General features: G+C 39.7%; 3 protein-coding genes across 5 annotated transcripts; 1 reads left to right on the plus strand and 2 right to left on the minus strand.

Moving 5' to 3' along the window:
• Window positions 1-19,904: 19,904 nt before the first annotated feature.
• LOC133528411 (protein kinase C) lies at window positions 19,905-39,732 on the minus strand. 3 transcript variants are annotated; one of them, XM_061865795.1, is made up of 20 exons: window positions 39,501-39,732; window positions 39,196-39,328; window positions 39,000-39,114; window positions 38,435-38,495; window positions 36,810-36,863; window positions 33,363-33,558; window positions 33,047-33,078; window positions 32,895-32,965; window positions 32,402-32,552; window positions 32,063-32,199; window positions 31,464-31,545; window positions 30,359-30,550; window positions 29,267-29,385; window positions 27,092-27,324; window positions 26,088-26,236; window positions 25,397-25,449; window positions 24,843-25,029; window positions 23,491-23,627; window positions 22,252-22,350; window positions 19,905-20,125 (listed from the first exon to the last, which is right to left on the minus strand). In XM_061865795.1, exons 1-20 carry the CDS (start codon window positions 39,595-39,597, stop codon window positions 20,036-20,038), a joined length of 2,388 nt encoding a protein of 795 aa, XP_061721779.1. In that variant the 5' UTR covers window positions 39,598-39,732; the 3' UTR covers window positions 19,905-20,035. The 3 variants fall into 3 exon arrangements, with proteins under 3 accessions (XP_061721779.1, XP_061721780.1, XP_061721781.1); XM_061865796.1 differs by lacking the exon at window positions 36,810-36,863; XM_061865797.1 differs by lacking the exon at window positions 30,359-30,550.
• On the plus strand, window positions 39,728-43,995 carry LOC133528414 (ADP-ribosylation factor-like protein 2). Its single transcript, XM_061865799.1, has 4 exons — window positions 39,728-40,336; window positions 40,412-40,567; window positions 42,126-42,324; window positions 42,806-43,995. The coding sequence occupies exons 1-4, from the start codon at window positions 40,272-40,274 to the stop codon at window positions 42,938-42,940; spliced, it is 555 nt and encodes a 184-aa protein (XP_061721783.1). The 5' UTR covers window positions 39,728-40,271; the 3' UTR covers window positions 42,941-43,995.
• Window positions 43,988-49,268, minus strand: LOC133528412 (pinin). Its single transcript, XM_061865798.1, has 6 exons — window positions 49,096-49,268; window positions 48,890-49,021; window positions 48,084-48,300; window positions 47,525-47,819; window positions 46,672-46,995; window positions 43,988-45,348 (listed from the first exon to the last, which is right to left on the minus strand). Exons 1-6 carry the CDS (start codon window positions 49,224-49,226, stop codon window positions 45,200-45,202), a joined length of 1,248 nt encoding a protein of 415 aa, XP_061721782.1. The 5' UTR covers window positions 49,227-49,268; the 3' UTR covers window positions 43,988-45,199.
• Window positions 49,269-67,614: the final 18,346 nt, after the last annotated feature.

Here is a 67,614-nt window from a genome sequence, read left to right on the forward strand (position 1 = left end):
GAGATATTATACAAAAAATAAACAAACAATATATCGTAGTTACTCGTTTACCTACCTAGAAATAGCTTAGTAGACCGTCCTACTCCTTTTTAGGGGTCCGTATCAAAAAGGTACAAATAGAACCCTAATGGTGCGACTCTGTCCGCCTGTCTGTCTGTCTGTCACATCGCTAAATATCTCGAGAACCACTTAAGCTATCGATTTTAAATTCGGAATAGTTATGAACAACGCTTACCCATGCAAAATTTCAAAGTCTAGTGACAGGTCAAGTGGGATATCATTTTAAAGAGCTCATTTGTACATTCCAAAACATTTTTTGTTTTTTTTTTATAGTAAAAAAATTAATCATTCACATGAAGGAGAATGTGAAAAAAATAATTCAGCTATTAAAATGAATGCTTCTTGTTTCGTTTCAATAAAATAGTTCAAAAAGTTTCATTAAAATAAATATTAAATGCTAAACAAACTGTTACTTACTTAAAGTGAATAATAAATACATCGTACTTCAGTGTGAGATAATTAGTACGAGTCGAGTAGAACTTGTTACTGCTCATTCAGATAGGTACGTTTGAGAGCCAATAAAGATCTGTAGATGGTACATCACGGTACATGTCTAATACGGTGCTTGTCTAATACTGGCATGACATATATCTAAGGACGGGCCTTACGGGCACTAAGACCGGTGCTAGTTAAGTGTTGTCACTCACAACTATGTTAATGTTGTTAATTAATTATAAACTATTTGAATTATGCTTCCGTCGCAACAAAACAGCGAAATGAAGACTTTCGCTAGCGGGAGCATCTTCATATCGTTTTCTTATTAAAATAGCAATATAAGTTATGTTTAAATTGTACCTTTTATTTTGTACATATCATATACATTATATTTATTTTAAAATGATCATGAAATCCAAAATTACCTATTCCTTGAAAAAATGGACAGGTAACGTGCTGTATCATAAATTTTAGTAGAATCACATTTATGTATTCTTGTGAAAATGTACAATCTACTGGTTTCTAATTAAAGTAAATATTTTGTATACTTTACGTACAGTATTATTAACACATTCATACTTGTAAAATATGCTTTTATTAACAAACCGGCACGGTGGATGAGAACGTTCCTTGGCGGTAACATATTGACATGCATTTTTTTTTAATTAAGAACAGAATAATATTATATTTTTATGTGCTTAAGATTTTGTACTTTTCTTAAGCATCATTTTTGTATAAAATTCATGTGCATTTTGTATCGTAGTTCCGCGATATAAATATGAAAATAAAACGGTGAAAACTTTCAATGAAAACTATAGCGAACATAATCCGTTTTTGAGTTATTGCAAAAAGTCTTTCCTTCTTATGAAAATACAAACGTTTCAAAAGTATGTAACGACCTGGAATTACTTTCCAAATACAGATATATCTGTACAATTCGCGTTTTAAAGTACCTGTCAAGTGACGCTTAGTCTGATCCGTTACTTTTGATGCGTTATATTTTATTATGCATTACTATTTGGCTTGTTTGGTATGAACGTTAAGTTAGTGTTCAGGCTCCCGGTCCATCGCGTCGCTTCCAGCATTCCTCGCAGTGGTGTAGGTACTGAGAGGGGCGGGGAGGATACTCAAGTACTGAAGCTTTTTCAAATCCACATCTATCCAGGCTTCTAACCGTACATCATATCTGCCTAGAAGACTAAAAATAAATAATAAAACATTTAAAAAGAATCCGATGTACTAGGCCGTACTTAATAAAATTAACACCTCGTCTACGCGATTTATATTATGGTTTTAAAAGTAGTACCATCCATCTCATATCCTAAATGTTTTTTTTTTTTATATAACTGTAGCAAATATATATAATCTTTTTTGATTTCCACCTTCTATCAGCATGCATTTAAAACAGCTTGCTGCCATCACAAAATGTAGCTTTTACGAGTAGACAATAACTTCCTTATAATCTCTTTTTTATAGGGTCTTACATTTTTCGGACAATGATGACTACTTTTGATTGTTGCCACTATCGCCTAATTAAGGTGAAGCCATCACAATAAAACTGAACTCGTTAGTTCAAGTTACAAGGCTGATATGACCCATGATAATGTTTGGATTTTCATAAAAGAGAAGGGAATTATCTAAGTCCACTTACGCTAGGTATAATCGAATATTTAACAATTATTTATTTAACCTATGTAGCTTACTGCTAGATTATAGTCGACGTTAAATGAGAATAAACGAATACATAATATTTAACAGAATATGAGCGTCAATAAATCTCCCCACAACGCCCTGCATTAACGATACATTTTCTACTCGATAATGAAACCAACGGGAAAGAATCACCCATCTACCGGCCATAAACTCGCCGTGATTTTATGATCGACATCTCATCCCGATATCAGAAACATAATCATTCCACCCATTATCGTTTCCATTGAAAGGTCTCATTGATTGGGAATCATTTCTAAAGCAGTTATCACGCACACTTATGCGCGGGCGCCGATGGGGTGAAGAGGGGGGGAAACGCACCTCCTGTACCTGTTATTCTAATTGATTTCCACTAAACTCAACTCATCTCATCCGCCACCGCGCCACATACCAGTTTATTCAAATCGAATCGACTCTCATACCCGATCCATTGACCCATCGTGGATTTAATCAAACGTCTTTTGTTAACTAAAATTAAATTTCCTGTCAATCATACAAATAACGAATGATTAATTTATGTGAATCGACACAATCATAATTTTACTGCGTTAGGAGCTATCACACAGCGTTTTAATTTAAACAACAAAGCCACAGTTTCGAACGCTTAAAAAACCTGACAAAAAGCGTTCCCGGGAGTCATCATTCAAATTACGCGATTGGTCTCGGCGTAGTCTAACGGTAGCGATTAAAATCGATTACGATAATACGCAGCACTCGAAACTATTCGATACGATGGGGTATTAATCGATCCGATTTTACGCCGCGACACACAGTTAAACACAATAATCGCTTTAATGAATAAAAAGATACATTTAGGGGCGAGGGCTCGCACATGTTAAAAATAAACTGCGATAGAATAATGCTGTCTATTGCGACGTCATCTAAACAATATCGTGCGATTTAAGCATATTATTCAATGATCGCGGTTAATCCTATTATTGTAGCAGAGGACAATGCTCCACTTGTGCAGCTGACGCCATAAAAAAACCTGCCAAAAGGGGCGCTGGCGCAGCCCGGGCTGTGTACATTGAACGCGCAAGCCCTGGCAAGCCGAATGTTCGGACGAACCAGTATACCATTACTCTGGGATCCGTCAAAAAATATCCGTAATAAAAGTGCGCACTTATACTGGTTATCTTGATCGTTAAAACTCGTGTGTAGTTAAACAATAAAATGACACCCCTAGGGATTTAACCCCCGCGAACCGCGATCGGCAGCCCTATTCAAATTATATTTGCAAACACGATAACGCCAAATGGCACCCAATTAAAACACACATAAATAAGTGTTAGACGTCTGTCGGGCGATTTTTTTACAAGTCTGTTCGTGAAACCGATACTCGGCCGTCATAAAATGAAGGACCGTTAGATTTTCTATTAACCGAACCTGTCAGATGTGTAGCGTCGGGGGACAATAAATAATAATAGACGGATAATCAATACGCGTACAGTCGGGTTTTTATACACAAAATTCTTAATTAATGATCGAGATACCACGGTCACGGAGAGGCTGTTAGAAAATGGTCTTAAGATGCTGAATTACTATCATATTTTAGAGCAAGTGCAGAAAGATAGCCCTGGCTTTTATACCTACAATACCTACATGTAGAACGCAGCTGCTCATTATCATTAGATTTATTTGGAAGCAACACCTTGCCCAGATTTCAGATACAATACATTAACAAGATAATTTATAATATCTTAATTTAAGATACTTAAGCATATATGTTTAATGGTTATCATTGTATAGGTAGTTAAGTACGTAGGGTAGGTAAGTACCTACCTATTCAAAATGACTGTGCACCGTTGGTGACTACTCTGATAGAGATCCTGAGCCAAAAAATGCGTCTTGTGTTGTTCTTTTTTCGTCGAAGAGGAGAGTTTTGGAATAATTTTAGTTTTGAATTTGTAGTACTTATTCCAGAAGCTGATCAATTTTATAAGCGTGTTTTTTACTAATGGTGACGACTCACGACTGTAGCTTATTTTAATTCGTTAAACGGTAAAACAAACTATCGGGCCATAAAATTAGCACCGATGGCTGCGGTAGACGAATGCAAATATATTATAAATATTATAATTAGAATGTTACACAATAAATTCGTTTCGGCACCTTTCTTCGTAGCCCAGTCAATGACGCAGTTTTATCGTTATTTATGTTATGTCGGGCTTATTAGTTATCCGGTACCTACATATATACACAGATTGTTAGTCGTTGCCCGCTACTTCCTTTGAGTGATGATAATTGATAAAAACTATCCTTTGTCCTTGTCCTTCCTTAATTGGGCCTCAAAATATTTTCTCACTAAATTTCACGGACATGCAGACAGACTACTTATAACGGTTCGTGTCGTCCACAATGCCGCGCAGATTAGTCAAATCTAACCTTTAATAACATGACAATACGAGTCAAGGCGCGCGTCGTCATGAATGACACGATCTACATAATAGTAGGTAAAGATGCCGGCACTATTGGACTCGACTGGGTCATCCGGCCCAATCCGAACAATGTTTATAAGATGTCACAGCGATACGATACCGATCTGTCAGTGTCAAAAGTGACGTTTTTTGTTGAAGAAGTCTCAAGTTTAATATTTTAGTGTGATGTTCTGAATTTTGTAAGGATATTATTCCTTTTCTTCATATGGCAACCCCAGAGCCATCTATCAGTGTACAAAATCCTTCATTCTTCATGGAGCGGGCTAGTAGGTAAAACCCGTTTCGAGCGTGCATGTTCACGCGTTCGGCCATTCTCACGATAAACGCCAATTAGGCTAGAATTACTCTGAGAACGCAAAGGTAACGGGTAACACTAGTAACACTACAGCATTTCCTATTAATGTAATATCAAGTACCTAAATAAAACAGATACCTAATTTCACTTAACATGATGTATAATGAATAAACAACTAAATAAATATTATAAGACTTCTTACACAAATTGACTTAGCCTCACAGTTAAGCTCAAGAAGGCTTGTGTTGTGGGTACTCAGACAAGGATATATATAATACACAAATACTTATGAATAAGTAGAAAACACCCATGACTCAGGAACAAATATCTGTGCTCATCACACAAATTAATACCCTTACCGGGATTCGAACCCAGGACAATCGAGAGGACTAGGGCCAATATCGACTAGGCCAGACCTGTGGGCCAGACCACACTGGAATTGATATTGACTAGCAGAAAATGCCCAGAAATACCAACTTTTAACTAACTGTGCCTATTCACATTACAAGTCTAAGGGCCCACTTGCGCCATCCAGGGTTAGCCACTAACTCGAGGTTAACCCAGGAGTTACCAGTAATCCCCCCGCGGGTTGCCCACCTTGTCGTGGTGGAGGGGCTTAGTAGCCGTGGCTTGGTCACCCACGGTGAAGCGAAGAGGCAACCAGGGCCGGCCTGTTTGAGGTGCGGGCTGGCCCGAGGAGGACGCTCCAAGTGGGCTTGGTGAGCCCGCTTGTGACGCGCTGGAGGTGGACCGTCGAGGAAGAGGAGTGTCGGTATTGCGGTGAGCCGTTCTCCCTATCCTCGACGGCCGAGGTGGGATCGCAGGGGAAGAGGCGTGATGGTATCACGATGCGCCACTCTCCCTATCCCTTGCGACCTTGGCGGGGCCGTTCCGCTGTAGCGGCGTTGGTGGGGCTGCAGAGGAAGAGGAGTGTCGGTGTTACGGTGTGCCGTTCTCCCTGTCCTCTGCAGCCGAGTTGTGGTTTGCGGCAGAACCATGGACCTCATCTGCCGCCGGGCGCTGGGGAGTTTTCTGGCGCCCGTGGCCTCCTTGTGGCGGGCTCGGGGGGGTCGGTCCGCTTCACTGCAGGACAGGGGCCGAGGAGGAAGGCGCGTCGAACCATCTGGCGCGCCTCGCGTGAAGGGCCTTCGGGCATCCGCGAAGGAGCCGCTCGCAGGCGGCTGCCGCCGGTGGGGTCGCGGATGAGTACGCAAGTGTTCCCGTAACCCCACCAATAAGGCGGCGAGGTGGCATATGGGGGGTTTTTAGTGGGTATACCGTGGGCCTCATTAGCCTAGACGGGAGTCCCACATAACCACTCGGGTCATCCCCCGCACCCGGGTGGTATGCGGAATGCATTTTCCCCCCTGGAAAAAAAAAGGAGTTACCAGTAAAATTTAACCCTGTGTTAACGGTTAACCCCGAGTTAGTGGCTAACCCTACAGGGTGCAAGTGGCCCTTACATTAGGTACACATTCTTGAGCAGATTTACATGCATAATGCAAAGAACATTACAAACTTTATTTCTCGTAGTTAACTTGTAGTAAAACTAACGTTACTTATTCCATGTAGAAAACTGCCCGGTTACAGAACTTCTATAAAATTGCATAACAATCGTGCAGATTCTATAACTAGGCGATATCAATTCAACACAAGCGATCGTTTGCTGGCGCCTTTCCCGCAATAATGATATTGTTGACAAACAAAACAGAATGGTTGCAAACAAATTGTATTGCGAATGAGTTCGCGCCAAAAGCGGCGGCCATTTGCAAGTATTGCGCGGGCCTTTCCTGGAGATGTCTTCCCAGTGTCGAGAGGTGAGCCGATCGGACGCGATTGGTTGGACCAGTCTAACTGTGACTTAGAAACCCGTAAAAATTACAAACTTGAGGTCGATTCTAATTTAACAATTTGTAATGGTTTTAACTGGTTCTGTAATGATCTTCGGTGATTGGCCTGCATCTCACGCACTAATTTCACATCATTTCGCATGCACCAATCAGCGACAGCGATCTTCAAGGTAGATATCACCAAAAATAGTGTTGTACACTATAAAAAAAAATTGCTTACATCCTTAATATTGTTGACAATGAGAAACAAACCATATTTCCGGTAAATTGCTTACACGTGTAGTGCCTAATCAGTTGCCCCGTACCCCGTACGATTTTGATTTTTAGACCGGTGATTCTTTTTTTTGCATAACTACCGCCAGATATTTCGACCTAGCGATCTCTAGAATCATAAAAAATAATTAAATTCACCTGCGCTCCGGACTCGTCTGTTTAAGCTTACAAATGGGAATACACCATGTCCTTAGTTGGCGACTCTAGACTCAGGTAATTTAGTTTAGTGGCGGCGCGCGACCCCTGCCCCACTATCGCTTCATTAGGGCGCTACATTACAGCTGGAGAAAATGTATTAGAATGATATAGGCTGGGAAACATGTCCTAGTTTATTTATTAATCATGTTACCATGTACACTTTAGACAGTTTACTGTTACAAACGTGTACACGCGGGTCGCTTTTCTAAATATCTACTCAATAAACAAATTCATCCGTATTGGAATGGAAGCTCATCTGCGATGGCTTATAAATATAAATAAGTAAGTAAATATTCTTTATTGTGCACCATACAGTTAAAAATAGACAGACAATGGAAAAACACGTAAAAGTTAGATAACAACAGGCGGTCTTATTGCTAAGAAGCGATCTCTTCCAGACAACCTTTATAAATAGTAAAAACGCGAAGAAAAGCGACCATTATAGCGCAATATTAGAGTTGGGAAAACGTATTAGAAAGGGGTTGTAGTTCAATATTTTCTAATTTTCACAATGAGTGGGCTTGCTGACAACCTGACCTATGAGACATATTTTGTTATTAAGGCAGAGAAAATATTTCGACTTACTCTAATTACATGGAATGTATTCGATAACACAACTAGTTTCACGTCTGTCGCTCCGACTACATTAGATTCCAGCAAGTCTTGTCGCCGCGTTAAAGGTTAGCGCGCTCTCGACGTTTCTTTGTTGTGGACTTCATTAACCGCTGCAAGAAGCCCAGAAAGGCAGCACAATAAATTTAGGCACTTACGTACCTACAGTCAGCAGCTGAAGCGGCGAATGATAGTCACTGGGACTTCAAGTGTCTTTTGGTTGAGCTTAATTTAAAAATAATTGAAAAAGCGGCCAAGTGCGATTTGGACTCCTTTTTTAAATACCATTTATGACGTATTAAAAAAAAAACTACTTACTAGATCTCATTCAAACCAATTTTCGGTGGAAGTTTGCATGGTAATGTATATCATATATTTTTTTTAGTTTTATCATTCTGTTATTTTAGAAGTTACAGGGGGGGCACACATTTTACCACTTTGGAAGTGTCTCTCGCGCAAACTATTCAGTTTAGAAAAAAATGATATTAGAAACCACAATATCATTTTGAACACCTATCCATAGATACCCCATACGTATGGGTTTGATGAAAAAAGATTTTTTGAGTTTCTGTATAAGTATGGGGAACCCCCATAATTTTTTTTTCTATTTTTGTGTGAAAATCGTAATGCGGTTCATAGAATACATCTACTTACCAAGTTTGAACAGTATAGCTCTTATAGTTTCGGAAAAAAGTGGCTGTGATATAAACGGACATACAGACGGACATGACGAATCTATAAGGGTTCCGTTTTTTGCCATTTGGCTACGGAACTCTAAAAATATGTTTATACCATATGTTTAGAGCTCCGTAAAATTCTAGACTTAAATCGACCGGGGTATAAACCGTGATGACCTTTTTATATCCCGGTCGATTTAAGCCTAGTGAAAACTCACAGTGGATCATTCAAAACCCCCATTCATTAGGCCATGTGGTTGCGGCCGACCTCAAGGACGACATGGACATCGAACGGGAGCGGAGGGCCTTATCGGTGCGTGCGAATATGATAGCTCGAAGGTTTGCGGGTTACTCTTTTCGGAGCTTTCTGTACTTCCCTGTATACCTGTAACCTTTGGGTTCAGTATTCGCAGTGGGCCTATGGGGCTCTCAGTGTACAATATAATAACGCGTTCCGGGTGATTATGGGACTGCCTCGCTTCTGTAGCGCATCAGGAATGTTTGCGGAGGCGCGCGTTGATTGTTTTCAGACAACCTTGCGCAGGCGCGCCGCATCCCTGGTGCGCCGGGTGCGGGACTGTCCCAACATCATCTTAAGAATGATAGGGGTTAAGTCCGATTGTCCGCTTATGCTACATTGTGTGGGAGTACATTCCCCTATGGGCTCCATACAGTGGTAACTGGTAGGTTAAGTGTATAGGTTTAGGTATAATTTTTAGGTTTACTAACCCTTTGGAAACTTTTTTACTAACAAAATGTATGTATGTGTCACAGTTTCATTAAATAAATGATTTCAAATTGTTGTTGACGGAAATCTTATGCGATTATTTTCCACCAACCAACCACAGAACCGTTAACACAGTGTCAAATAGTACTGGTAACCATAGTAATACCAGGTTTAACCGGTTAACTCCGGGTTAGTAGAATGGTGTAAGTGGCACTAAATAAAAATAAAAAGTAATGTAAGTAACTTCAAATAATTTTTATAGGACATTGTCTAGATACTCCATACAAAAAACTGTCATAGTGCTCATATGGTCACCACCATTCGACACGAGATGTATTATCTGAACTCAAGTTTGATGTGAAGAAGACAAGATTTGAACCTGGGTACGTCCTTAAACTACGTCCGAAAGAGAGGTATGGGCATAGTAAATGTCATTTCGCTTTATGTGGTAGGGCACAGCACAGCGGATGTCATTCGAGATTTAGAGCAGAGCCAACTGGGGAAGTAACTCCACCTTACAGAAAACCGCAGCCAAATAACACTAGAACCTAGTCCTCTGGAGTTACAGAAAAAGGTTGAGTAAGGCTGATCTAACATGATATAATATCGTCAGGTGACAAAAAAAAAACTCACTACCACAAGTTACTAGCCATAGTGAACCATATTTATACCTAAATAAGGTTGATTTTCGTTTAATTACTTTTTGGTAATAAGTGAGTATTGGTTGTCACCTGACGATACTATCTAAACGCGACTTACATGATGAAAATATGGATAAAGGGACTTAATGGAAGAAGGGTCAAGTAAAACAGCCTTTTTATAATCTATTTTTTCATTGATTTAATAGACATGTAGGTAGGTTACATATACATATTTATCTCACCATAAAACTATATTATATGCATTAATTTACTCAGCTATGTGACCTAATAGTGATCAGTGAACCAACAACAAATATAGGTATGGCCTTACAATATTAACGCCTAGAAACCTAGAGTTCTTTCGTGAAGCCAAAACACATCTCGGCTATAAGGCAACATGCGATACAGCTCGGTTTTAGAACTTTTAGTGTGTTCACAATGAATGTACGGACTTACCCTCTAGGCCTTATTATTGCAAGGGTAAGGCGCGCCGCAGCCGCCGCCCACGACGGCTGAGGATCGCTTTTCTACGGATACCAACAAACAATTTTAACATTCAACTTATCTATGTGAGTCGATCTAACAATCAAAATGGGTTATTTAAGCAAGCTTAATCGATTGTTTCCATCGAGCCGCTCACATCATTTTCACTTACATAACATTTTACTAGCGGCGGCGGGCCGGTGACCTTTACCTTATGCTCAGAACTCGACTAGGATCAAAGCACCGACTGAAGGATTACTATCAGGTAGGTGGAAAACAGAAACTTGAATTTCGCACATTTGCCTCATTACTATATGGCGCCAATTCAGAAATTTCAAGCCTATAAATATCAGCACAAATATAGAATTAAGAGTTACCTATTAGCCGCCATTCACAAAACCAATGAGACATGACATGAGACATCGAAATTATCCGATGAAAACACAACTGTTTTCACGCGCAAGAATTCGTCAGTTTACATACTATTATGCAAATAATAATTTACGTGATGCAACCGAATGTACCTCCCTGATATAATCCCCGACTGATGTGCCACACGGCACAACCTGACTGGTAAACTATACACTAATAATCTCTGTATATTAATCTCTACGTCACCGGCACCCGCCGTCATACCCGTGCGTGGATACACTGGCAAGAAATTAACTAAAAACATAACAAAATAAGGGCTTACAGCCGCTTTGTACAATAAAAATACATTTTCTTTGGCTTTAACACCTCTGGGAAGCGTAAAATATACTTTTGTATAAGCGTTTAAATTGAGTAAGTGATCCGTCCGTCGGCAGGCGGCTAGCGATTTGTGCGCGTAACAAGTCTTAGGTCTCCCTTATGGCTCGGCTACGAAAAAACGTTCAGAAGTTTAAGATGTAAATTATGTCTGTGATGGGAAAAATTGTAAGACACAGTCAGTCGCTTACAAAATTTAATTCCTGTCCAGTCGGGCATATAAATATACGCAGCAACCTTTGTGATGGTTAAAATATATCCGCCTGCCGACGAAGTACATAAAACAATGCTCTATGTTTGACACAGGACAATAGAGGTACATAAAAATATGTAAAGGAAACAGCGTGATATGTTAGGTTACGGCGCACTATACATGGCATCGACGCGCTCGGCGGGGCGGGAACTAGTGCACGAGCACTGCGACTACGTGTGTACCGCGACACTTCTAACAAATACTATTGACAAATGGTGCGGTGACATTAGACATCATACGCCCAGATGTGTAAGTGCCGATGAGTGAATTTCCAAAATAATCAAAATTTTCACACAGACAGACCTCTTTTCAAACGAAAAGCGTAGGTAGCACTTGAAGACAACATACACAAAATATGTTTTTGTGTGAATTATCTTATTAGCAAAGAGAATTTGAAATAGATGTGTATGGTCAAAGAAAATTTTGTAGCCACGTTAATTTACTGCCATTATTCGACACATAATTAAAACTTTTAGAACGCCATTTGACTCTGATCCTTATTGTTTCACTGATAGGTGTTAAATTTGTTAAATATCAAAAAGTTGCGCTACTTACCGGGCACAACCTAAAGGTTATAGCGCCATCGCTCGAAACGATATCGCTATACGTTTGGACTTTGATCTACTAGATGGCGCCACATTTTGATATTTAACAAATTTAACACATATCAGTCAAATAATAACGATCAAAGTCAAATGGCCTTCTAAAATTTTTAATTGTTTCGAAAGATGGCAGTAAATTTACCGTGGCTACAAAGTGTTCTTTGTCAATCCTCCTCTAATTCAAATTCTCTTTGGTATTAGTATCATATTGTAAAAAAATTGTTATTATAAATGATAAAATGTCACCGAACCTTTCTCTTCGTAAAAATGATTTAATTGAACATGCGTGGTAATACGTTTGCGAGGTTACGTATGTAATGTGACTAGGTCTCGACTTACACTTATTGCACTTAAATCCTCAAAATCATACCCTGTCATGGAAACAGCACATTTAATTGTACATCATATGATATTTTAAATAATTTTACGATAACATATAATACAGAATTATCTAATAATCCAGTACTAAAGTATTGTACTAACGTAACAAATTCATAGTCTAACAATTATATGTCCTAACATTTCGATTAAGATCAAATGAACAAAACATTTTGCGTACAGTCAACAACAAATACAACTAACCCTAACGCATATTTTGCTAAAACATTTTATTATACATTGTATCAGTTGGATGTATTTCGATATTTATAAAATCAACTTTCTATAGAGAAACCGGAACAAAATGCCCCCACGCCCTCTATACATCGCGTCGAATGAAGTTGCTCACATAATTGTGATCGAACTTCACTTGGTAAGTTCGTTTGATCATCAAATAACCTTCGCTTACATAACTATATAGACGCAACGCACATGAACAGCAAAAGCCGGTACTTTGTGTGAGCGTTGGGCATTAGATTACTTTAGTTGGTGGCGTAGGTGCTCTGAAAAGGGGTGCGAATTAAAACAAATATATCTACCGCATTTCCCACGGCTAAGGCCTGATTTAGACGGCACGCGAAGTCGCATGCGATTCTAGTTACATTGCCGACTATTGAGGTTACAACCAATTAAGCCGAACGATTAAATACCGCGATGTAATGAAACTCGCATGCGAATTCTCGCACCGTGTAAATGGTCGGTAGGAAAGTTCCCTCTATAACTTTAGCGAAGCTTAATTAAAAAATCCTCTGACAGGGTATGCATTGAAACCACTAACTCCCTAAGTGACCTGTGAACTTATGTATATACTTATAAAATAAAGTGCGCCCCGCCGACCTGCTACGACGTGATACGAGACGGTCGAGTCAACCGAGCTTTGTACATGATCGAGGACATTTGGCACAAACGGTGACGGCTTCATATACTATTTATTAACAAGCGTAAATTGCATCCGTGACGGACAGATAAATAATAAAGATCGTCTTGTACATGCGTTCTTCGTTGTTGTAGATGGCGTCATTAAGTGGCTCAGTTTCATATACCGCGTGTATTTTTGAGACCCTAAACTATACTCGAAACCGTAATTCAAGACCAAATAAACTACGACAATGTTGCCACTGCAATAAAATATTTGTACAATAGTTTTTTTACAAAAAAACACACTAAGATAATTTATTTATGGGAAATTTTAATTCTATGATTTAAAGACGTAATTTTATGTACTTATTTTTACATAAATACAAGACACCCTAATAAAAACTTAAATATCCATGATTTTTGGCTGCAAAGCTGGTAATGTACTTGTAACACTTCGGGTATTCATAACATTTGGTGCAATAATTCACAAATAAGTTGAGAACGAAGTCGGATGTCATTTATGAAATAATAATGATAAAAATATAAAATATTTCATTATTTCATTTCATTATTTCATTATCAATGATGTAGTCCAATATAAAGACGCATATATTACGTGACGACCGGTTTGGCCTAGTCGGTAGTGACCCTGCCTACGAAGCTGATGGTCCCGGGTTCAAATCCTGGTAAGGGCATTTATTCGTGTGATGAGCATGGATATTTGTTCCTGAGTCATGGGTGTTTTCTATGTATTTAAGTATTTATAAATATTTATATATTATATATATCGTTGTCTAAGTACCCTCAACACAAGCCTTATTGAGCTTACTGCGGGACTTAGTCAATTTGTGTAATAAATGTCCTATAATATTTATTTATTTATTATTTATTATATTATTAGGAAAAGGTTGGCGAAGTGTATTTGACAGTGACGTATCTGTCGTAGTTTTTTTGGTCTTGAATTACGGTTTCGAGTATAGCGTCTTTAGAGCGTCGGCGTCTAGCCAGCGGTATGAAAAATGGTGTTGCTGTGCAGTCGCGCCAACGTTGCGTCGAGCGGCCGCCTCCGAGTTGACTAGACCCGACGCTCGAGGGACGCCAGTGTGATCTCTCTAAATCCATCATTAGATATGTTGAGTCGTACTAAGCAATTCATAGATGGTAAATTTAATTATACTTTCAGTTAACTTACTATAACTACGACTTTAAGCGAGAATAAAAGCGCTATACAACCTCACTAAGTGACGCCATCTTCAATAAAAAATAAATCGACTTTGTAAGGACACTCTCTATTATTTACCTGTCTATTTTACTGTACATCTACGACAGACGTAGAGATCGGAAGAAATAGAATTCTAGAGATTCTTAAACCCGAAGTATGGGAAGGGAGAAGCGAACTCGGACGAGTCGAAACACTATAATTACCAACTATTGTACATCATATATTCCTCTTTTAAATAAACTTTTAGAATCGCAAAAAATTAAAGCACGTGTAAAATTCTCTTAGAAAAATGATTAAAAAACATATGTTCAAAAATTTTTAAACTCTCAATAACAAACGGGTCGCGGATACTCGCGCGGCGGCGGCGCGGAGCTGGCGGCGTGGCACCTGGGCCGGACTCGGAATACGTTTTGTAATCGTAATTATTACGTTCTAAATGATGCACTTCTGTCCTCCAAGATGACGCAAGTGTTGCATTAAAAAAAAGTTATATTAACTCCTCAAGTTGCATTTAGAAATGTGAAAAACCTTGAGCCCCAGATATTTATGATTTTTCATACATTTCGTTAGCGATATCGCGTCCGAGGAACTTACGCCGTCGTGATATCGCGGGCAACGCGAGGAGTTAAACTACACTTCCGACATACTTAGGACACCAAATGAAACTTGTTTTTTTTTTCAAGTCCGGACACGTGAATTACTCTCTACTTCCACAAATGACTGATGAAACTTAATATTAATCACGAAACTGACAGAACGGGACCAAGTTTACTCTGTACAGCCTTTGCGATAACAATATGTAAGCGTCATCACTCATCATAAACGTCCAATTTCATTACGCTTATAATGTCGCTGTTACACTTTGTTCTGTCAAAGTCTGTTCAAAGTTAACGTAGACTGACTGTCACTAAACATGACATATTTTTTTTTTAAAGTTATTTTTATTAGTATAGTCCGAGTCCAGCGTTACACGTGACGGCGTCCGCCGGCGCGGCGCCGCTGCGCACTCTTACACCGCACACGCCGCGCCCGATTTCAATCCGACTAATTACGAATCAATTTTTTTGTGTTCAATACATACTATTAATAAGCCACTAATATTGCACTACCCGTTTTAAATACTTAGGTACGTCTCCTGGGTAACTTTTTACAGCCATGTTTTAATACAAAACTTGCATTGTTGTCAAAGATACTAAAATATGTATAATGAAAACATTTATATCTTAAGAAATTCTCTCGATGTCCCCTGGCTGACGGCACAAATCAAAAGTTACTGTATAAAAATGGCTTGGTAAACTCAAACAAACATAACATATGTAACGAAGATCTGATACACATGTTATTTATAACTTCTGATTTGATAATGAAAACATACCTGTTAACTCGGAAACTTCCGACTGCCCTACCTTGCACATATTGCCGCAGATGCGGTTCGCGGAGCCGGGTTGAGATCGGGCGCGGCGCGAGCGCTCTTACGCTTAACTGACTAGTTACACGACACGGTCGAGCAGAGCCCGCGTGTCCGTAATTCGTATCCGATGTAGGACGCGTTCACGGATTGGTTCGCTAAAATCCACGATCGGTATGAATGTAGATTTTAAAAGGTGGTCTCTCTCATAAATAGGTAGTGCATTACGTGTGTCTTACGCATGTTAAGATTACCATTTGTGCGTTGTATTTTGTGCATAATGTTTAAATAAAAAAACACAATTGTTTCTTTTGCATCACAACAATGTCAAAAGTTGAATTCACGCCGCTTTCATAAGTATGTAAATTTCTGTACTCATATTTCATAGTCCTGTTCCGATTATTACTTCATACCGACAGTGTTTTCTTAATAACCAATTACGTGAAAGAGCGTGCTCACAAGAATACGCTGCCGCGACGCACCAAAACGAAGGGAGATGCAAAATTTGACGGTTCACTTATCATAGACGGATAATACTTGCAAATTCATACAATTACAACAGTTACGGTGGCCACGATCACGTGATAAAGATATGATAAAGCATCAGTCTCTTCCTACCAAGTAGTGCCAAAACGATAAAAATGCATTATATTATGTTTATCGCGCGATAAAAGCATTCATAGGCCTAATAGGCACAGGCAGCCATGTCCTTATACTTGTACAAGATTTTTTATAAAATCTGTTTCAAATATATCATTGACACGAATAATAAATCAATGTATCATTGCAATGGCGCGTGCCATTCAAATATAACCCTAATCTCTTTGACATAAGACCTTACATTAACAAATATGCGCTCACATTTGTGCGTTCCTTATTGAACCGATCACATCTCGCCTCGTATCGGTTGCCGCGGCTCCCTTACTCTACAGTTAGTACGATTCACATCAAAAATAAATCAGCACTCACATCACTTACGCTATAACAGAGAAACGCCCAAACACGATACATACATACGCGATTACACAGTGGACACGGAAAGCCTCGCGGCCGCCTTGCGTATGTACACACAAGGTCTAAAGTCCCGCGAACTCATGCTATTAACTTAGCTTGCACGAGCTATTACAATAAATAAATCCACCGAACGAAGCCCTCCTATAAACACCACAATTTAAAAAAATGTACACAAAATCATAATAACAGATCTTTGATCTAGTACAAGGAACTGTGGCATTATAAAACCCGGAGGGCGACCGAAATGAACACGAAATTAGTTATAAACATGTCGTTAGACGGGCAACACGTACAGAGATTTATAATTAATATTATTAATATTATAATACACTAACAACTACATAAAGCATCACTCGTGCGCGACGCACGGCACAGCGGCACGTGTAACGCGCACTAACGACTACCGCTCTAACAACATAGCCTTTGGTTCCGGTCAATACTAAATCATAAAAACGTAAATAAATAAATTCATTAAACATCACTCAAAATGTACCAGAGGTACCGCGTAAAACATTGGGTCAATCGATTTTTTGCCCATACCTATTGTGATGTCTCCTGGGTGACGATTGAAGTATTCTTTGTAAGTTTTTTCCACAGATTTCAAGCAATAATACTGAACGGACAAAGTGCTCTGATTTTTTTGATCATGACTCTTTCAAAGCGGCTTCTCACATTTTTGATTACGTTTGCGCGTTATGATGGCGCCTTCGTCATCCGCAAAAATTTTGTATTTTTTTTATATTTTGTCTCCTAGCTCACTGGGCAACATATAACAAAAATTCGATCGACCCAACAATAGAAATAGAAATAAAAAATGAACCGCGGCTCGCCGCGAATACTGTCAAACAAAACCCCTAGTGAGTATTGGGCCGCGCTCCGCGGAGCTCGAGACGCGCGGACTGGAGGCGGCGGGACGGCGCTGCCGCTGCTCTAACCGGACACAGCGGAAACTAATAGAGAATACATGCTCATGCTTATAAAAAAAAAATCGCATCAATAAATTGCTCTGACATTTAGCTTATATGCAAATATTTTGTAAACGGTTATTCGAAACTGTTCGAGGCTAGGCCTACTCGATTGCCGTGTAAACATTTTATAAGGTGTACAATTTGTACAAAATAAATGTTATGGATAAAAAATCAACATCGTTTAAAACGAATACTGATATATCATTTTGCAAGAAAATATTAAACAATAACCAAATTTAAGTACCCCGAACAATATCGAAATATTTATTTTTATTATTAAAAGGGTTTTCTTTTTCAATTCCTTCCGGATGCGAATTCAATAGTTATAGAAAGGAATATTACTAGAGAAATGCACTATCCCAGCGAATATACTGTCAACTCTCCTTCGAGCCTTTCGAAGGCAGAAGTATAGTATTTAATTAACGTTGTTTTTAAAAAACTAACTGTTGTCCCCTGGCTCACGGATAGAACAACAAACCAAGTTAATCGGCAAAAACATGAGACTCATGTATATTCTCAACTTCCTATTGGACGTTTAGGAAAATAGCCGATACACAAAAGTCTGTCAAACTATTTAACTTTCTGTCACTTATTAATTTAAATGACATTTTTAATGTCCCGTTTCCGCTAAGCGTCGTATCGGACTGGAGCAGCAGCAGGGGTCCCGCCGCGGTGCCGGTGCGCCGGCGGCGTGCGCCGGCTCGCGCCGGTGACGCGTGGGGTTTACTGATTCCGCCTCCGCTTTACACCCGAATATTAAATCTTCAATATTTACAACGATAAATAATTGCTCTAACTCTTTTCCATTTATATATAATCTGTGGCCGGCGATCCCGCCGGGATCTGTGCGCGTACGATCAAGGTCGTACACCTTTACATTCGTGTATTAGGTAAATAAATGTATAATTTTCGCCCTTAACTCGCGGCGGCCGGCGAGGCCAAAAGCGAATGGATCCTCCCGATTTACAATAACGCACTAAAAACTGAAGCGCATAGTTTAAAAGAACTATCTTGGATTTTTCTTTCGTAAAATAAATGCGATCATTATGGCATCTAAATAGTGAAATGGATTAACACCTTCAACTTGGACATGTCATTTGGACATTATATAAGTCTGGCGATATGCTTATAAAAGTATAATACAATATAGCCTTTTAAAATAAATTGGGAAGAGTAAGTTGGTGCCGCCGGCCGCCGCTACATATTTTATCGCTGGCTCATATGTGTGGACAGAATTTCATAAGAACCGGCCTGGAACTGAACCGCAATGTTCAAACATCGAAGCTACAATATCTTAATCTCTCAGAGACTTCCTACAAGATGTACTTGTGGTCACCACTAATATGAACGTGTACATAAAATACTAGTTAAATCTTTCACCGCGTATACTACAATAACGATTAATCCCTTGTAGCTAAATTGTTTAATTTTTTTACGTACGCAGAGTTTAACGTAGACGCAACTGACGTCACTTTTTAATCTATAAATATACGAACGATCATAAACGTGACGACTGCAAGTAATATACCATCATCTAGAACTGATAATTGAAATACATAAAACCTTATCGGAGATTTAAGGACGTTTTTGTTACACTCCAACCACGCTAAGTTTACAACGCATACATGTGACATGTCGTACCCGTGGGTCGCTGTAAATTTAGCGTAAACAGGTAGTACGTCTCGTAACACAAAATCATCAAGATAACGTACCGCTTTATTCTAGACAGACGGACCGCCTTTTCCCAACAGAATAGTACTCGCTGAAAACTTTAACCCCCTTATTCTTAACGTGTACTAAAGTTACGCTGCCGCTGATCATCGTTTGTCCCTTTCCGACGTATTGGTATGATGGAAAGGGACAAACGATGATCAGCGGCATCGTAACTGTAGTACACGTTTATGAATAAGGGGGTAAGAGTCGGGTCAAGAAAACTCTGCAATGTATCGTTAACGACAAAGTGTGGGAATGTCATCAGCCCCTTTTCTTTGTTCTATTTAAACCGGTGCTGGTTAGACAGAGTTAAGACGGACATAATGCGAGAATGAAACAGCGATAAAGATAAGGGTCATTCAATGTGAGAACAGTGCGGGCGCGGGGCCTACGGGCCGCCCGCGCCGCCGCCGCCCTCTCGGCTAGGCAGTCAGTTGGCGGGCGGGGGCCTACAGGCCGCCCCGGCCAGGCAGTCAGTTGGCGGGCGCGGCCGCGAGCGCGGGCGCCGGCGTCGGCGTCGGCGTGAAGTCCGAGTTCACGAACGAGAAGCCGCGGAACTCCTCCTGCAATCAACGTTCACGTCGTTATTAGGCACCAAATTATCCGAAACACTTGTGTTGAATCTCTTTATGCAATGGCAAAAAACAGTATCTAAAGCATACAGCGATAATGAGCCCCAAAATTAATTCCTCGCATAGATTGAGCTGTATTGCTGTACGAATCAGAAACATGGACTACATACGCGACACAAGAACGCAAACTCAACGCTTTCCATATGCGCTGCCTGAGGACTATACTTGGAGTTACTTGGCAAGATAAAGTTAGTAACGACGTAGTACTCTCAAGAACACATTGCAGCGGCTTCACTGCAATTTTAAAGCAGAGATGACTTCGCTGGCTCGGTCACGTTCATCGCATGAACCCTGAGAGACTACCACGCCAAGTAATGCTGGGTCAGATAGCGGACGTAAAAAGACCTGTTGGGCGTCCAACTCTACGATTTAAGGACTCCTGCAAGCGGGACATGGACAGTTTTGGCATTCGGACCGACGGTTGGGAGAAACGCGCCGAAATGAGACCGGAATGGCGTCGCGACATCAAAGTCGGAATATCAAAGCACGACGATGACTGGCTGCAGCACCTTAAGCAGAAAAGTCTTCGTCGTGCTCTACCACCTCCTGCGAACTCACGATTTGTGTGCGATCGATGTGGAAAGAAATGTCGCGCTGCTATAGGACTTTATAGCCACCAACGGCGATGCCCAGCCCCATAAACCCACAAGCGCCGCATCAAGCATCTACAACAGATGGTGTGGCCAATGACGATGGATTACTCTGGTAAAAACGTGACAAAAAAAATTCAGTATTAATCAAAATTCTCTATTATATCACGATTGTATAAAATACTTTTTTTTTTATACTACGTCGGTGGCAAACAAGCATACGGCCCGCCTGATGGTAAGCAGTCTCCGTAGCCTATGTACGCCTGCAACTCCAGATGAGTTACATGCGCGTTGCCGACCCTAAACCCGCCCCCCCCCTCGTTGAGCTCTGGCAACCTTACTGACCGGCAGGAACACAACACTATGAGTAGGGTCTAGTGTTATTTGGCTGCTGTTTTCTGTAAGGTGGAGGTACTTCTCCAGTTGGGCTCTGCTCTAGATCTGGAATGACATCCACTGGCTGTGCCCTACCACACAAAGCGAGATGACATTCACAATGCCCATACCTCTCTTAAACAATGCCCATACCTCTCTTAATGTTTATGACATATGTTTGGCGCAAAACAAAAGGGACCTGGAGGCCATGGCTAGAATTGTGGAGCAGGAAGGGGAGAAGATAGATCTCAGAATCAACCACCAGAAAACGGAATATCTCCAAATGAAAAGGTACAAGAACACCAGAGCTGATAGAGAAGACCTAGTAGTCGGAGCAACCGCCTACAAAGGTGTGGATCATATTAGGTATCTTGGTTGCACAGTAACTGATACCAACCGATGGGAGGACGAGATAGATCTACGAATCCAAAACGCTTTAAGATGCTCGGCAGCGCTCCATCGAGTTTTAGTGTTCAAGCTGATCAGTAGATCAACCAACATTGTCTACAAGACTGTAATTAGGCCAATTTTGATGTACAGGTGTGAAGCTTGGACTCTGACTCAGAAAGAAGAGAGCAAGCTCTTAGTGGCGGAGAGGAAAATCTGGCGGAAGATTCTGGGACCTATCAGAGATGAAGATGGAACTTGGAGGCGTAGGAAGAATAGGGAGCTAGAGGAGACGGTTGCGATGCTCAATATAATTGGCGAGATCAAAGCCACACGACTCCGCCGGCTCGGTCACCTAGAGAGGATGGGAGAGGATCGTGCCGTGAGAAGAGCGGATGTGGGGCACCCGGGCGGAAAACGTCCGTCTGGGCGTCCCAGATACCGCTGGAGTGAGGAAGTCCTAAAAGACCTGTTCGCCCTCGGAATACCCAACTGGCGCGAAGTGGCGCAAGATAGGGCAGAGTGGCGCTCTCTCGTGGCAGAGGCCAAGATCCTGTTTAGGTCACTGAGCCAATGAAGTAAGTAAGTTTTATGGCATGCGCTAATTGGTGCGGTGTTAATTGGATGGGACAAAAATAGTATTAAACAGGGTTGAAAATGTAAGAACGAACAGTTTGGAGGTAGAGAGCTGGCGAGCGCGGGTACCTGGTTGATGGTGCGCACGACGTCGGGCGGCACGGGCGTGAGCACGGGCTCCTCCTTCGTGAACTCCGCGTCGAAGTTCACCGCCTCGCGCTTGCTCTTCTGCAATTACAAAATGTTTCATGACTTCATGTGCCGGATAGGAGGTTCTCCGAGCTGTAAGCTTCGCGAACTTCTATCTATGACGCTGCTATTTTCAAAAATCAAGAAAAAAATACTTATAATTATTGAACCTGCTCACTAAATGTCATGACAGTCGGTTGAAAAATTACTCTTCGAGAAAAACCACCGTACAGCCGGGACAAACGTACGAAATATTTTTGCCCGGGCTGAAATGGAGACTTTCATTTTAGCTTAACTGCACAGATCTCTTTGCCGCTTGGCGTTCCGCGAAGGCTGTGCGTGTGTATGTATGTACATGTCTGAGTACATTAAAACGGTGAGCTAGATGGGCGGTTTCGACGCGAACGCGGCGCGGCGTGGCATGAAGCACTGATATTTGATAATGATATTGAGTCCCTGATTTAAAATTGATGATAATTTTCTGTAGCAATGATGATCTTTCAAGTTCGAGATTCCTCCAACTTGGATTGATAGTAGACGTCTCTTGATAATCTTGATATCTTCGATGATGAACTGATGCCGTTCCCTATGACAATGAATATAGTCAGGCTCAGGATGACTCACTGCGCCTGCTCAATCCGCACGGTGGGACCCGCTTGTGGGAGGCCGATGGGATGAAATCACTGTCACAGTCACTGATGGGTTCGAAGGACCAAAAGATGTACGGGTCGTACATCTGAGCTAATATGATTCTTGATGGTTGATTGTAGTCTCGATGGAAACACTGATTTTGGTATATGTATTTATTTATAACCAAGGTATATGAGTACTAGCTAGGAGCACGTATAAACGTAAACTAATTGATAAATCGATGCATGGCGCAATCGCAAATACAGCAATTATTATAAACTCATTATATTTAATTTTAATGCTGACGCGAGAAACGTGCGATGCTTGCATTGTACAGAGACAAACCATCGATACCTTCGGTAGTGTGGCGCGAAGCGGCCGTGATTATATGGTTGGCTTTCTGTGAGTCCGTGGGGGTCGGCCGCGCCGGGGCGGGGCAGGCGGCCCGCGCGCACGTGGGACAAGGACGCCGCGACGAGAGCACGCACGTGGGACAAGGACACCGCGACGAGAGCACGCACCTGCGGCAACACGGAACAAAATACATACCTTGGGGCGGAAGGGCGGGCGCAGCCGGCGCTGCTGCAGCGCGTCCCAGTCCATGTCCTTGAAGAAGGCGTGCGCGCGGATCCCGCCCACGCCGCCCGCTACACCGAGCCGCCGCGCCGGGTTCTTCGTCATGAAGCCTGTCAACATTGCGTCATGTTAATACATGTCTGAAGGTTTGCAAACTTGTAAGGCCCAGAAAATTATTTCTGTGTTTTATGCGATATTACGGTGACAATAATATGGGACCCCAAACGGCCTCCGCATTGATTATCACTCGTAACGACCTCTCTACCTAATTATTACCGTTGATCACACCGCTCAGAGGCCATAAACAACAATGCTAAGGGCCTTTAAAACTTGCGCCTTTTTGCAGCGATAAAAACGCCTTTTTATTAGTCGCTCCAATTGCTGTATCTTAATCGAGATTGTATCGCTACAAAAAGTAACAGTATGTAAAAGGAAGGCCCTTTGTGAAATAAGGAGTTCTCTGATTTTTTTATGTCCGTCCCCCTTGAGGGTGAACACAGCATCCTTGGACAAACAGACGGGGTACAGCACGTCGTGCAGGATGGACTCGAACATGTCCGCCCGTGTACTCACCCTTGAGGATGGACACGGCGTCCTTGGACAGCCAGACGGGGTACAGCACGTCATCATGCAGGATGGACTCGAACATGTCCGCCCGTGTACTCACCCTTGAGGATGGACACGGCGTCCTTGGACAGCCAGACGGGGTACAGCACGTCGTCGTGCAGGATGGACTCGCACATGTCCGCCCGTGTACTCACCCTTGAGGATGGACACGGCGTCCTCGGACAGCCAGACGGGGTACAGCACGTCGTCGTGCAGGATGGACTCGCACATGTCCGCCCGTGTACTCACCCTTGAGGATGGACACGGCGTCCTTGGACAGCCAGACGGGGTACAGCACGTCGTCGTGCAGGATGGACTCGCACATGTCCGCCCGTGTACTCACCCTTGAGGATGGACACGGCGTCCTTGGACAGCCAGACGGGGTACAGCACGTCGTCGTGCAGGATGGACTCGCACATGTCCGCCCGTGTACTCACCCTTGAGGATGGACACGGCGTCCTTGGACAGCCAGACGGGGTACAGCACGTCGTCGTGCAGGATGGACTCGCACATGTCCGCCCGTGTACTCACCCTTGAGGATGGACACGGCGTCCTTGGACAGCCAGACGGGGTACAGCACGTCGTCGTGCAGGATGGACTCGCACATGTCCGCCCGTGTACTCACCCTTGAGGATGGACACGGCGTCCTTGGACAGCCAGACGGGGTACAGCACGTCGTCGTGCAGGATGGACTCGCACATGTCCGCCCGTGTACTCACCCTTGAGGATGGACACGGCGTCCTTGGACAGCCAGACGGGGTACAGCACGTCGTCGTGCAGGATGGACTCGAAGAGGTCGTCCTCGTTGTCGGCCTCGAAGGGCGGCTGGCCGGCCAGCATCTCGTACAGCAGCACGCCCAGCGCCCACCAGTCCACCGACGGGCCGTATTCCAGCTCTTGCAGGATCTACACACAAACAAACATTTTCAACAGCTGTTCTGATGGGGTTCGCTCTTACGAATAGTGTTAAGATTTTTCTCTACAAGGCTAAATCTGAACTTTTCCATTCACAGCTACGACGTCAGTAAATATACATATAGAGAACGAGCCGTCTTGCAAGGAAATGATTACGCAAAACAGGTGTGTCAAGACTTGCCTCGCCCGCGGCGTCGTGGCCACGCTTGTGTTTGCCTTAGTCGCGGCAAGTCACCAAGTTCTATGTAAACACCCCATACGAGCACGACAAGTCAATGCCACGCTGGTATCGGAGCGCCCGCTGATTGATAATAATAAAAAATGGATGATTTGATTTCATTATTAAAAATTGACTGACCTCGGGGGCTATGTAGTCTGGAGTGCCGCAAAAGGTAGTGGTAGTCGCTCCATCTGAAAATAAGTGGTTGGCATAGAATCCCTCTCAAACTATACATTTGAAATTAAAGTGTGCGAGATTGTCCTCAGCTCTCATAATCATAAGTCACAGGGCACCTCTGCGTTGGACATACCAAAGTGGTCCGTCTTTCGCAGCTCCCCTCCAGCGCTTTTTGTAATCATAGGACAAATTAACAAAAAAGATCATTTTAGAATAGAGGGTTGCATGTTTGCGTTTTAAATCTAAACACTAGGTACATCCGTTAAATCTGTGTTATCTTGTGTTACAAAAAAAAACGATAGGACGAAATCTTTCGATTTTTTGGTATGATAACGCCAGATACCACTACTCAGGTTGGAGATCTGAAATGGCCTTTTAAAGACAAAGAGAGCGCCATACTTTATTTTCCACCTATACATACAAAGCGTACATAGGCTACGGAGGCTGCTCACAATTAGGCGGGCCGTATGCTTGTTTGCCACCGACGTAGTATAAAAACTATTTTCGTCTAGCAAAAATATAGACTAGAGCAAGAAGTTGGTAATTTTTCTGCGCGGCAAATCTTGCTACCTTCATGTTAATATTTTGAGTGAGTTGAAGAGAGCGGCATGCGGCTCGCGGCATAAATCAAGTTTGGAGTAGAATGACTGACCCAGTATGCCCTCCTTGCACATGCCGAAGTCGGCGAGCTTGCAGTGGCCGTCGGCGTCCAGGAGGATGTTGTCCAGCTTCAGGTCGCGGTAGATGACGCCGTGGGCGTGCAGGAACTGCAGGGCCAGGGTCACTTCGGCTGCGTAGAACCTGGGTAACAAACGAAGGTTTTTATAAAAAAAAATCTTTGACTTTTTTACCGAGTGTTTCAGTTATGTTTGTTTCAATGATATTTAGTTTGTCCTCGTATAATTCTCTCATAGTAATAGGAACAGGAAAAGGACGATTCTACTCGTAGTCTCAAATAACCCGAAATTACATCAAATTAAACATATACGAAATGTCGACAGGGAAAAAAACGGGTTGAAATGTCTGCGAGACAAGATCTACAATAGAACATATACGTCTGCCACAATATGCCCCTCCCACACTATGTTTCTCGCTCTGCTCCTGGCGCTGCCGCGATGTTACCCGCTCTGGCCACACACTGCTCTACTCGCGACGCTCCATACTTTATATTGCCGGACTTTTGACTTGCGCCAAAAAACCGACAAAATAGGGAGCGGTCCATGACGAGTAACGTGGCCACACTACGTCTCTGCCTACTTTCCTCGCTCCTTCCCGAGTCACTTGTCGAGTGTGAGGCCGGAGTAATACGAAAAACAACATGTTAAACTTCTGGCAATGGACAGAATACCGTACCTGGCGCGGGGCTCGTCGAACTTTCTCCCGCGCTGTGTATGGCATATTAGGTCACCCACCGCCCTCGACGTACTCCAAAACGAAGAACAGTTTATCCCTTGTTTGGAGTGCGCAGGGCAGAGAAGTCTATTACTGTGTACAGAATACCGTACCTGACGCGGGCTCGTCGAACTTTCTCCCGCGCTGTATATGGCATATTAGGTCACCCACCGCCCTCGACGTACTCCAAAACGAAGAACAGTTTATCCCTTGTTTCGAATGCGCAGGGCAGAGAAGTCTATTACTGTGTACAGAATACCATACCTTGCTCGAGGCTCGTCGAACTTCCTCGCGCGCTGTATCTGGAACATGAGGTCGCCGCCGTCCACGTACTCCATGACGAAGAACAGCCGGTCTCGCGTCTGGAAGGCGCAGTGCAGCGCCGTGAGGAAGGGGTGGCGCGCGGCGAGGGCGAGCACGCGGCGCTCGGTTAACGTACATTCCACGTCATCATCTTGGATTATGGCGTCTTTTTTCAGCACTTTTACTGCGTACACCTGATGGACAATGGCTGGATTTACTGACACGAGTAGAAAAAAAGGTATAAGCGCTCAGTTAGAAGTATAGTTTGTCCTCAGATCTCATAATCGGAAAGTCACAGGGCACCTCTGCGGCCGACAGACTAAAAAATGATCCATCTTACGCAGTTCCCCTCCAGCGCTTTTTTGTAATCATAGGACTCCTTTGATAGAGTAGATACTTGATTTTCAATATATACACCGTGTTTCGATTGAATTCCGTTAACTTCGGGGTATCGGTAGGAACGTTTAAGGAAATAAATGGCATATTTAATTTAAAAAAACAAAATATTTTTTTAATAATTATTTAACTATTTTTATAAAAAGTTATTAAATGCTGCATATAGCGTTGTTGTAACACCGGCATTACATTTAACCCAACCAAACCATTGAAAACTGTGACATATCACTGTCATTTCTAACAACGATCGTCCGAGATAGTACTTACGTTTATTATAATGTTTTTCGTATAGCTTGGGATCTGTGACAGCTGTCATCTCAATACAATTTGGCATTTTAAGGTTAGAAATTGTATTGAAATGACAGCTGTCACAGAACCCAAGCTATGTAAAAAACATAATAGCAAATGTATACACTCGTACCAAACACTAATCAATATGTAAACAGGCCCTAAGGCAAGTGTATACGCTCGTAAGGGCCTTATAAGATGAAAATAAATTACCTCCGAAATGGAATTAATTAGAATACCGGTGTGTTTGACAATGTTACTTAATTTAAGCTCAGGAATGCACCCTCGAAATTAACGGTAAAAAAACAGTGTATTTTTTTTTATTGAGAAACAAACAGACTTAAATTAAACATATGGGCAATTTAGCTAAAAGATTAAATTGTATCATAGTTTCCTAATCTAAAAATATCGATGTACAATTGAAGAAAAATATAATGGCCGTTTCGATACTGCGCTTCGCTTTGCTCGTCTTGGAGATTTCAAAATCGAAATGTTGAAATGATGATAGGTGTCTATGGCCTGGCCAAGTGACACCATTTATAGGAAACGCCAATTTAAATTTAAATAATGTATGGATATACCTAATGACGCGACTTTACGCCGCATTTGTTACTTTTAACTTTGATTTCGCGTTTGTCAATATAACATTGTCATGTTGACTACGGCCTCTGCCGAGAAAGCAAGTCGTGTTCGACTATTTCCTACACTATGTCATGATGCCAACTCCTATAACCAAACTTCTTTTGATATAAATAAAAAAGACCGTTAAAATCTTTCTATTCTTCCCTGAACACCTAATTTCAAGTGTGTATAAAATATTACAAAAATCATTTTTCATCACACTTGCTCGAAAAAGATCTTATTTCATGCAGGTGTGCTGAAGGACAAATGCCTATTTTGTTCCCGCGGGAGTTATGGTTTGTGAAAAAAAACTATAACTCACTAGGGAGTTATAGCTTCTTTAATTATGTAACTTGTTCATACAAACCAAGTAGCATAAATGAGTTTTACTTTTAAAATACTGACATTTATAATTTAATATTTTTGTTTAAAATTATTTAATTTGATTAATTTAACAGTCGATTAAAATATTTTTACATAATTTTCAATCGTGGCTGAATGCCGAATAGGTCTGTGCCTTCGATGCCTCACCTGCCAAGAAATTACAAAATGGCGGACGAATGTTTGATATGTATTTAAAAATTATTTCGGATAAAATTTAGTTTTTTCTTCGCAAGCGTGATGAAAAACATTGTGTGTAACTCCGGGGGAAAGAATATTGCACCACCCTCGTATCCAAGATTTCACTAACCCCCCTCGTTGCACAATGTATTATAGCCACTCACTTGCTTTTGGTAACTGTAGTTACCAGCTGTCACCCTTATTTTATTATAATAATACAAGTCACTAAAAAATATGAAGCATGTGAGTGGATAGTATAACTGTTCGTACCTCGTCAGTGCCCTTTTTCTCAGCGAGCATGACCTTCCCGAAGGAGCCCTTGCCCAGCACCTTGATGAACGTGAAGTCCTCCAGCGACACCTTGTCGCGCGCTCCCGACATGTCGCCACCTAACAAACACTGCCTTTAATAAAGTTGCCGCTGACTGGCCGGTAACAATGCAACAGAGTAAGATAGTCTCATTATAAACGTTATATTATTTTTATAGGGAGCGTGCATGTACTGTAGGAGGCAGCACAGGAGCCGTCAGATTTTTGGCGCGAGGCGTAAATGTGATGTTTATTGTTCCGATGTAGCCCACAAGATGGCAGCACTTACTATGCACAAGAAAACACGTGACGTGTAAATGTACATGTTTATGGTTCCGATTAAGGTCACAAGATGGCAGACCCTCCAACGCGCACGGTATCTATAGTCATTTGACATTAACAAGGATATTGCCACACTTCGTCATAGCAAATGCCATGCAGTTGTCTTGGTCCAACTCCATCTCATTCGAGCGCCATTCTTGATAAAGGCCTTGGTATAAAAACTTTCGTGGTACAGTCTAGTGTAAAAATATAGGTCCACGAAACTTTCTCAAATATGTCGCATAGCTCTTAATTCGCCGACTTAAGAGCTATGGGACATATTTTTGAGCAACTTGTGCGAACCAAGTTTTTAAACTTGACTGTACGACTAGATGCCTGCGTTTATTATGGTAGTATTATTATTTTCATAATACAGATAACTTGTAGCAGTCTGAACCTACACATTGTAGGTAGCACAACTGATGGATATAACAAAAAAAGTTGTAAAAAAATTGTTGTGAATATGAAAACTTAGTGTGCACTAGATTATTTCGAGAAATAAATTAATCATTAGGCAGTGGTAAAATAATAACAATAAATATACATATAAAATATATGTCAAAACTTTCACACTAGGTGGCTCAATTACCTTTAAAAAACGTACGTAGGTATTACTTGCGACTGAAACTAAGCAGTTCCAAAAGATTGGCAAATAGTACCACCTAATCTGGAAGCACTACAAATAAATATAAAAATCCATAACCAAGATAGCGTGCAAACCAAAAACAGGAACCTTCGTAGCACGTAAATATGTCTTTCAGGTCGTCCCAATGGTCGCCACCGCCGAACGGCGCCGACGGAATGTACCCGCCGTAGCCGTACGGTACGGCGTCGTACGACGGCGATACGAAGTCGTACGAGGGCGGTACGAAGTCGTACGACGGCGGTACGAAGTCGTACGGCGATGACATGAGCAGGTCCAGCACTGGTGTGGGATGCAAACAAACACAATAACAACAACACTACATTAACAAAAACAATGCACTCAAAGAAAACACATTGAGGATGCTTGCTAACATTCAGGGGGTAAAAAAAAAGTTAAATAAAAATATCGACTGCAGCTTATTCCTGGTTTGGAAGTTAAAAGTCGATAAATTGATTAAAAAAAAATGCTTCGCCATAGTCGGGTTAGCTTGAAATAAAAGTTCATGCTAAGTGGGTAAACTGGTGATTTGTGATAAAATACATGCGATATTAAAATATAACATAATTTAGTAGCAAAGAAATGATTATTAGTGCATTCATTGTAGTAAGGGTTTACAAATGGTCAGTTAATTATTAAAAAAATATTCAAGGCAGTATGAACAGCAGAAATATTTACATAAATAAATTGCTCAAAACTCGACAAGGAAATAGTACAACGACGTACAGATTTGAAAAATAAAATAAAAAATTAAACATTTAATATGATGACCGGTCTGGCCTCCCGGGTTCAAATCCTGTTAAGGGTATTTATTTGTGTGATGAGCACGGATATGTTCCTGAGTCGTGGGTGTTTTCTATGTATTTATATATTATATATATCATTGTCTAAGTACATACAACACAACCCTTAATTGAGCGTACTGTGGGACTTAGTCAATTTGTGTAATAATGTCCGTATAATATACATTTATTATAATATATAAGATTTTTAGACTTGCAATTATTTCTAAGGACGATCGAAACTATCGCCGAAATTTATAGTAAATAAAGGAACGATTATAATAAAACTTACGCAGATTAATTCAAGTACTATAATATTATTTTGCAAATTTTTCTGCTGCTGACATTTCGATTAGCAGTTAACTGACCACACATGCACCTTATATCAAGGACATAAGGTCCGGTGCCCTCACCCTTGTCGTCGTGCTTGTCGAGCGGCTCCTTGTCGGCGTCGGCCGCCGCGTCGCCGCCGCCCTCCAGCAGCACGGGGTTGTACTGCAACGACACGCTCCTCGTTACACTCTCACCGACAACTAGCCCTGAACCTGAACTGCCAGACCGTAAACTTAATACATTTCACAGGTTTTAAACCGGGTTGCCTGGCCACCTGATATCCACGACAGAGTAACGATGCCGCAATGCAGATCGTGTCACGCGGTTCCTGAACACATCATACGGAGCTGATGTGATGTGTAGCAATGTTGGCCAAATGTTAATTAACGTTCGGCCAACAACTGATGTGTAGATAAAATAATGTATGTAGATAACTGTGCATAATTACTTAATTAGGCATAATGTAGCAGTCACCTAAACCTCTATTAACCTCTCATAAAGTCAAAAATGTATTATTAAAATTAAAATAAATAAAAAATCTTCATTTTTTTTTGAAATTCATAATTATGCAAGCCACTTTGAGTTTCGCTCTGCTTTTGAACCAATCTTGTACAAAAATAACACAGCTGGTATATATAAAAATAAAATTAGTGACATGCTAAGTCATTTAAGGATGTACCTTTGAGGTCCGGGGACGAGGGTTCTTGTCCGGGGAGATGCCCATCTCGGAAAGGATTTCAGCCATAGCCTTGGTGTTGATGCCGCAGTTGTTGGCCACGTTCTTTTGGCAGCGTTTGTGCACGTTCATCGAGCACACTGCAACCAACAAACTTGTCAGTACGAGTAATGATGACGGGAACTTGAGAAGGGCATAAATAAACCCACAGGATTCCCGCGAACGCGATATCGCGTCGACTGAAAGTCCCACAGACACTATATTGCATACGCTTTATCATTATTATACAAAATGTATATAGTTAGGAACCTCTAGTACAGTATAAGATAGAATAATGTATACCTTCGCACTGCAGCCCCTGCTTGATGAGGCCGTAGAGCAGCGAGCCGCAGTGGTCGCAGAACGTGAACCGCTTGTAGGAGTGCACCACGAAGCGGTGCGGCACGTTGACGCTGAACCGCTGCCCGCCCGACACGCCCACGGCGCTGTGTTGCTGCGCGCGGGCCACATGCCAGGGATAGCCAATTAAACAGGAACTTTGGATGGATCCTTTTTACATTTGGGTCGAAATACTTTTTGTGTATATAGAATTTTAACATACTTTACACCTTTATGACAATCAATAACTCTTATAACCAAATTAATATTTACTTAGGTAATTTCCGCTACTAAAGGTTGCCTGGAAAGTATGCCTTTTAATGATAAGTTCGCCTGTTATCATCCTCTACTTGAAAATTGTAATGTTTTCTTCTATAGAAGTAACCATAGTAGAGTATTTTTAATATATATAGGTAATGGTTCATTGATTGATGCAACATATCACATGGTCAGTTACCTCTTCCTTCATGCCGGGACACTTGGTGACGACGGACGAGTGGCAGCGCTTGTGGACCACGCAGGTGCACACTGGAACACACGAGACGCGTCAATACTAATCTTTACGTGATACATATGACATAAGGCGAACAAAAAGAGAAAAATAATTACCTTGGCATTGATATCCTTGTTTTCCGAGACCCCTGTAAGCAAACCGTAATCATTAATAAACTGCGCTCACTCTACAATATTATAATCAGTGCTCTTTGTAGTGGTAGGTGCCTCCTAGTGGGATAACGGTTTTGTATACATTCGTGGTTAAAGTGGTCTCGTCTTTAGCAAGTGACAATTTGCATGCAACCCGATATTGGACACTTAGACAGAACTAATAAAGAGAACGCGGACAGATCCTTCTACCCAATGACGCCAGCCTATAACAAGTCTGCTTGCGAGCAGAGCATAAGCCCGCAGGGAAGATTATATTCACCAGATGAACTCGCGGCAGTGGGAGCAGAAGGTGGGCTGGCGCAGGAAGGTGGCCATGAACTTGTGTCCGTTGACCTGGTGCACGCGGCGGCGCATGGCCCCGCGGCGGCGCGCGAAGCCGGCGCCCTCCTTGAACTCGCGGCCGCGCGCCCCCGCGCCCGCCGGCGCCCGCGCCGCCTCGCCGCCGCCGCCTGAGCCTGCACAGGACCGGCCATGTCAGTCGCCCTCCAATAGGTATCATAATAAGTTTAGACAGACCTAGCCTTTACGTTCGGGCGCTCGGTGTATCTACACAGAGGCCTTGGTCCCCAGTTCACGTGGCAATGCTTGTACGTAAAAAGCTAAAGTGCAGCGCTTCCATGTACGCCATCAGACGCCGCGGGGACCGAGGCCTATTATAACAATTGACAGTGATTTAAAATACGGGTGATCTGTATTTATTATAGTTGTCATCGAGTATCTAAACCTTCTACGGGACAGGGCAATTTATAATTAAATGTCGCATTCAGACAAAATATTGTTTCAAACAAGGGACTTTACAGATAAAGTATAGCTGTGTAAACCATAATTTAACTGAAGATGCCTACACGGAAGAGATCTAGATAGTGCTGGTCTAAGTCAAGAGAACGCAAAAAAAGTACGAAGAAGGTATCTATTACTAATTAGTTTATATTAAGTGATATGAATAATGATTAAACTATTTTCGCTTCCATACACATTTTCGTATAAAAAGACCCGTTTTCATTGCCGTTTCAGAATAAGTTAGAACAAACCGAGAACCTCTCTAATAGTTAGTCTGCTATCGTACTTTAAAGCATAATAATTTTATCGTCTTAGTAAAATTACTAAAACTGAAAGTAACTAATTTGCCGTTCAAATCTATTGCAAAATCAATGTAGCATGAAAGCTAAATGTATGATAAGTAGTATAATAGCAAGCAGCCGCTAAAAAAACCACTAGCAGCAGATGCTCTTAAAATAAAAACATTTATTAATGATAACATAGTACCAATTCTACTCACAATCATAATTCATATAAAAGCGGTACCTATACCTGGTTTTATCGGAAATAGGGGCAAATTATTCTTTGTTTTCTGAATATCCGAATACTAGGAATATAGATCTCAACATAAATCTGGGTTTAAGCTGTTTACATCAGAAACTAAGATCGAATCACATAAAAAGACTTCATTTATTACATTTAGAAATGCTAAAAAAATAAACGTAATTTTTTGGAGGTCCAACACACTTCCCGGAGTTCCGAATAACTACAAGTAATAGATGGGGAAAATAAATAATATCCTACAACATTATAATAGTACGGGCGGGGACCATATGATCTTCTACGTCATCTGATACAAGGATAAGCCCCATGGCACATTTTCATAGAATAATGCTAAGTTTGGAAAAAGTAGTAAAAAAATATAATTGGCCGATAGCACGAAAAAAGTACCACTTCTAGTTATAAAAAAAGTGAAATTTACATCATCTGATATAAAGATGAGGCTGGTGGCAACAGATAGGAATTTGTTGTAGCTTCAGAAACCACTCGTCGTTGCCACCAGCCTCATCTTTGTATCAGATGACTTAAATTCCATTCTTTTTGGTACCTTTTAAAGTGCTCGGCAGACGCACTTCCGGCCATATAGGAACTGGCAAACGAGTGGTTTCTGAAGCTACATTTAAATTCCTATTTGTTGCCACCAGTCTCATCTTTGTATCATATGACGTAAATTTAACTTTTTTTGTAACCAGTGGTGGGACTTTCTTTCGTCCTTTCGGCCAATTCAATTTTTTTTTCGAAACTTAGCATCACTTTTATGAACGTCTGCCATAAGGCTTGTCCTTGTATCAGATCAGACGGTCCCTGCCCGTACTATAAAGTACAAGTTCAATTTAAGGTGCAGTAGCTTCGGAAAACGGAGTTTTTAAGCAGTCGTAGCGCTTTTTCGGATCACAATACGGACTGTATCGATTCGAATCCTGAGTCTTTGGCTCGATATGGATAGAAAATAATCACGAAAATTAGTGTAATATCCACTTAAACAATTTGAGACAAATTATGCACAAAAGCTAAAAATAAGAAAATCTATAATATTATGTTTGAGGGAACGTATCGATATTTTTTTAACGTAATTTTTTTTTAAATATGATACCCGCGCTCCCGGGCCCGGGCACTCGCTTCCATCTCGCTCACGCTTACGCCCAGTAAGAGAAACACCAACTTACTGGGCCTTCATGTTGAAAAACCCGATCAGTATGCACCAAGACAGTTCCTAGTTGTATTCTACAGATTAACTCATTTCCAGGTTGACTGTAAAAATGTCAATTAAATCTCCGTCTTACTCATTATACTTATATAAAATACGAGTTTGAAGTGCCAAGTGGTTGCTAGCCGCTGCTTGATATGGGCTGAAGTTTTCCTCTCCCTGTTTGTTAGCATAAATTGGTTACGTACGGGAGTTCTTTCCGTCAGTACAATTTTCCACTTGCTGACCCCAAGGCGTTAGTCAGATATTACTCAATGTAGGATTTGTAGGTACGCCAGTGTGGTCAAATAATGTCTTAATAGAATAATAAGGACATCTTGTGGTTTCATCACGCTAGTGTCGGAAACCGCGGCAAGTAGCATGCCGCATGCGATGGCAATCTTAGCAGGAAACCGGTATTCTAACAGCATCACTAACTGACCATTGGTATTGTATCTTTGAAATAGGGCCGTCACATAAGGCGGCTTGTTTCAGCGATTCAGTCGCGGCATGTGGCCCCTTCCCGTATTTGCAACGCTCAATAGAAGCATCTCTACTGAATCGCTGTAAAAAGTCGCCGTGTGCGACCTCCTAAAAGTTTACGAATGATCAGTCGACTGTGATAAAAATAGTAAAATCTGATCCTTGGTAGACTTTATTTCTTTGAAATAAAGCTTATAATTGGTAAATTAACCGTGTCAACAATAATACTTAAAATGCGGCCATGAAAACCCGGTAAACCGCAACCCGCATTCATATTTAAAGGAAAATTGACAACTTAAGTTTTTTGATATAAGCTAAATTAGTACAATGATTAGGCTGAAATTCTACTATGAATAATAGCTATTGTATATCAAACTTCTTTAGAACATATTTAACTGCTTAAATAATTAATCTAATAAATTTTGATTACCAATCGTTTCTAATTGTGTTCCAGCAAAGTTTAATTCTTTTGTTTGGTGCATGTAAACTTTCACTTTATTTCATACAGAATAAACCTCAAGTGACCACCTGCTACCAAATAAAATAATCAAGTAAATTTTTTGCATATTTCATGACAAATGTATTGTAAATATTTTTGAGGCCAGATGACTCCTAAATAAGTAAGCAAAGCATCAAGAAATTTGATAACAATGAAATAAACCCTAAAGGAACAATGAGACACGATCTAAACTAGCACTACTGATAATAAGGACTTACTCTTGCCCGCGAAATAGGAGGATTTTGCTTTGGTCTTTGCTGCCATCGCACATCCTGTTGTTATTGTGTTGAGTCAACATAGAAAGTTCCCAAGGTTTATTACTAATACTAACTACACTCTTAACCAAACCCTATATCAATGTTGCAAGTCATCGAAAACTTGAGTTGGTTAAATTATCTAGGTACCACAAGGAACCCTAATTAAAATGTTGTATTGACTTGTAAAAGAGCCCTTGAAGCCTACTTGCAGAAAAAATTTTTGAATTTTGAATTTTGAATTTTGAATGAAAATTTTACCAAGAAATAAACACGGTGTAACATGAAGAAACCGAAAGATTTTAACAGTGTATTCCTGGTCACATTTAGGGACTAAAATGTCATATAAACTTTTCTAGATTTCGCCTAGTTTCAGAGTTAATACCAATAAAATAAAATAAATCTAATTGTAACTTAGCGCAATACGCCTTTTTGATGGCGATGATGCCATTATGGGGCGTAGTCTATATATCCTTATTGATAGATATCAAAAAGTGACAAGTAACTTTTGCAAAAACTAGATTTTTACAAAAAAAATCGTAAATTATAATTTTCAGTGCCAATTTTACCATATCATTAACTTTTTATGTACAAATACATTAAAAAATTTGCAAAATTTACTTAAACTCATGTGTTACACCATGTGTATCCACTTATTTCGCAATAAATAGAATTATGTAAAAGAAGTTTTAAAGTCAAAAATAAAAAATCTTGTAGTATGAGGGGCAAAGTTAGCATATTTACCCTAACTTTACCTCATCTTTATTATAATTCTCAAAATTATACTAAGACATATCTCAATTCCTAAATGTTAAATTAATAAACGTCCATGATACAATTTATAGTAGAATTATGATTGATACTAGTTATTTTCAATGAACCACCATCCCTTATTTTCAATGAACTGCAACATTGATAACAGGGTTTGACAATGGTACTACCAGCAACCATCTTTATTGACCTTAAATGGACCTTATACCTTTATGATAAGGTTTACGAGTTGTCAGTTAAGTGTGGAAGACTCCATCATCTACAGTAATTATAGAGAAATGGAATTTTTGTGCCTGAGTCAGAAATGAGTCATGTTCCTTGGAATAGAGATGCACACATGCCTCATAACATAACTAGTCTTTACTTTCACTTCACTGCTTTAAGTTATCTAAATTTATAATATTCAAACACTAACTTGATTTGATATTAAGCTTATTGTCAAATGTGCCAGAAAGTCACAAGCATTACAAAATTATGGGTTGCAACCATTTATTTATTTTGTACAACTCTTTTGTGGTTCTTAATTAACTTATTTGAATTACATTTTGTAGTCAAAATACATAAATTTAGTAAAATCTGACTGTTTTCAATATGTTGATAAAGTATTAAATAAATAAACATGCATAGCATGTTTTATATTGCAATGATAATATTGTTAAAAATTGTTTAGCACAAAGAGGCTTTTAACCATTGTTGTATTAAACAATAATAAACATCAATTGCAATCCCAAGGATTAATAAAATTAATGACAACATGTATTTTTGCTTGTCAATTACTTAAGTAGGAATGTAATGTTTGTGATAAACCAATCACTCACCTTGAGAATTCCATTTCAGATCTATTTTCAGATGCAGTTTTCCTTGAGGTTCTAGATCCACCTACAAGGGAAAATCCATCATTAATTTTTCTAATAACTTAGTAGCTATTTTTCATACACAAGTTATAAATAGTGTCCATAAATAGTTTAAATTACAAAAAGTCTAAAATTTGTCATGAATTCTAAGGGACATCATTTCGGTCCAAAATTTTGAGTTAGATACAATGTATAAATAATATAGAGATCTCCATAATGTTTAGTAAAATAATAAACACCTCATTTTTAAGCAACTCATATTTAGGTTCAGATGACAATAACTCTCCTTTCCAGCAATACATGCCTATCACACTCCAATTAGACAAATGTAAGGCCATCAAACAATCTCAAGGCTGATAACAGCTATCACCACAACAAACACACTGGCTGCTGATAACATCTTACAACAATTCTGATTGTTTGTACTCTTTATCAGAGATTTCGGGATATAGATAAGCCATTGTCTCGTAGATCCCTACCAATCACTTGTCAGTAGCTTCAATGCTGTAACACTGTTTTGTTTACTCACCCAAAAGTCTGTGGCGTCTTTATCACGGTGAGTTAAATCTTCGAAGGGAATTGTGCAGTTTGCTACAAAATCGTCCGGAGGTATGGCGGCATCGTGAAATACAGTGATCCCCAAGCTGCAGGAAAATATGAGTGTGATTATTCAAGTCAATGGGTGATAAATAAAAGAACAAAAACGAGGTCAGAGGGCGCGGTACCTGGCGACGTTCTGCACTTCGTGGATGAAGGTCTCGTTCCACACGGGGTCGAAGGTCTTGGGCTTGGTGGTGGAGCGGTCCAGGTGGTGCTCGTCCGCGTCGATCGACACGTACGGGTCTATCGGCTGGTCGTCTACAACCCCACACCATATTTACATACATTATAGACACCCATTTTGGTAAACATGCTACGCCTATTACGAACGAAAATTTACGACTGCGCGATATTTTTCAAGGGCAAAATTAATTAGAAACGAGACATTAGGTTCATGAAGAAAATAATTAAGGCTACGGTCAGGACTCACCTGGTTTCCCGAAGGTCATGTTGTGCCGTTTCTGAAAGTCAGTCGGCCTGAGGCCCGTGGCCTCACACACCTTGACGCGCACCGTTCCGCTGAACATGGCGCTGACACAACCGGATCGCCGGCCCCGCGCCGCGCCACCGCACGATCACTTCCACACAATAAGCCCACTCAAAATCATTGAAGGTGCTTCATAATTGAAACAGAATTAAATAAAAGTCTTGACAGCGACGAGATCCGCCATGGATGGATGTTTTACTCTATGGTTGCTAATGGATTCCTATTCGATTTTAAAAAGTTTCGGGATAGAGTTTTTGGTCATGGGGACTTTCGGAATTAAATTATATTATTCAATATTCAATTATTAATCTAATGTTAATCAGGCAATTGCAATGACCCCTTAAAATAAGTATTAACAATGTTGATTACCAACGTAATTGCTAATTCGGTTTTTTACAATACAATGTTTTACCAGTTTACGTTTCAGGGTTATTTTGTGGCACAAAACTTACTTAAAAATATTTAACGAATACCTGTTTCCCTAAATCAATTTATTTTCGTGGATTATTTTATTTACACTTCTAATTTTATTATTATCGTCTACTGCCATTTGGCTGTTTGGCTAGAAGTGCGCAAGTTCTAATCTGTTTTGTATTTAAAAGCAAATCTTGACATTTAACAGCTGACAAACAAACGTGTTGTGAGTTGTGAATCACGAAATGAAACGATAAAATTATATTAAAATCGCAGTTTATTCACAAAACTTGTAATAAAATGGGTTTTCTTACAATATTGAAGAAGCTTCGACAGAAGGAGAAAGAAATGCGAATACTTATGTTGTATCCTTTTGGGAATTTTTTGATTTTCTGTCAGCTTTTGTTGTTTGGCAGTATATTTCCTTAGCTTTCGTTCAGAGGACTGGATAACGCGGGTAAGACGACGATCCTGAAGCGGTTCAACGGGGAGCCGATCGACACGATCTCGCCGACACTGGGGTTCAACATCAAGACGCTGGAGCACCGCGGGTACAAGCTCAACATCTGGGACGTCGGCGGGCAGAAGTCGCTCAGGTACCTCACTTGAGGCCACATTAAACCTCTTAAACGGTATCATTACATAAAAACTATCATAACAACCATCAATAGTTGAAATTAAAATAGCCTTTAGTCCTGACACTTAGTTCTTTTAAAGTTATACAAGTATCCACTTATTTATTTCTTTATGTTTTTACTTTTTCTGTATTTCTTTTTCTTTGTCAGGCTGTCCTTGACATAGGCCTCCTCCAGGCGGCGCCACTCCTCACAGTTTTTTGAGACTCTTCTCCAGTCTTCAGGAAAGTCATCTTCCCGATATTAGCTGAAAATTTAAAGCATTAGACTTTTTGTTTGCCGCGATATCTATTGTCGAGTAGCAGTACAGAGTATCGCTACTTGATGTCGACTTCATGTCGACTGCAAATATAATAATCATTTGGTACTAAAACTAATGTATGGAGTGAGCACTCTATTACTTCATATTTCTCTATGACACTACATGAGTTGTAAATTTTTCTTTTCCCAGAAATTGGCATTGAATTTTTTTTACCACCAATAGAGTACTAGATATTTATTTTTTTGTATGATAATGAATTACTGATAGTGTAGTGTGCACTGCACACTCTCTCCCATGTACCTTATATATACCCTAGCATAGGCATCATATATCAGAATAAACCTATACTCCTGAGAACACATACAAATAGAACAGAACATTAAATGGAACAGGATGGAGTGTCTGATTGGCTCCTGTACAGTCAATCCAGACCTAGATACCTATATTAAGCTTGTATAAATTAAATTGACTTCTATATTTCATGGTAATAGGTTAGGTACTCTAAAAAAATGAAAATCTCTATGTAATTGTGTATAGTGATCTGCCTCTCCAGCAGGCTGTATCAATTACTAAGTAGCCCATGGAAATTGGGCTGTAACAGCAAGCATTGAGTGATCTTTGAACATTAGAAGCATTCATAAATATTCATATTGGTATAGTCTCTCTGTTTTTCTAAGATCAAGTATTCCATAGTAAATGTATGGTGAACATGATCTTACAAATCGGACAGGCAATATAAATGTTAATGTTTTTGAATACAATATTTGTCAAGTTTTTTTACAAGATAGAGACAATTATATTAAATATATATTATATGCCACTGTTTTGTTGCAAACTTCCTGTGAATTCAAATGTCCCACAATCTTAGGAATGTTGCATCAACCATTTCCCATTTAAAAATACAAAAAATCCCATCCTATATTGTGTATTTTTTTAAACCATAAACACACTTAAATAATAACAAACTTAGAATAAAAAGTAACCTAAAATTAAAACTACCAACACAACTAAAATTAATACCTAAAAAACACAACATGGATGTTGCCCTAGCCCAATGTTCATATTAAGCTAGATCATCCAGGTCCAATCCCTGTGGAAGGGTTCCCATAAGGCTGGCTGCATTCCCCCTTTGGATTGCTATGCCGATCTGTTGGGCGAGGAACACGCCAGCCCTACGGTCCCGTGACGTCATTGTTTTTTTCAAAGTTGCCCAATTAATTTATGAGGGCTTGAGCACCATATTTAATTTGATTTCAGATCTTATTGGAAGAACTACTTTGAGAGCACAGACGGCGTGGCCTGGGTGGTTGACAGTGCAGATTCTAGGCGACTGGAAGGCTGCGCGAAGGAGCTGCGTACGCTGCTGCAGGAGGAACGTCTCGCCGGAGCGACATTACTGGTGCTGGCAAACAAGGCTGATCTGCCGGGAGCACTCACCTTGCAGGAGATCAGAGAGGTAACCCATTTAGTTTAACAGTCTTACATCTTACTCGTTAGGACACATTGGTGGATGATATCATATGGTGTATAGTGTTCATTTATAACTACAGTGTAATACCAACTGTTTTTTTGTACGGTTTCTTTTATTGAGGCGTGCAATAAAGAGCATTCTATTCTATAGTAATACAATCCATAAGGTTTCTTTTACTGTGAAGCACTGATAGCTGAGAGATAATGTGTATGTCTCTTGGCTACACCTTTTTGTTATGGTTGTTTTCAGAACCTGGCTCATGTTGCTGGATTTTTCGGAAATTATTTATGTAACATCATTTAATAGTTAGCATTAATTTGCTCTTAGGTAAAGGAAAACATTGTGAGGAAATACCCAATCTGCATAGACTGAGACATCTTTATTTGTGTCTGAAGAACTAATACCTATCCCTAGCTTACATATGTAAAACATTGTTTGTATCGTAATGAAAGCAATTGTGTTGCAGGCCCTGGACCTGGACAGCATCAAGTCGCACCACTGGCGGATCGTGCGCTGCTCCGCCGTCACCGGCGAGAACCTCCTCGAGGGCATAGATTGGATGCTGGACGACATTGCGTCGAGGATATTTTCACTAGACTAGATTATAAAATATACTCTAGATTTTACTAACTACTTACTCAAATAATTCCAATTGATGTTTATCATGGAGGGTTCAGATGAAAAATCGAAAGTTTATTTAAGTAGCCAATAAGAACCTTATTTGATTGAAAAAGGTCTAAATTATGTAAATATTCCTGCAATGAAAATTAAAAGTCGAAAATTGTATATACACCAAGTTTTTCTTATTTCCGTTAATTGCAAGGGTGCATTTCTAAGCTTAAATTAAGTAACTTTCTCAAAGAAACTGGTATTGTAATTGATTCCATTTCTGAGCTAATCAATAATTATTTTTTATCTTATAAGGCTCTTACGAGCGTATACACTTACCTTAGGGCCTGTTTACATATTGATTAGTGTTTAGTAAGTGTGTACATTTGCTACTAAACGTAAATACTATCTCGGACGATTGATGTTCGAAATTACATTGATATGTCACAGAGTTTTCAATTGTTTGGTTGAATTAAATGTATTGCCCCTGTTACAACAACGCTATATGCAACATTTAATTACTTTTTATGAAAATATATATTTTTTTTTTATTAACTATGCCATTTAGTTTCCTTAAACGTTAACCCCAGAGTTAACGGAATTCAATAAAAACACGGTGTATATGATCAACATTAGCGATATATCAAAATGTTATCGTTATTTCTGTATTGTGTTCTTGAATTAATTTTGTATGGTAGGAGAAAGAAACCTTCACGCAAAGAAAAAAAAAACATTTCACTAAAAAAAAGCTACAAATACAAAGTAGCTTTCGATAGCTCTTACCGCTCTCAGCTTGAGTTATTTTTATGCCTTGAGAAGGCACGCGACTTGGTAAAGGGGTTACCAGTCATCATTATGGACTCGTCCCTGTTTATATTCATAATACATTGCTATAGGTTTCGCGTGTTTGTATTGGTAAAAGAAATGCTAAATAATGTTATTATAACAATGAACTCCTAAACTTATAAATTTTAATACGCTTCGCAAAACATTGTCCAATGTTACTTATTTAAAAGACTAATTTAATAAAACTTTTACATAAAGTCAGCAGTTTATTCACTTCATAACACATCCCAATAATAATCACAGTCAGCATCACTGTGCAAACATTTCAATTTCAATTATATTATACAGTGGTAAGTTTCATACTTATACCAGTAGAGGGCAGAACAAGTCAAAGAAAATATAATGCCGCGAAAATAGAAATTTCGTTATCCGCCCCTCTATCGCTCGAAAATGTAAGAGTAATAGGGACCGTGCGCGTTAGAGGGTCTGCCATCTTGTGGCCTGAATCGGAACCATAAACATGTACATTTACACGTCACGTGTTTTCTTGTGCATAGTAGGTTCTGCCATCTTGTGGGCTACATCGGAACAAAAAACATCACATTTATGCCTCGCGCCAAAAATCTGACGGCTCATGTGCTGCCTCCTATAGTTCATGCACGCTCCCTATAGAGGCAGATAACGAAATTTCAACTCTCTCTGTTAGACGCACAAAAATATTTTTTTATACCACATTCGTTGCAAAGAAGCATTGATATTATAGCCAGTCTGATGGTAAGCGGCTACCGTAGCCTGTGTACGCTTGCAACTTCTAACATGCTCGTTTTCGACCCTATAACCAACGTTAAAAACCTGTGCTTTTCTAAAGAGCTTCATATTCTAGTCCTTTTTAAAAAGCTTTTCACAACAACTTAAGAATACTCTTATCTGCGCGGAAATGCCCCTAATGCTTAACTATAACACGTTTTGTGATTTAAGGTAGTCAAGAAAATTAAATGATCTAATGTAAAATAATATTTTAACAGCACATTTCCTTTGCTTTAAAGCGTTGGTCTCCAGTTGACACTATGCTACATACAGCATCACCTATAAAAGATCTCTGTCTTCCGACATAGAGAAATAAGTAAGCTTAGAGTGCCCATTCCATACATAGACAGAAATTTATAATCAGTTTTAAGTGAGCTTTGCAAAACTTATTTGTAATAAGATGTAAGTTTAATAAGTATTGAGTTTTAAACTTTAAGCAAGGAAGTGGAGTGAGCAATATAAGCTTACTTACTTCGCTATGCGTTCGGTTGTACCAAGAACAACTCTTCACTAACCATAGATGGACCTAATGCATTTGCAATAAGGTTTACAGATGGCTAGTAAACAGTGTGATGGTACGGCGTTAACTAAAGGCCAAGGCCTAATAATTCTGACCCTCTGCATATACTGCCAACATGCTATCATATACGTCTAGTATTCAGGACTCGTCCGTGGGCTCCGGGGGGGCCTCCACACTCTGCTGTAGCCCGCTGGTGTCCGGGGACATCTGGGAGTCATCTTGTGTCTTTTCAGTTTCCATTGTAGTGTTCTGTTCTGTGGTCGTGTCCAGTTTACTTTCGTCTGTTACTGAAAACAGATAAATTTTAGAGTTAGAAATGTGTGATTTTTTTATGGTCACAGTTTGTAATTCTTTTTACATAAAATATCGTACAAATTTTGCAATAAAAAAACACAATTTAAGCCCGGCATGATTAGGAATTGCCAACCTCAAAAAAATTATTCACTATTCATTACTGTTTTTTTATAGGTTCCTACAATCGTTCATGTGCAATCTTCCATCCCCTAATTTAAAGGGTGGGGGATAATTTACAAAAAATCCTGAAATACGTATTTTATTATTTATAACAAGGAGTCCCTATATAAAATTTCAGACCTCTAGCATCAACATTTGCAGAAGTCTCATACAAATGTTCATCACCTAGTTTAAGGGGTTGGGGGGTAGAAGTTCCAAGTTTGAGATTTTTTTGTTGTTTGTGTACTAATACTAGCTTACATATCAAATTTCAGGTTTCTAGGACTTACCTTAATAAAGCGGGTAAGCTGAATATGTCAAATAGACGAATATTAAAGCTTGCGGCTATGGTATTTACGCTTAAACAATCTGGCATTCCACCATATCTCCCGCGTAAACTTGAATGGAAGCCTAACAGAAAGTTGAAAGACAATGAGCAACAAGAGTGTATCTCCCTTCCACTATTTCGGCTTCAATCATTTAGAGGCAGTTTTCGCTATGCTGCGTCTAAATGGTGGAACAATTTGCCGCCACCCGTAGTTAACAGTAAGTCCCTGGCGGTTTTCAAACTGCGTTGCAAGGCATATTTACTGGACCCTAAAAGAAAGTAACGTACACTTTTGGTTGAATGACCTGCTCTATAAATATTTAAATTTAGTCAAATTTGCATTTTTTTTTTTGGATTCACTGCGTATTGTTCGGTTTTGCTATCCTGTCCCAAATGTAATAGTGTTAATGTTTCTGCTGTCCTTAGCTAGATGTACAAATACGGCGGTGGCAGAATAACAGAGTCCGTTGCTGGAAGTCCTTAGGGCCGCTGTGCCCAGAAGCCTTTTGGCGCAGACATTAGCTGAACCACTTTCCCTTTCAATTAGTTTGTAAACATTAATGTGTACTTTTATTATGTACCTATGTTTAAATTTTTGTATAAACGTCTTTGTTATTATATTATTATTATTATCATCAGTGAGTGAGTGCAGGGAGTCAGTGACGAATTCGTGGTTTTTTTAGAGATCAATAAAATGTAAAGTAATGTATGAGGGTTTAAAATACGATGAAGCGCTACGAGAAAAGGTAGGTAGTGCCCTCGCGCTTTGCTTGGCTAGTCTTGGCGGGGGCACTATTGTGACCCCAGTTTCACAGACAACTGAACTGACCTGTCTCCTCTTTCACCTCGGCATCCCCGTTGCCTTCATGCTGTTCCTGCGGCTGCTCATGTGTGTCCTCGTGGTGGTCGTCTGCGTCGCTGTCCTTGTCGTGGTGACAGGCGAACTTGTCCCGGGCGTGCGCGCCGTCCTCCTCCTTGGCGGGCTTGTCCTCCTTGGCGGGCTCGTCCTCCTTGGCGGGCTCGTCCTCCTTGGCGGGCTCGTCCTCCTTGGCGGGCTCGTTCTCCTTGGCCTGCGGGCCGCGCGCGCGTAGGCAGCGCTGCTCTATCCGTTGCAGTTCCTCTTGCAGTTCTGCGCGTTTCTTTACCATGCACTCTGGGGATTTCAAAATTAGGGATTATTCTACATCCTGTCTTATCATATGACAGATCTTCAAAAATGTAAGAAGCCTACAGCGGTTCGGAGTGTTCAGCTCCAGGATTTCTTTTAAATACTTATAGTAATTTTACATCCCTGTTGGAGATGATTCTGGCAAGAAACTTGGGTAACCTTTTTTGGTGTGTAATTCTGATAAAACATGTTAAAATACTTCAGTTTAAAAGAGGAACATGTAGAAAGGAAAGATGAAGACATGACTGCCTGATAATGTCAAAAAGAAACCTTTTTATGAGATTAGTTTTAATTTAGAATCAGTAAAATACAACCATATTCACTCTTGTAAAAGGCAATAAAAATAATAGTGCAGAAGGATTTCTTTTAACTAATAGGAAATAATCAATATCATTTCGTATTTTACTACTTACTGCGATACAAAGGACCATATTTAGCTGCAAATTGACATGCAATTACTAAAAATTTACACAAATATTCAAATAAGAAAAAGAGAAACAGTACAAAAACTTACTTTCATGATACTTTCTACTGGAGTTCAGCTTCTCTGTGGCCTTGTCGGTCACCTTCTTTGGTATCCAGTATATATGCGGCTTGGCACGGGTCAATATAAAGTTACCCAGGTTCTTCTGTGACGCCTCCCACTTTTCAAACTCTTGGACCCGCGCCATCTTGGCTTCGAGAGCTTTGATTGTGGCTTTTTTGTGTTCTCTCTCAGCAAAGAGGGTCTTTCTTTCCTTCTGTTCCTTTTCTTTCTGTACCCGAGCTTGCTCTTCTATTTTTCTTTCCACTTGTGCCTTTTTATCTTCCTATAATAATTAATTTACTTTTATTAACATTGTAGTGAGTAGCAACAGAGTTTAAATTATTTAAAATTAAAGATTCAAACCAAATATTGGCTGAGCCAGTAAATGTTCCCAACCAACAGAGGCATGCCACAACTAAGCTCCTTTTGCCTCACTGTTTTTATATAACAATAACCCATGTTGTAAGAGGTAGTTTAAATTAAAAATCAATGAATAAGATTTTTGAGCCTCTATATGTAGACAAAATCATGTAATGACAACTTGTACCTTAGTTTGCAGCACAATCTCCTCTTGTTTAAACTTCTGCAGTGTTCCGAGCAGCGAGCCAAAGATCCGCCTGTTGCGCGTGCGCGCCTGCTCGTCCCCGCCCTGCGCGCGCAGCACGGCCGCGCGCGTCGGCAACTCGCGAGACACCTGTGAGATGACGCGCGGACGCTTGCCACCAGACTCCTCATCATCACTGCCTGCTGTGCGCGCTGATAATCTGTGAAATCAAAATATATTCACCTTGCACCAATTAAACCCTTTGAAAATACTACCAAATCCCAATGAAGCCAGAGACCTGGATTTCATATTACTATATAATTTAAGTAGATCACGCTAACTTTGCACATATATGGCAGTAAAATTGCATAAACATCACTGTAAGCTTCATACTAGTGGTGTCATTTTAATGGCCAAGTTTTGTTCAACAATCTTCAATTACAGTAACATTACTGCAGTATGTTTTTCTAGATCTGCGAGTACTTTTCCATATTAAACCAATTAAGTTATTACAGGATGACAGTATTAATTTAGAATACCATATATCCTTGTCTGACCAAAAATGTTTGAAGACTTCAATTGGTTTCAGTCCAACCTAAGAACACATTTTAGAAGTTGAATTATTCATTAGCGATTGATGCAAGATAAGAAGAAATAGATGGCAAATGTTTCTTGTATTTAGGAAATAGTGCATGTGTGAAATCAAAACCAATCACTAGATGATAAATGAAATGCAAAATATACAACTGACCACTTTAATTACTTGCGTGACGTATCCAATGTGTGCGGAGATTAAGACTTATATTTACCTGCTAAAAACCGTTTTGGTCTCTTGTTTTCTCTTTCCAAAAGAATCGTCATGTTGTCTAGCGTCAGGGAATGAATTTCGGCCGCCTAAACGTGGTCCACCTTTTAAGTAGTCACTAGATGAGTTATTAAACCTAAAACAAGACAAATTACTTGGCAAACATGGTCATAAACTGGAAATTTCCTGTCGTCAAGGCTCAGCACTAACCTATCGTTAGAGAATCGACCCGTCGTTTGGACTATCTTTTTGATGTTTTCATCTATTTTGTACAAGCTGCTCCGTTCCGATTCTAACTGAGCACGAAGTGCCGTAAACGATATTGCTACTTCTGTCCCCATTTTGAACTCAATCAATATAAATTGATAGTAAATAACAAATTCACTTCAATGACTTCACAAGATACATTTCCGTACCGCTGCCGCTGATGGCTGTCTATAATGCGTTTTGTTATTTTAGATGTTTTTGTGTATCTGTGGAAGTTACTACGCGCGTTTTGTTTTGTTCTCTTGTAAAATTTTATTTTAACAAATTAGACAAATCTTTTGAATTTATAATAATAAATAAATAAAAATCGAAAAATCATATTTCCCATATTAATCGTTAATTTTAATCAAAAAAGTACAAGTGAATGCTACTGCACACTAGATGGCGCTTGCCGCAAAGTTGGTATGTGTATTTTTCTACTTAACGGCAGATGTCGCTACACGTTCAAAGTAAGAAGGCCCACATTTACAAAAACACGTCTAAAAAGATGTAGAGTCGGACCACTACCGCTAACTGTGCATGGCATTTGCAAAGACAAAGTGTATTCTTGTCAAATTTCGATAAATATGATGGTATAAATGACACGGCTCACTTTGTTCTATTCAAGTCAGTGCAAATTTAGCTTAGACAGACTCTTCTTGCACAGTTTTAAAAATATAAGTTTCTTGCGCTGTTACCTTCTTAGGGCTGACGTATGCTGACGTAGTTAAGACTAGGTCGACCCTCCAGTGGTGTCCTTATTAGGGAATTGTTTTCTTACAAACAAATTAATTTCTGTGTAAATCAGTATTTTAATGAAAATTGGTTTATTAGAAAACACAATTCCCCTAATGAGGGTGCAACTGGATGGTCAACCCAGTCTTAAAAACTTGTGTTAGTATTTCACATTCAAAAGTGTACTTTGCTGTGCTAAAATGAAGAATAAAGATACAGAGAGTGATAACGCCGCCAGTGTTATGGAGTCTATGCTGCGAGCCGATCGGGGGCCCATTTCTTGAACCATATTAGGCTGATATTATTATTGTGTTGTCATGAAAACCCATACGATTTGACAGGGGCCCATTTCTCAAACGGTATTAGACTAATAATATATATTAGTTCGTATGTAATCGTATGGGTTACCATGACAACACACTAATAATATTCGACTAATACCGTTCGAGCAATGTGCCCCAGTTTGTGGACTAATAATATTAGTCTAATACCGTTCGAGAAAGTTGCCCCTGTTGAACAAGATGTTCTTTTTTTTTATAATTGGGGTTTTACACTCAGTTAAATTTAGTTTTATATTTTTATACTTATACTTCTTGTTAGTTTGTGACCATTGATTTTATTTCTAGCTTTAATGACAGTTCTGTGTAGGAATATGTTGAATTAACTCTCTTTTTTTTTTGATACTCGGTCAACGTTGTTCAAGCTACAACACCATTAAAACTAATACAGGGCGCCGCAAGACTAATTTTTAAATTTAATTAAACCAATATTGTTGGATTTTTTGCGTGTTATTAGGCGGCGGGCTTTGGCGGGCGGGTTCCGGTGGGCGGTTTAATTTCACGCGCCGCGGCCTGGAGCGGCCCGCGCCTGTCGGCACGCACTGTGTCATGTCAGCGTGGCGCTACCAGAGTACAAGTACAATGTTGGGTCATATACATGCAGGTAAATAAAAGTTATCTTTCCTGTTCTCGAAAATTCTTCTGCTCCACCGGGAGATGTGCAAGCCGCGGAAAGTTACACAATAAACAAAGGAAACCTTTCATTTTTTTAAATAGAAAATTTCAATCCCCGTAGAAAAATATAAGAAATTTCTAAAAAAATTCCATGTGTAATTTTTTATATATATTACGTCGGTGGCAAACAAGCATACGGCCCGCCTGATGGTAAGCAGTCTCCACAGCCTATGTACGCCTGCAACTCCAGAGGAGTTACATGCGCGTTGCCGACCCTAACTCTCCGCACCCCCGTTGAGCTCTGGCAACCTTATACTCACCGGCAGGAACATAACACTGAGTAGGTTCTAGTGTTATTTGGCTGCGGTTTTCTATAAGTAGGAGGTACTTGCCCAGTTGGGCTCTGCTCTAGTTCTGAAATGACATCCGCTGTCCTATGCCCTACCACACAAAGCAAGATGACATTCACAATGTCCATACCTATCTTAAAATTTTGCAAATTCTGTAACTTTGCGAAGGCACATCAGTAGCTCTACACCTGTAGAGTGGGCGCACAAGGTAACTTCTGCACAGAACGTGAGTGTTTTAGGCGTCATAATTTTATAGACATTTGACATTTATGATAACACTTCTAGCTTAATTTAAATTGTTACCCATAATTGGAGGTTTTTGCCTTTTATTTATTTAACCGTTACATGCCGTTACAATACAAGAAAGTACAAACAATGGACTTAAGGTCTAAAGGCATTATGTACAAGTCAACCATAAGGTACTACATATGTACTATTCCTAAGAAATTATATTTAACACCATGTATCTTGATGCATCACTGTACTGTAAAATGTACATGTATACAATAAACAATAACTTCATTTATTTCTGCGCCGGTGGGGCGTGTAGTGTGTGTCGTGTATGTATAAAGACATATGTAACCTATTATTTTATTTTTTAGTAATTAAACACATTTATTCGAGAATGGTTGTTTGCTTACTATCCGCCGGCCGCCATCCTTATAAAGAGAAACTTATAATTTTCATTTCGCCTGAATGATGTAGGCTGAATCGCATGGCTACAGTTATAGGTACATAATTTAAATATTATTTTTCTACTTATACTAAGATATACTTGAATACCTATGTATATATAAGTAAGTACGTAAGTAAGTAAATATTCTTTATTGTGCTTCATACAGTTAAAAATAGTCAGGAAATGAAAAAAAAAACAGTTAAGAGCTAGGTAACAACAGGCAGGCAGGATATAAACAAATGCGAGTACATAAGGTGAAGTTGATATGCTTAAATAAGTAAACGAGATATCATATTGTCTGTACTCCACTATCACTGAATAGTTTATGCAATGTACCGTAAGCATATAGGTAGCATGCAAACTATATCTACCACGGAAATACACTACTTCTTCTCCTCTACTCTGCGGGGCTGTCGACGCGCCACTGCGCGTCACGTCATGCCATCATGCCAACTACGCCACGCGTTATCATAACTATTCCTTTGGACATGCGTAGGAGTTCTAATCTTATTGGCTGCAGTTATTATATACTTGTAATGGCAATTACTATCAGCCGGTTACAATGTTCATCAAGGTGGGTTAGAGTGAAAAAGAACGCGGTAGGACGAACTTTTAGCAAAATCGTTATGCATAGAAGTTACACCAAAATAAGTCTGTAGCGATTTTGATAGCCCAGACTGTGCAAGTGTTATTTTAAACGTCAAAGTTCTATGAAATTATGACATATAAATAACACTTGCACAGTCTGTGCTGTCTAAAGCTAAGTACCAGAAATTTTGACTCTTAGAATCCTTTTTTTATGTGCATAATTTTCACAAAATACAGTGATAACTTTCGCATTAAGCGCTTTCCCGAGTTTTTGAATATAAGGTCCAAGCAAAAAATTACTGTTTTATCTAATTTATAAGTTTTGTTTTTTCCTCTCAAGTGTGTTGAAAAACGTCGTATGAAACGCGTGTGCATTGGTCATTACCCACATCGGCTTTCTTAATGCGCGCTCGCTTACAGTTCGCGCGCACAATATCGCCTCGTGTGTAATGACTAACTTAGCATACTTGTATCATAATGTACTATTATTAAATATTTTTCGATTTGTGTTTTTTAAGTAAGTAGTCACGCTACTAGGTATATACAATTTTATTACAAGAATAAAATTATAACTCTGAATGTAAGATAAGAATCAAAAATTAATCTACCAAATAAGCCTACCAACTTGTAAACTAGTTTCACCTTACTATAACATACCTTACAACCATTTATCTACGAGGAACCAATTTCAAATAGCTTTACATCGTTTTTGTTAAAAAGTTGTTCACCATCAAATTACGAGTTCAAGCTTCAGATTTTATTTCTTTATACAACTAGCACAACTAGTCAAGTTTAAGAACCCTATTAAAATATCGTTGCTTCAGCGGAGCGTGCATCCTCGTTTCCCGCTGAAAAAAGCAATTAGCTGTTATGCCCGCGTCTGTTGTCTGTGGTTAAATCCGAGGCGCGGCCGAGCGTTCAGCCGTGCCATGAAAAATGGCCGACTGAAGCTGCGCTGGCGTCGTTCTAAACTAAACTGCTAGTGACACTGGTGAGCCGAATCTATAGGCCGTATACTTTTGAATGCGCTCCCCTACAAGTCAAAACAGTGGCTGTAGCCAAAATGCCAATCGTTCAATGCATTAACAAGCGCACATCGAAAAGTAAGCTTATAACGTATACTTTGATGACAGGTACCAAGGAAAGTAATACTTTTTTATTGGCATACAGTGTAGTGTATGTAAGTGTACTTGCATAATATATATATAAATCTTCTTCTTCTTCTTCTTCCTCGCGTTGTCCCGGCATTTTGCCACGGCTCATGGGAGCCTGGGGTCCGCTTGACAACTAACCCCAAAATTTGGCGTAGGCACTAGTTTTACGAAAGCGACTGCCATCTGACCTTCCAACCCAGAGGGTAAACTAGGCCTATGTAACCTATTCTTCTTTGGTATCTAATTAAGCACATTTATTCGAAAATGGTTGTTTGCTTACTATCCGCGGGCCGACGTCCTTATATGGCGACCCTGCCAGGATGAACTATTTCTTTTTTACTCGTACCATTTTTTTATTTGAAGTTTTTAAGGACATGTCACCAAACGTTGCCACCGGCTGTAATTTTTAGGACAACCGCCTTTCAGACGCGAAGCCCTTGCGTATTATGGTATAGGTGTCCTCGTCTCTCGCATAGACACACAGTCATCATCTCATCATCCAATGGGGAAGGCAAGTGTCAAAATGACATTTTCTATCGTGGTCCTTAAAAAAGCTAAGTATGAATAATTAAAAAAGTTTACATGTCGAGGTCACGCTGGTTTACTGGAAACTCGACTCGTCTTCGCGCAACGATTTCAACGCTAGAAAGGATTGTAAGTACATTTCCACTTAAATGGATTTTGGCGTAGCGAAATAATGTTTTGGTAACAAAGATTGTTGCGTCAGCTAAGGTCGACATGCTTAGCCTGTGTTCTAACAGCAACACCCTGAGCTGAACATCTGTGGACCTTATATCTTAACAATAAGGCTTAAGAATTGTCATTAATAGTGTGAACGGTAAGTTTATAATCAAGAGAGGTATGCAATGGCTAGGGTGAAACTTTTAACCCTAGATGACGCAAATGGCAGTCAACTCGCTTATGAAATGCACTGATCGTTTTGCTTATAGGTATATATTTATTCCTGATTAAATAAAAGTTCCTGAATGCTACAAGTAATTTGAACTTAATTTACTATGTTTTATCTGAACAACCGAAGTGTTATAAAGGAAAGTTTTAGTTTGCTCTCAATTAGCCTTTCAAACCTAAAAAGGCGCCTATAACTTTGTCGAAGTGAAAACCTTCATTAAATGTATGATAGAATATCTAACCCGTTAATTAACTGGTTAGGTAATGTCGTTTTAAGCCTTAAATTGATTACAAGGTTGGAACCGATTTACTGCAGCCAATCTGATGAATAAAGTGCTATACACAGTTAAATTGTCAATGGTGATCAGTATCAGTTTGCACTTCCAAAGTTTTAAAGTACGTTAAGCGTTAAACAAGCGTAACGTTACTTTTAAAACAAATTAAATAATTATAAAGAAGTAGAGGAAGAAGGAAGCTAGCCCGGATGAATAACATTAAAAGCTAGACTCATATTAATGACGCTGCCAACCTGAGCAGAATGGCACAGGATAGAAATAAGTTCCGAGAGATGGTCGCCGACGTCAGATGATGACATGGCACAACAACAAGAAGAAGAAATAATTATAAATGTGTAGTTAAACTCTAGTCTGTGAATAAATTGTTCAACTTAATAGGTATATATGGTCAGGAGAGATCTGGCAGAAATCTAACTGGAGAAGGTCTCACATAAACTTGGCTGGAGAGGTATGTATGTATGTAAACTCTTTATTGTACCTAAGACAGGTAAAGATACAATAAAAAAAAATATGTTGGCAATGTACAAAGGCGAACTTATCCCTATAAGGGATTTAAGGGGGGGGGGGGGGGGGGGGTTGTTTTTCAGTAATTAATGTTTTATTGATGACAGGAGAACCAACCTAGGAAAAAGTGGATGGACTGTGTGAGACGATATTTAAATATAGGATGAAAATATTTTCAGTGACGAAATTATTTACGAGGGACAGATGGACCAGGGAGTCCAGGGATGGAAAAGCTCGAGAAAAAAATGCTATTACGACTCCAATTGATTGCTATGAGTGCAAAGACACTGTAATAAAAATACTCCTTAGAAGTAATTAATGAGCAGTGTGCTCGAGTGTACGGCGGCGTGTTTGTGTGACATTGTGTGTGCGCGCATGTTAGCTCGCCACGCTGCGCAGTGACAGATGGCGAGACGAACCAATGTAATTGTACAGACGGGGGCTTCTGATCTAAACACTCAAAAATATACTTGGTAATTACTTCCGGGCGGTATTTACAGACATTGAATTTTAGTTTGTCTAGTATGTCTATGTTTAACTATGGAGCCACAATTAGCCTTCTCGAGTATCAAGCGTATTCTGATTTTTAAAATAGGTTAAGAATTATATAGATATGGAACAGATCTGTCAAAGTCAAAAAGGGTCGTTTTTGGTTGAAGATATTTCAATTTTGACACTGACAGATCAGAACTATATCTAATCCAGATCTGATTCCTAACCTGCTATTAAAACCAGAATACGCCTGAGGGTTTCAAGGTGAATTTCCTTCAAAGGGCTGGTCACCACTATTTACCCTAAATAAACACAGCTAAAATACTTAGTGCTATCTAGGGCTAGTAGTTCCTAGCGTGTATTTTTAATACAACCTCAAATTAAATAGAGGCGTGGGTTTCAGAACTTATCATAATGCCATTTTTAAGAGAAATTTTAAATTTAACCTTAACTTACAACGTGCAATTATTATTCAAGCGACAATTTAATGTATTACGAAAAATATAGTTTTCATTAAAAATAAAGTAACGATCCATAGCGTACTTAATTATTTTATAAGTAAAAATAAAAGTAATTTTTTAGAAAAACATGACAGTTAACTCATTTGGGTCGTATCAGAACGAATCCCATCACAAGCGTAGTGAGTTATCCTAGTTAAGTTTAGCTAATCTCCAGCGACCACATAAATTGGTGCGAGGTTACACCCCGGAATAAATCAGGTGTCAGTCCCGCCGCGACCATTTGCGTCCAAAACCGGGTTTGTCTGAATGTTTTTGTTTTCACCCGACTGAGTGATCTGGCGGAACCCGCTAATAAAACGCTTATCCTGATTAATTGCGACGGCCATTACGAATAACTCGAGCCGTTTGTCACCGGGTGCGGAACGAACCGGCTATACCACCTCATTTTTCCGACCACACATAATTGAGTTTTATTGATTGTTTTATTTTCTGAGCGCACGCTGAATTTCAATTTTGCTTGAGTAAAGCCATTTGTCTTGGAAATGTGGGCAGCATCAACTTTATTTATTTTAGTAAATTCTTAACTTTGCGTGCAATGTTTTATATAGCAATAAATAGAAAGCATTTTTATTTCAATGTTAATAATTTAACGCAATTAGTAACAATTACTTTCACTATCAGATAAACTACACTTAATTTTGGGCGTTTTTCTACCAAGATGTTTAGCGTGCTCTGTGAAAAAATGACGCAATTTTTTATAATATTTATTTTTTATTTTTGTTTTGAATTGACTAAAATCACAATAATATCGTGAACACTTATACTATAATCAGGTATAAAAATACTTACACTGATCTGTTTACAGAATAAAATATTTATTTAAAATATTAACATGAGTAAGTACCTATTATGACTACACTAGAAATTAGCAGTGAAGCATTTCCGTCATGTACAACGCATTTTATTTTGTGTATTAGAATTTTTTTTTTCGGCGTTTATAGCCGTAGGGTATTTTTATGGGTATATTTTTAACCAATTTGGCACAGAAAAATACACTGCTACCTGTAATTTTACAGAAAATTGCGTTTGGACGAGACAACAGTAGACAACTTCATTGAATGCTTCAATTCAGACCATACATAAACTTAACTTCTGTGATTACAGTGATCGGAATGATCTAATTAAATTTCAAGGTACCTACACTTTACTACAAGGCATTCGCCTGATTTGTTACAATGATATTAATGAACAAGTACGATACGAGTACACCTGTCTCGTTAGCCTAAAATCATGACGCGACAACAGGCCACTCTATATTGCTACTACAATCGCTTTCACTTCTCACCTATACTAGGACCAGTATAAAGTGAGCTGGTAATAACGCACAGTTGTTACGTGTCCTAATATCACGGATGCACTGGATAGCATAGTTGTAAGAAATGGAAACGCTTGCTGGCGTACAATGTACGATTAGGCGCGCAAGCGGCTGCATCGAGGCGGGCGGCGCGCACGCGGTTCGCTGCGTACCAGTGGAGCACGGCGCTGCTGCTGCCAGGGACCTATTCAGATGCGTTGCCGTACGACTGGCTCGTCGTTGACGATAACTGCGGACTAAGATTGTCATCATACATCAGTTGGGGTCTTGTTTTTAGAACAACGTCTGCGTATATCAGATTATTTAATTTCTTATCTGTGTATGGTGATTCTGACCATTTTTTTCACGACCGAGATTTGGAACCACAATTTTCAACCACATCACAACATTCTCTACCCGTCAACCAAGAGTCAACCAGAAATGTGCCAAGAAATCGGTTAAACGGTCGGTAAAATCGGTGTCCATTTCCCACTCTGCCTTTTTTTATACTACGTCGGTGGCAAACAAGCATACGGGCTTATGGTAAGCAGTCTCCGTAACCTATGTACGCCTGTAACTCCAGAGTAGTTACATGCGCGTTGCCGAACCTAACACTCCGCACCCTCGTTGAGTTCCGGCAACATTACTCAACGGCAGGAACATACACTACGAAGAGGGACTAGTGTTATTTGGCTGCGGTTTTCACTAAGGTACTTCCCCAGTTGGACTCTGCTCTAGATCTCGAATGACATCCACAATGCTGTGCCCTACCTCACAAAGCAAGGTACCATTCACATTGAACCCATACTACTCTTAACATTATTTGAGGTTTGTAACATTTCCATAAATAAATCGATTAATTTTGGTAAGTAACTGAAAAATAACTGTAACCACAATTTTAAAGTATAATGTGGGTATTCTCTTTGACCGAATTAAGTACATTTATATTTGAAGTCAAGTTTCATAGACTCGTAAATCTCTACACATCTCACCTACGTAACTGCTTCATTCTAGTTGAATTATGCTGTACGACTTTGATGTTGCCGCGCGTTGGCAGGCGACGCGCGGCGGCAACCAACTGACATTGGACGTCTTGGCATCTTGGTCGACATTCGATCGCTTTGTTTTGCTTGGCGACGCCGACGATCTATGCGCTAGTTATATTACTTATATAATTCCTAAATGTCATGAAGCTGACAAATATAATTTAATGTAAATCCTTAATGTAAAATATAGTGCATGCAGTGTGGATCGTTTAGGAATGTAGAACAATTTTTTTTTATCATTGATCAGCAAATGGCTCTAGAGTTAGACCAAAAAGAATTGACAGTAATAGAGAAGAAAAGTGTAAGAAAAAAATGTGCTCCTTATTTTGACATCCAAAACAGATGGCGCTGAAATGCGCCATAGGTTTTACGCTCACTGAATTGTCAAACGACAGCTTTCAATAATCAGAGTTACCGCAAAATGTATGGAGCTGTGCAGTCACTTCTGAAAACATGGACACTATCGAACTGCCAAAAATATGTATACACGACCTTATGGCCCATATATTAGGGTAGTGTATACATATTTTTGTCCATCTATCTATCTAGATGGACAAAAAAGCATATGGAGCGGCCCAATCGGCAAGAGAAAGCATGGAAAGCCAGCGTAGAGATGGGGTGACGAAATAGTAAAAAGAGCGGGAAATAATTGGATGGAAAAGGCAACTGATAGAGACTTGTGGAGAACAAGTCCTGGAGGAGGCTTTTACTCTGTAGAGAGGTCCTTAATAATAGTTTTAATATAATAATTGCGGGCTGTGCGGTTCAAGAGGAATTTCCTCCCGCGGGCGCTCCGGCTGTGGAATGAGCTCCCTTCCGAGGTTTTTCCGAGAGGATACAGTATGGGATTCTTCAAAAAAGGTGTGTACAGGTTTTTAAAGGGTCGGCAACGCGCATGTAACACCTCTGGAGCTGCAGGCGTCCATAGGCTGCGGTGACTGCTTACCATCACGCGGGCCGTATGCTTGTTTGCCACTGTCGTGGTATAAAAAAAATTGCATGCAAAATAAATTTAGATTGAATAAATCAATAATGTTAAATGTGTTTATAATTGTAATGTTACTGAATTTTTTTTAAGGAATATTGAAGGCTTAATTATTATTATTATACATATTTTTGGCACTTTGTCCGTATCGATATTTTAAGACGTGACCGTACAGCGCGAACTCGTTTGCCTATCAAATTCGAAGCACGAAATGTCATAGATTTTACGCATCTTACTCAATCAATGTATCTCTGGTTAGATCAAGTACAGAAGTCTGCAACGATTTTGATAGCACACACAGTCACACAGTGCAAGTGTTATTTATAAGTCAATTATGACGTATAAATATAACATAGAAATGTGACGTTTAAAATAACACTTGCACTAATATAAAGACAATTCGTATCGATCAGGAATACAGACGTCAGGAGTGAATTCCATTCGTTCACTAATTGTATCAAAAGGGATACTTTACCCATTGAAGTGATGAGAATCACTAATCATTGGTGAAGCAAATCGCTTCGGTCGTGCAATTCAATTATTCGTCGTATCCAACAGACTGTGTGCTCCAACTCTGTTACATACATGTTTCTACTTAATTTCTATTTCTTAACACTTTCAGCGCTAATCACGGCACGTTGTCAGTTGGCCCTGCGAATCATTTCCGCTACATACCGGGAAATCCATGTAATTGGCTACGCCATAGCGCTACGACCGTGGATCAGCGCTGAATATGTTAAAAGTTGTATGATTAAAGCCTCAGTAAAATGAATCCAAATCGTTAACTTTCGTGTTGTCTACAGAAAAGACATTAGCTTTCCGAACTTTTCTGACACATTTACAGTTGTTCAGTGTTTTTACGATGGTTTCACACACAGAATAGGCCCGTCGTGGCTTGTTACTGCTTCATGTGGCACACTTGAACGCAAGAACGCTACACCGCACCATTTCGTCGCTGGCAGCATGCGCCCGCGCCGGTTCATAATTTACACATTTATGACACACTTATCAACAAGCTGGCGCTAACGCACATTTATGAACGGTATTTTATAAATCTAATGTGATTTAAATTCAATCGATGTGAAGTGCTAAGATGCTTCACGCGCCTACGTGTTCAAGCAATTTAAGAGTCCGCAGCAAGCTCGGCCGAATTTCACCTTCCTATAGTTTCGTTCTCATTTTTAAACTTCGTGTTGTTGTCGCCATGGCATTTTGACAACACCACGACGACTATCCTACCAATACTGCGCGTGACGTACATCCGGAGCTGTCAAACCCAACGTCATAAAAGGGCAAGCACAAGGCGGGAGCGACCACTTGCCATCTAGCAGCCACCAGCGACGGAGTATTGTACATATGGTGCATTGGTGTCCTGAGTATAATTGTATCATACCTATTTGCTTTATCATTCACGGTCGTATTAAGTATAATATGGTTTACATATTATACTTAATACGATCAGTTCATTCCTTGTATTATTGTTACGTGAATAAATAAATAAATGTATTAATGTTGCTTGGGTGTTTATTTCAGTGTTGGATTATAAACGGCCCGATTCGAAGAATGAGATACGATAACGATAAGTTCTGGTTTAGATAAGTTCTCATTTAGATATCGTTTGTACGTCGTATAATTGACAGAAGCAGCTCGATTCGGGCAACCAATGTCACTTTGACGTTAGAAATATCGTAGATAGATCTTATTGGGATCACAGCTGAATCGAAATAAACGTCAATATTAACATGTCGTTTAGTTATTGATCTTTTAAAAATCTTTCCAAGATCTTAAACGTGTCTTAATCATTCTTCGAATCGGGCCGAAAGACACTTTGCACATAAGAAAGATGAAGTATATCTATGCCTGTAATTAATTTATTCAGCTTATAAAACAAACGAAATAGAGCAAAAACATGTTTTGTATGAAAAACTTAAATTCTCTGAATGAACTATGGTATCTGGAGCTACATAAACTAATTACAGGCTTAGGTGTACCTAATCCTATTGTAATTACAAAGTATCAGAGCAATCTAGCTAGTCGATTTAAAATGAGATCGTGACTACCTCTGTATGGAGAACCGAGCTTGCTGCGGACTCTTAAGATCCGATGCTTTTTTTTTAATGATATAAATGTGCGTTTGACACATGCATTGATTAAAATACTGTATATATGTACTGCATTGAGACTGGCAGTGTGTAAAAGGCTTAATATCCCAGTAGCGTATGTGAAATGGTAGGTTCCCAGCTTTTTGCCAGCTTGCTAAGCATGGGTGATAGTCAGTGGCGCGTAGCGGCGTAGCGCCGCCGTAGCTCGTAGATCCGTAGCCGTAGACCGCCCCGCTTCACTGCCTTTCGTAAAACTATCATTATTTCGCAACTATTATTCATTATACATTAATTTTATTTAGTTCCATACATAATTATAGAGTGTTTCTAACATACTCCACGAGGTATATACTAGTAATACGTACTTATAGATGTACTTATGGATAAAGGAAAATAACTTGCGGCCCGATTCGAAGAATGATTAAGACACGTTTAAGATCTTGGAAAGATCTTGAAAAGATCGATAACTAAACATCATATCAAAATTGACGTTCATTTCGATTTCGCTGTGATCCCAATAAGATCTATCTACGATAATTCCAACGTCAAAGTGACATTTGTTGCCCGAATCGAGCTGCTTCTGTCAATTACACGACATACAAACGATATCTAAATGAGAACTTATCTAAACCAGAACTTATCGTTATCGTATCTCATTGAGAATGAGATCAGTGCGACAAGTTTTTTATATAAATTCTGCATTGATCCCATAGTAAGAGTTGTTCAGCCCAGTATGAACCTTTAAATAGCAGCTTCACAAAAACTTCAGATCCTTGTCATTTTACATGCCTTTGGGTCTTGTCCATAAATGTACCTAACACACACATTACTTTGTCATGCCAACGTATATTCAACGTATGCTACAACGGGCAAAAGCTGATACTTCAATACAAATTGTGTTTTAAACAGTTCAAGCTTTCATTGAGCTACGAATATAACGTACTTAGTGTTATAGTCAATACTTACTTATAATAGAAAGCGCAGGCCGGCGAGGATGAAAGCAGTTTCACGAAGCGCACGCGCACCCCTTCTTGGTACGAGTGTAACTCTGCTATCGGATATTAATACTGAAGTCAAGCTATTTTTGACGGCCTCCAAGCCCAATGGGTTAGTGATCCTGCCAGGAGGGCCTGGGTTCGAATCCTGGTAAGGCAATTTGTGCTTATCACAAATATTTTGATTCTGAGTGATGGGTGTTTTATATGTATTTAAGTATTTATTACCTACCTCTTTGCGCTCAAACAGCTGAACCGATGATGAAATTTGTTTTGGAGATAGTTTGAGTCCCAGAATTAAGGATCGATCTCGAAAATCATTATTGCACGCCGATATAGTCGCGTGCAGGAACTATTAGTAATAATAATAATACATCGACCGGTTTGTTGTTTAGATTTTTTTAATTTCTTTGCATCAAAAATGCATTCTTTTAGGGTATTGTCAATGAAGTTGACTTGCACTAAAACCATCTGATTAGGTTTAATATATTCACGCATAACTTCAGTATATTCCATAGCGCTCGCAACTAGGTTTTCATTATTTGCATTTTCATGGCTTGTTGAATCGGGCAAAGCTAACTCTGTCATCATTAATGTCAATTTTCTATGAAAATGTCACGTTTATAATGACACTCTCTCACTTTGTTCTGTTCAAATCGAAGTAATATTAACTAATACGGACTTTTATACATGTAGATGTCCCAGTACTCGTTCCTGCCTCAGTACCTACTTACTACCTATGCATGCCATCTTTAAACTTACGTCATTAGCGATAGAGGTAACAACAGGGTGATTAATACCTAATGGGCGTTAGCATCGAGCATTGAGACGTTTACCTTTCTAATGTCAATTTCGGGCGCCACAAGACATTGTCTATATAATACAACAAGAAATACCGTTCTGTAATGACTGACATGTTTAAACTGAACAGTTTAAGCGCTCAACAGACAGACAGACGGCCCAACAAACAAACTAATGAACCAATTATCGCTCGGATAACTCGCGGTTCTTCATTAAGCCGGCTAATTAAAGATTCCGATAAGATCACTGCGATGCTGCTTCCGTTGTCTCTACGCCCTTTGTTCGTCTTACAAGCAAAATTATACCCAATCCGATTGAAGTACGCATCAAAATCCAATGACGCATGAAAACAAGCAATTTTTCAGAAGACATTCACTCAGCTTCACAGAGATTTCGACTTCAGCATCATAATATTACGGTTGGGTTTAGTTTGGGAATGTTGTGTACAGGAGTAGGGTAGGCGGTACGATTACCGGGCGCGGTGGCGCGCGACGGCCGCCGCTGAGATCTAAGGCGCATGTTGCGCGGGGAAGCACCAACTGTATTTATAGTTAACCAACGCTACACTGCTCCTGCTATCGTCACTCAACTTATACACTTTATACATCGCTTGTTCCACTTGCAACTGTAACTTTAGATTCTCTTTAGAAGCCGTCATGTATAAGCAATGAAGGATCGTCAGAATCTCGCAGCGGTTGCTTGGTAGGGGAGCGGTGGGTTGCACCACGAGTTTACGGCACCGATAAACATTGATGGTGAGCATTGATAGTTTACGATGTTCAGTCGCTGTTGACATTCGATTATCTTCAAAGCTAGGGCACCACGAAATGGCGTCGATGGTGGCCTAAGAGTAGGTACTTATATTGTTTTGAGTTTGGGCTTCAAAAAATTCAGAAAGATAAAAATGAGGCATAAAAATCTCTGAACAATCAGACGCTTGAAGCTTTTCTGTTTTGCCTTATGGTTGACTGGTAGAGAATGCCCAGTGGCATTAAGTCCACTTGTTGTACTCTTTTTATGTATAGCATATAAATATTTATATTTATATTTTTTGTTGCATATAAATATTTTTATTTTTATTTTTTATGTACACTTTTTTATATGCTATACATTAAAAGAGTACAACTAGTGGACGTAACCGGACCTAACGCCATTAGGCCAAGACATAGTTAAAAAAAAAATTAAATCAGTGATTACATCAAACCGTATTTCTTCTTTAAATATGAGAAACTCTTTTCTAGATGTACACTAAAACTTAGAGCCTGAAATTGAACTAGCGTAAAGTTAACAAAACTTTATTTTGAAGGAACACTTCTTAAGAGTCACACGAACCTATCCGCCAGCATACAAGTATGTAGGTAACATGAAATATGACATGAACATCCAAGTAACATATATTAACTAGTAGACGACCGCCTAAAACTGAGTCTGGCCTAGTGGGTGGCCCAGCCTTTGAAACCGATCGATGGTCCTATCTGAGCTGGAATCCCGGAAAGGGCATGTGTTTGTGTGATGAGCACAGATATTTGTTGCCGAGTCATGGGTGTTTTCTATGTATTTAAATATTTACTTACGTATATTACATATATCGTTGTCTATACATATCGTTATGTCTGTGTACCCACAACACAAGCTTTCTTCAGCTTACCGTGGGACTTAGACAATCTGTGTAAGAATGTCATATAATATTTAATTGTGATACAAACAAATAGGAGCGAGTATAACAATTTATAGCAACGAACACTTGTACTAGACATTGATATTATGTTACATACCTAAATGTTATTTAAGTACGTGGTTTTAAAATGAGAGCGGGCTCTGATTGTGTGGGAGCGGCTTTTTGGGATCGGGTTCGCGTGACTCTTAAATCTAGTACTAACTCCATAGAAATGAAATATGCAGCTAATAATAAAACGGACGACTAAAACCAAATAAGCACTGTAGTCTTACGTTATTGAAGCTAGGACATTAATAGTCGCGCTCCGCGGCGCGTGACGCGACAAACAGTCCTGTCGCATGCGACACATCCATTGCAGCTGTCCCCTTCCTCCCTGACGATCTTGACACTTGACACACACTTGCGACACTCGTGACATTGGGAAACGGATGTGAAATGTGAGGAGGATATTTCAGTTTTGAGGAAAAAGTCGATACAAAAAAGAACAGTGGCGTGGAAAGTATTGTTATTTTGATATAGTTAAAAATGTAACTTTTTGGAGCAGCACTTAAACATTGTGAGGTATATTGACTCCTTGTTGTTGCTAAAATTAATAGTTTAATTTACTTCACACTGATTATCACAATTAAAAAGTGAGCAGCAACGCCAAAAACAAGGGTAAGTATAAATAGAAGTCTATGTAAGTCTTTTTCGTGTTTGATTTGTCACGAAAATACCTTGTCTTGTGGGAAAATAGGTACTGAGAGAAACACAATGTTAATACCAAATAACACTCTTTATTGTACCATAAACCTACAACTAGACAGGGTGGATAATAGTACAGTGCATTGGGTACTTTTCTTTCACAGTAATTTTGTTAAGCTGTCGATAATCAACGCACAGGCGCTTAGATCCAGATGATTTATCAACGAGAAGGGCGGGACTTGCATACGCTGAAGAGCTATGTCGTATAATACCGTTATTTAATAGTTCATCAGTCAATTCGCGCATGATAACTTTTTCGGACTCCGACAGTCGATAGGGTCGTGAACAAACCGGTTTAGTTGAAGTCAGTTCTATCTCTAATTCAACGCAAGAAGTTTTGCCGAGAGTGGCCAAATCCTGAGAAAAACATTGAGGATATTTTTCCAAAATATTATTTAATAGCGACTTATGTTCATGAGATACACTGATCACGCTAGTGTCAATTTTGTTTACTTGTAATGCTTGAACATGTTCAAAAGTTAACACGTCACCTAGTCGCGTATACATTATGCTCCTATCCTCAGTAAAGTTCCGACCTATGAGTATGTTACACCCTGACAACGTATCTACTACATAAAATGTAATGAACAGTTCAACAGAGTCAACTTTCAGAGTGGTTGCTACAGCTTCAGTCACTTGAGTTACGGAGTCGTTTTTCCATCCTACCAAATTAATGGGACTGTTCAAATGGAACATGGATAATTGATTTTGTTCCACAAGTTCACGTGTTATTAAGGAGCACTCGCTGCCCATGTCAAAAAATGCCTCGCTCTTAAAGTTGTTGACAAAAACCGGTTTGTAGAACTTCTGTTTTGAATTACACTCTGCAATTAATTTTACTTCAGATTCCTTTTCCATTTTCTGTTTGGGTTTTGATTTACAAGCGGCTTCTAGGTGACCTGTTTTGCTACATAACTTGCAACGGACATTGTCTTTAATCGTGCAAAGATTTCTTTTGTGACCGACTTCACCGCAACGAAAGCATGTTAAATTGGAACTATGCGCATAATTATTATTTACAGGCGTCTCTGTTTTAATGCTACTTTCAGGCCTATCATAACTAGAATGACTCACGTGAGGCTGTCGAACATTCGATTTGTTACCTACAAAAGTCTTTTGAGGTATTTGTTTATCATGGACCGTATTAACTTTGCTGTGCAAAAAGGACGCTAACTCATCACAATGCCTAAAGCTTCCTGCATCTGCGGCGGTAGTAATATTTGGATCACCGATTGTACCAACAATGATCGAGATAACGTCTTTGCTTCTAAACCCTAGCTGCAGTTTGTCTATCCTACCCTTTTGTTCAAAAAAGAATTCGTATAATGATTGATTTGGTCCTGGCTTTGCTTCTATAAGCTGTTTCATTAAGACAAACATATTCCGACTAATCTGGAAGGTATCCGATAAATTATCACGCCATTGCTTCCACTCCCACGTGGTCCAACTAGTATTATTTTTTTGTAAAGAATCCAGCCACGTTTTGGCGGTATTTCGCAACTTTTGCAATGCTTGGTACTTTATCATATTGTCAGCCCACCCAAAAGCACGCGCGTTTGCATCCACCACGTTAAGCCACATATCAATATTGTCAACTAGGGGGTCGAATTCTGGAATCACTGACGATAACAAAACACTTTGACTCACGGTTTTCGGTTGT

Source organism: Cydia pomonella, chromosome 19, assembly GCF_033807575.1.
Source record: "Cydia pomonella isolate Wapato2018A chromosome 19, ilCydPomo1, whole genome shotgun sequence".
NCBI classification, from domain to species: domain Eukaryota; kingdom Metazoa; phylum Arthropoda; class Insecta; order Lepidoptera; family Tortricidae; genus Cydia; species Cydia pomonella.

Coding starts and splice junctions, on each gene's coding strand:
- LOC133528411 (XM_061865795.1), bottom strand. CDS start 39,597: ATGTTCAGCGGAACGGTGCGCGTCAAGGTGTGTGAGGCCACGGGCCTC. Junction 25,450..26,087: donor GTGCAAGGAGGGCATACTGG/GTCAGTCATTCT, acceptor ACTTATTTTCAG/ATGGAGCGACTACCACTACC. Junction 23,628..24,842: donor CGCCGTGTCCATCCTCAAGG/GTGAGTACACGG, acceptor CAATGTTGACAG/GCTTCATGACGAAGAACCCG.
- LOC133528414 (XM_061865799.1), top strand. CDS start 40,272: ATGGGTTTTCTTACAATATTGAAGAAGCTTCGACAGAAGGAGAAAGAA. Junction 40,337..40,411: donor GAAATGCGAATACTTATGTT/GTATCCTTTTGG, acceptor GCTTTCGTTCAG/AGGACTGGATAACGCGGGTA. Junction 40,568..42,125: donor GGCGGGCAGAAGTCGCTCAG/GTACCTCACTTG, acceptor ATTTGATTTCAG/ATCTTATTGGAAGAACTACT.
- LOC133528412 (XM_061865798.1), bottom strand. CDS start 49,226: ATGGGGACAGAAGTAGCAATATCGTTTACGGCACTTCGTGCTCAGTTA. Junction 49,022..49,095: donor GGTCGATTCTCTAACGATAG/GTTAGTGCTGAG, acceptor GTCTTGTTTTAG/GTTTAATAACTCATCTAGTG. Junction 47,820..48,083: donor AGATTGTGCTGCAAACTAAG/GTACAAGTTGTC, acceptor TAATTATTATAG/GAAGATAAAAAGGCACAAGT.